We start from the raw sequence: 72,089 nt of genomic DNA, 5'->3' as shown, positions 1-72,089 counted from the left end.
GCTCATGGATCAAAAGAATAAACATTGTTAAAATATCTATACTGCCTATTGTAGACATTGCTGCTATAAACATTAGGGTACACGTGCCCCTTCGGATCACTATGTTTGTATCTTTAGGGTAAATACCCAGTAGTGCAATTTATGGGTCATAGGGTAGTTCTATTTTCAACATTTTGAGGAACCTCCATGCTGTTTTCCAGAGTGGTTGCACCAGCTTGCATTCCCACCAACAGTGGAGGAGGGTTCCCCTTTCTCCACATCCTCGTCAGCATCTGTCATTTCCTGACTTGTTAATTTTAGCCATTCTGACTGGTGTGAGGTGATATCTCATTGTGGTTTTGATTTGTATTTCCCAATGCCGAGTGATGTGGAGCACATTTTCATGTGTCTGTTGGCCATCTGGATGTCTTCTTTGCAGAAATGTCTGTTCATGTCCTCTGCCCATTTCTTGATTGGATTGTTTGTTCTTTGGGAGTTGAGTTTGTTAAGTTTCTTATATATTTTGGATACTAGCCCTTTATCTGATGTGTCGTTTGCAAATATCTTCTCCCATTCTGTCAGGTGTCTTTTGGTTTTGTGAACTGTTTCCTTTGCTGTGCAAAAGCTTTTGATCTTGATGAAATCCCAATAGTTCATTTTTGCCCTTGCTTCCCTTGCCTTTGCCGTTGTTCCTAGGAAGATGTTGCTGCGGCTGAGGTCGAAGAGGTTGCTGCCTGCGTTCTCCTCAAGGATTTTGATGGATTCCTTTCTCACATTGAGGTCTTTCATCCATTTTGAGTCTATTTTCGTGTGTGGTGTAAGGAAGTGGTCCAATTTCATTTTTCTGCATGTGGCTGTCCAATTTTCCCAGCACCATTTATTGAAGAGGCTGTCTTTTTTCCATTGGACATTCTTTCCTGCTTTGTCGAAGATTAGTTGACCATAGAGCTGAGGGTCTATTTCTGGGCTCTCTATTCTGTTCCACTGATCTATGTGTCTGTTTTTGTGCCAGTACCATGCTGTCTTGATGATGACAGCTTTGTAATAGAGCTTGAAGTCCGGAATTGTGATGCCACGAATGTTGGCTTTCTTTTTCAATATTCCTTTGGCTATTCGAGGTCTTTTCTGGTTCCATATAAATTTTAGGATTATTTGTTCCATTTCTTTGAAAAAAATGGATGGTATTTTGATAGGGATTGCATTAAATGTGTAGATTGCTTTAGGTAGCATAGACATTTTCACAATATTTATTCTTCCAATCCAGGAGCATGGAACATTTTTCCATTTCTTTGTGTCTTCTTCAATTTCTTTCATGAGTACTTTATAATTTTCTGCGTATAGATTCTTAGCCTCTTTGGTTAGGTTTATTCCTAGGTATCTTATAGTTTTGGGTGCAATTGTAAATGGGATTGACTCCTTAATTTCTCTTTCTTCTGTCTTGTTGTTGGTGTACAGAAATGCAACTGATTTCTGTGCATTGATTTTATATCCTGACACTTTACTGAATTGCTGTACAAGTTCTAGCAGTTTTGGAGTGGAGTCTTTTGGGTTTTCCACATATAGTATCATATCATCTGCGAAGAATGATAGTTTGACTTCTTCTTTGCCAATTTGGATGCCTTTAATTTCCTTTTGTTGTCTGATTGCTGAGGCTAGGACTTCTAGTACTACGTTGATTAGCAGTGGTGATAATGGACATCCCTGCCATGTTCCTGACCTTAGTGGAAAAGCTTTCAGTTTTTCTCCATTGAGAATGATATTTGTGGTGGGTTTTTCATAGATGGCTTTGATAATATTGAGGTATGTGCCCTCTATCGCTACACTTTGAAGAGTTTTGATCAGGAAGGGATGCTGTACTTTGTCAAATGCTTTTTCAGCATCTATTGAGAGTATCATATGGTTCTTGTTCTTTCTTTTATTAATGTGTTCTATCACACTGATTGATTTGTGGATGTTGAACCAACCCTGCAGCCCTGGAATAAATCCCACTTCATCGTGGTGAATAATAGCCAAACTATGGAAAGAACCTAGATGTCCATCAACAGATGAATGGATAAAGAAGATGTGGTATATATACACAATGGAATACTATGCAGCCATCAAAAGAAATGAAATCTTGCCATTTGTGATGACATGGATGGAACTAGAGCGTATCATGCTTAGTGAAATAAGTCAATCGGAGAAAGACAACTATCATATGATCTCCCTGATATGAGGACATGGAGAAGCAACATGGGGGTTTAGGGGGATAGGAGAAGAATAAATGAAACAAGATGGGATTGGGAGGGAGACAAACCATAAATGACTCTTAATCTCACAAAACAAACTGGGGGTTGCTGTGGGGAGGTGGGGTTGGGAGAGGGGGAGGGGGTTATGGACATTGGGGAGGGTATGTGCTATCGTGAGTGCTGTGAAGTGTGTAAACCTGGCGATTCACAGACCTGTACACCTGGGGATAAAAATACATTATATGTTTATAAAAAAAAAATTGGAAGGGGAGGCGAACCATAAGAGACTATGGACTCTGAAAAACAACCTGAGAGTTTTGAAGGGTCAGGGGTGGGAGGTTGGAGGAACAGGTGGTGGGTAATAGGGAGGGCACGTTTTGCATGGAGCACTGAGTATTGTGCAAAAACAATGAATACTGTTATGCTGAAAAAATAAATTAAAAAAAAAATCTATACTGCCTAGAGCAATCTATACTTTCAATGCCATCCCGGTCAAAATTGCACCCGTGTTTTTCAAAGAGCTGGAACAAACAATCCTAAAATTTGTATGGAATCAGAAGAGACCCCGAATTGCTAAGGAAATATTGAAAAAGAAAAACAACACTGGGGGCATCACGTTGCCTGATTTCAAGCTTTACTACAAAGCTGTGATCACCAAGACAGCATGGTACTGTCACAAAAACAGAGACCTAGACCAGTGGAACAGAGTAGAGAGCCCAGATATGGACCCTCAACTCTATGGTCAAATAATCTTTGACAAAGCAGGAAAAAATATACAGTGTAGAAAAAGACAGTCTTTTCAATAAATGATGCTGGGAAAATTGGACAGCTTTGTATAGATGAATGAAACTCGACCATTCTCTTACACCATACACAAAGATAAACTCAAAATGGATAAAAGACCTCAACTTGAGGCAGGAATCCATCAGAATCCTAGAGAAGAACATAGGCAATAACCTTCTTGACATCAGCCACAGCAACATCTTTCAAGACAGGTCCCCAAAGGCAATGGAAACAAAAGTGAAAAAGAGTGGCTCGTGAGAAGTCCAGCAGGTAAGGAACTGGGAAGAGTGCTATTATGAAATCTCTCCTTTTTAGAGCTGAGCATGCAAATTTTTTGTTCATGAACTTAAAGCAGTATACATCTAATATCATGAGTCTTAATGCCTATGCACTGGAAATGGAGGGGATTGTCTGCCTGGCACCCCTCATTCTCATGGGTGCTATAGGGTCTTTATAATCCCTCTCTCATTAAGACTGTCTGGTCTAGAGACAGACACCACATCTGAACTGAACCAACTGGAATCTTTATAGGAGTTTTAGATATGGGAACCAAGAAAAGGAAGTCAATATCTTTTAGTATGCGAGGTACAAAGGTGGAAGTGTGGGAGCAATTAGTAGCCGTGTTTTCTACTCTGCGGATAGGAGAAGGCAGGGTGCACACACTAGTGTGATATTTGAGTTAAACAAAGTTATGAAAAATATGCAAGCTCCAATATGCTATTTAAATCTAGAAGGAAACATAAAAAAAGAATAATTAAGTGATTTAAAAAAAGTTTAGCTGAAGTCCTAGGTGGCAGAATTCCATTTATTTGACTGAGTTGGAAATATTCGATAAAAGAATGTTTTGAACCCCGCTGTCAGTGGCAAGATTGATGTCGGTCTGTATGTCTACTGTTCCAGGTCTTTCATTCTGTCCCCAAATGACAGGTCAATAACAATTTTAACACACTGCAATGGTGATACCAATTCTTCTTTGAAGAATAAAATTGTCTCCTTGAGGAGGTTTAAAATTAAATACAGATAATGTTCAGTACATCAAATTAATGTTTTAGTATTAGTATAAGAATGATATGTTCATATTTGGTGTTAAGTATTTATAATGTTTAATAAACATATTAATTATCTATTGATGCTATGATGATTGATTTATATGTCAGCTTGGCTAGGCCATGGTGCCCAGTTTAGTCAAATACCAGTCCAGTTATTGTTATGAAGGCAAGTTTTAGATGTGATTACTATTTACTGGTATATTTTGAATAAAGCAGATTACCTTCTATAAAGTGGATGGCCCTCATCCAAGCAGTTGAAAACCTTAAAAGACTGACGTTCCTCAAAGAGGAGCGAGTTCTGCCACTCCCCTCCCCCGCCCCCACGCCCACAGATTGCCTTTGGACTCAAGGTTGCAACAACAACTCTTGCTGGAATTGACGGCCTGTCAGCCTACTCAGCAGATTTTGGACTTGCCAACTCTCCATTCTCTCTCCTTCTGTACACACACAACCACACCCCCACACCCACACACGTGGTTTGTTTTTCTGGAGAATCCTGACTATACATACTTATGACAAATACTCCAAAAAGTATTGACTTAAGGCAACAAACATTTATTATCTCACAGTGTCTGTAGATCAGGAATCAAGGTGCAGCTTTGCTGAATGCTTCTGCTTTAATGTCTCTTCAAAGCTGTAATCAAGGTGTTGGAGATGCAGTCTCATCTGAAGGCCCAGGTGGGGGGTGGATCTGCTTCTTCATTCACTCATCTGGTGGTTGGTAGGATGTTTTCTCATGGCTTGATGAACTGAATGCCCCAGTTCCTCACTGGCTGTTTCCTGAAGGCTTCTGTCATTTCATTGCCTCATGGGTCCTCGATAGAAAAGCTCACAATGTGGAAGCTGGCTACATTAGAGCAAGCAACCAAGGGAGGAAGAGAGATCAGCACAGACAGAAGTCAGGTTTTTTACAATCTAATCTTAGAAATAAGAGAGTGTCATTTCTCATGGAAATTCACTGGAAGTCACAAAATACCAGCCCTCAAAAGGGAAGGTATTAGATAAGAATGCGATTACCAGTGGCATCTGGGTGGCTCAGTGGGTTAAGCATCTGCCTTCTGCTCAGGTCATGATCTCAGAGTCCTGGGATTGAGCCACATATTGGGCTCCCTGCTCAGCGGGGAGTCTGCTTTTCCTTTGCCCCTGTGTGCACTCCTGTGCACGTACTCTCTCTCCTACTCTCTCTCAAATAAAATCTTAAAAAAAGTTATAATTGAATGATTGATTTGGAATTGTAATTTAATTGAAAATCAGGAGAGAATTTTTCTAAGTTTGCAAACACTGCTAAATGCATGAGAACTTCATATTTAGCATATTTATGAATTTAATTTATGAGATTTACTAGAGCAATTTAAATAGCTGAGAAAGTACCTGAGAAAATTTTGCTTCTCATGTCAGGCCAGATCAGGCAACATGTATGTTAATTATAAATGCAGTCTGTTAAAAGCAATTAAATTAACTAATTTGTAAGAAGGCTGATTGTTCAGTGAGTTCTGCAACCTGAGCTATTCAGACAACAGCGACCAATCTGAAAGCAATAGTTAAATTTTACTAATTTGAAAATAGAATTACATGATATATGTAAAATAAAGTTAAAAGCTTAAGGGAAACTAAATTCTAGAATTTTTTCACTTTACTAAACTGAATATTAATTTTTAAAAATCCCAGTAACTAAGATTTGTCCTCTCTGTGCAAAAAAAGAAAGAAAAAAAAACTTGAGAAAAAATAAAATCTTACATTGACAAAAGCCAGTCTGTGGAGAGAGAAAAAGAAAATTCAAATAGGTGAGAAGAAAAGGGCAGTGATGATACTTCGGTGATCTTTCCAACAGTCTCTCTATCCCTGTCCTTCGGTTTTTGGTGTGCTTAGAATTACTTTCACTTGAAGCTGAGAGTGTCAACTCAGATACGTTTTTTCCTAGAATCCCTTCTTCAGAAATGTCATTTGTGAAATACAAACTGGACACAGTATCTTCTCCAGTAATAGTAATTTTCTGAGAGCCAGAAATGCTCTCCAGCATAGGAACCCTGAGACCCAGAACTCACTCCTGAGCTGCCATCATTTCTTTCCAGATCAATTTCCTGTTTATTAAAATAATGTGAATTTAATACTTGACCGCTGCCTCATATGACTATCAAGAAAATAAATAACAAACTTCGACATGTGTTGAAAAGAATATTTAAAGTTGCTGGTACCCCAGTTCCATGTCCGTGGTCTCCCCAAGGTAGTTTAAATTTCATGTGTTTTGTAATATTGGGATAATAACGGCATCTGTCTTAGAAGATTGTTATCAGGTTGGAAGTGAAGAGCTTGACACGATGTCTGGAACAGCGTCAGCCCTCAATAAATGTCACTGATGATGTTGATGCTGCTTTTTTAAACTTTGCACATGGCACACAGAAAATCTCTCAGTGGCTCTCCCTCCTTTCCATTGCTCATTCCCCATGCAGCGCGGGCGATTCTGATCTGTGATTGTGCTCCTGTCTGTGCTTACCTCTTCATCTCCATTATTACTACATTTATTAAGGCCTCGTCATCTCTCCTATAGGATTTTGCAATCTTTTCCCACTTAGTTATCTGGACATCCAGGACAGCTTTGGTCTATTCCATTCCGAACACATCCCAAGAATATCTTTTCAAACACCACCTTTTTCATACTTTTCCTTATGAACATCCATGAAAGGTTCTTTATTGCCAACACAAAGCACAAACCTCTTAGAATGACACATGGGATGCTTTACACTAGCTTCCAGTCCTCAATTTTATGCTAAACTCACAGAGAACTGATTATAGTTTGCTAAACTAATTATGCAGTGCGCCTCTCCCTAGAACATCTTTCACACAAATTCTTAAAACTCTTTTGAGGCTGGGCTCAAAATTTTCCTTTTTTATGAAGCTTCCTCTTCCCTGACTCACTCCAGCAAAGTTTCCATTATAATTTTCCCATCAGCCTTCTGCATAAACCCATTACAATCTTTATGTTTGTTTCCCAAACACAATTGAAGGCAGGCATGTGACTCATGTACTCAACCGTGGCTCCTTGATGTCTAGTACTGTTCTTGAAGCAAGGTGATTATTCAGTAAATGCATGTAAAATGGAAAGATAGATCTATTGATATTCTTGAAATGTGTAATATTAAATGTCATTTAAATTGAAAATTAAATTTAAAACTTGTCAGTAAATATCCTACTTAAGATATCTAAGAAAGTTGTGTTTATATTTCATTTATTTTTCTTATTTAGTGATTCATCACTTAACATATAACACCCTGTGCTCATGACTTGTCGTAATGCCTATCACCTTTCTAGCCCATCCCCCACCCACCTCCCTCTGTCGCCCCTCAGCTTGTTCTCTATAGTTAAGAGTCTCTTATGGTTTGCTTCCCTCTCTCTCTGTCTCTTTTTTCTTCCCATAGGTTCCTGTGTTTTGTTTCTTAAATTCCGCATGAGTAAGATAAGAAAATTATTTAACTTTCCCTCCTATTGGGGAAGACTGCTTTAGACTATAATACAGAACTAAATTAGTAAAGCAAGTTTGTGGGACACCTGGGTAGCTCAGTAGACTAAGCATCTGCCTTCGGCTCATCATGATCACATGTCATGTCCTGGATTTGAGTCCTGCATCTGTCTCCTTGCTCAGTGGGGAGCCTGCTTCTCCTTCTACCTGCTGCTCTCCTTGCTTGTGCTCTCTTTCTCTCTGGCAAATAAATAAAAAAATAAAATCTTTTTAAAAAATAAAGTAAGTCAAGTTTGTCCCTTTAGGTAGTGGAAAAGGGAAGAACAGAAAAGTGTTTCATTCCTTGTTTTGCATGCAGCTTAAGACATAGTTAGAGTAAGATTTTCTTTTTCATGGTATGTTCTTTTTTTGTTGTTTTGTAATTTTATTTTATTTTATTTTTTCAGTGTTCCAAGATTCATTGTTTATGCACCACACCCAGTGCTCCATGCAATATGTGTCCTCCTTAATACCCACCACCAGACTCACGCATCTCCCTACCTCCCTCCCCTCCAAAACCCTCAGTTTGTTTCTCAGAGTTAAAGTAAGATTTGTCGCAAACTGTAATACAACAGAGTTGATGGACTATATTTAAGTGAAACAAAAGGGAGCTTTAAGAGGGCTTACTATTTATTTATTTTTTTGTTTCCATGTTAACGGGGAGAACAGCAAAAGAGATGGATTCAGGGAAGCTTGTGACTGAGAATTCGTATGGGGATTCAGCCTCTTCTTTCTACTCTAAAATCTTAAGAAGCCAAGAAGAGGTGAATGAAAAAAGACACTAGCATTTGCCTTAGAAACCTTTAAAAATGAGTAGTTTTTTGTTATGCTCCACAAATAAGTGAAACCATATGATACTTGACTCTCTCTGCTTGACTTATTTTAATAATGTTAGGTTCAAAAAAATGAGTAGTTTTTTAAAAGAGAAAGTTTTATTGGAGATTGCCATTTCTATCCTTTCTGGCTTTCTAGTCATCAAGTTGTGTTGTGTTTTGTGTGTGTTGTGTGGTGTGTGTGTGTGTGTGTGTAAGAAGATCTCCAAAAAGTGTTTTTCTGCTGATTTATTTATTTATGTCTCTTTAAGTTTTGAATGTCTTATAGCAATGATGGAAAACAGGATTGTTTGGAGTTGGCAATTCCTCATTACGTACAAGTATTACCATAACTTGTAATAAGATGAACAAAGATAATGGAAAGAAGAGATCAATCCCTGCTCCCTTGTATTGTGCATGAAGTGATACTGAGAGGCAGCATCCCAGCAACCCTGGTGACTGACTTGTCCTGTGTTAGAACACATAAAAATAGAATTGTCCGGAATGGAGTCTTGTGATGGACGAGTGGGTTTGGGATCCTGTCTCATACTTGCCCCGCCCCCTTCAACCCACTGAACAGTTCAAGCCAACTGGCTAGTAAAAAACACTTAACTTGAACCAGTGGGGTTTGGGGAGCCATGGAAAGACCCGCTTTTCTGTCTTAGGTGCTACTATTACAATACGAAAAACTTATTCATTGTTCATCTGAATCTGAATCAATACTGATTACAAACATCTGTATGCAGGCAGTTAAATTCAGAAATCTATACCTTATGCTTTTAAACCAGGCTGAATCTGAAAAACGTATTTCTCTCTAGTTTAGCTAAATCTCTTTCTAGTATCTTTAGCCTAAAATCCCCTTCACCCCCATCACCCACCCCCTCAATTTTAATTCTCTTCCGTTTGTAGGAATCCTATCCTAACTATCCCCCGTGCACATAGTCCTGTGCCCTGCCTTATGGGACAGATTCAGAGAGAGAATAAAAGAGAAACAGAATAAGTGAAAGCCAGAGGTGGGGTTTGGGGAAGCCTGTAATTTGATAAGGATTAGCTCAGATAAGGCAGGATTGGCAAATTGTGGTCTGATGGTGAAAGGTCTGGAATGTCTGGCTGGAGCTCCAGATTTCATGCCTCTGGAAGTAGGAGGCAAGAAGTTTTGAGTTGGGGAGTGACCTGGTTAGATTATACAAACACAATATTGAGGGTTAATTGACCAGGACAGACATGGGAAGCTTGAGAGTACTTATGAGAAAATTAAAAGTGTATTAACACATGTAAGATGTTATGAGAGTCTGATCTTAGGCAGTAGAAGTGGGTCAGAGAAAAAAGGAGAGGGAAAACAAAAAGACCCAAGGCTAGAAAGATCGAATTTTCTGTCTCAATTTTATAAGAGCAGCATGTGTCACCATCATGAAACCCTAGGTGTCTGCTTGGGTAGTCTCATAAATATTTAACACCCCTTAACCGATAGAAGAGGATACAACAACAACAACAAAAAATCAATTTTATCATATCATCTTAGTGACCATCAGAAAAGAATGATAAAATTTATTTAAGAAAACTGATGCTTAAACCACGCTCATTGCCAAAGAAACCTCCCCACCCTAACCCTCACCCCTACCCTGATGGGCAGGAAGAACAGAACAGACTGTTAATAAACTAGTATTTCTTAAGCCCTTTACAACAATTCTCAATAAAATAAGCATTGATTTCTCCAAAATTAGGTGGCCACCGTGATCCATTTAAAAAGGTCCTCGCTTTTATAAATGGATCACAAGGTAGGCTAGGAAGGCTAGGAAGTAAGGCCGCTCAGTTCTGGAAAGTCTCCTACCCAAACGCTTAGCTATTAGTAGATATGAGAAAGTTAGACAGGAAGCAGAATAATGAAAGAATACCATAGTTACCCTTTATGATTAAGAAAAGTGTGACCATAAATGGTATTAACTTTGTATAAACTTAATTGCAAAGACCTTTATGTAGTACTATAGAATAGACCTAAAGTTGAAAGTAATTTAAAGCTCTTTTGGCCAACTTCTCGCCTGGGCAGAGATGCCGTGTACAGGATCCCCAGCACATGCTTAGTATTAGACTTCGCCTATCTCCATGATCAACACATTTTCTACTTTCAGGGCACATGTATTTCGCTTGGAGTATTCTCATTCCGATGGTACCTTATACCACATCCCTTACACCTCTTCTTAGTCACAGCCCTGTTCCTTGGAGAAAACTGGGTCTATTTCATCTTCCTCCAAACAACTCCAAGTATGTGAAGCTTTGTGCATTTCTCCCATTGCACTTAAAATAAAAATCCAAACTCCAGATCTCCAAAGTCCTCTTAAAATGTGATACTTTGACTCCAACCCAGTATCTGATCAAGACAAAGAAGAGTGGAAATGTTAACTTCTGGTGTTTGGGAAACTTACGTTTTTAAAGACAGTCTAGAATGCTTTAACCATTTAACGGACATTTCATTCCGCAATTCAATAATCTCTATTTGATGCACATCATATTCCATGTACTAGGTTTTTTTGTTTGTTTGTTTGTTTTTTGGTTTTTCGGGTTTTTTTTTTTAAGATTTTATTTATTATTTATTCAGAGAGAGAGAGAGAGAGAGAGCATGAGTGGGAGGGGCAAAGGGAGAGGGAGAGAGAAAATCCAAAGCAGAGTCCTTGCTAAGCACAGAGCCTATTGTGGGGCTCCATCTCACAACCCTGAGATCATGACCTGAGCCAAAGTCAAGAGTCAGAGACTGAACTGACTGCACCACTAAGGTGCCCCCCCATGCACTCTTTTCTATGCTGGGATTAGATGGAAAACAGAAACCAATAAAGTTCTTATTTCTATAGAGGTTGTATTAGAGCAGAAAAGCCATAATGAAGCAAAAAAATAAGTGACCAAGACAAACTCATTGACAATCAATGCTATGAAGGTAAAAACTAAAACAAGTGTGATGCAATGGCCTAGGGCAGGAGAGCTGAACGATTAAGTTAGATTGGTGGCCATAACTGGGGCTGACTCCTTTTTTTTTTTTTTTTAAAGACTTATTTATTTATTTATTTGACAGAGAGAGATCACAAGTAAGCAGAGAGACAGGCAGAGAGAGAGGGGGAAGCAGGCTCCCTGCTGAGCGAGAGCCCGGTGCAGGGTTCGATCCCAGGACCCTGAGACCATGACCTGAGCCGAAGGCAGAGGCTTTAACCCACTGAGCCACCCAGGCGCCCTCTGGGGCTGACTCTTAAACTGTTTTATTCCCCTCATGTGATGCTGGTGCAAACAATGTTTAGTTTTCCAGTCTCTTAGCAGCCACTTTATATTTTGTCTGCCTCTGAAACCAAGATGCTTATGGGTTTTTGAATGGCATGTGCTGAAACTGGCTCACAGCTTTGGGCTTTCCTTTCTGTACTTCCTTTTTCTCTATAATTCTGCTCTCTCAAATCCTTGCTACTTAGTTGTTGTCCTAAGCTCCAATATTTATCCTGCCGCTATGTACAATTTTTTAAAAATACTCTTTTTTAAAAGATGTATTTATTTACTTTACAGAGAAAGTGACTTAGTGAGAGAGTAGGAGGAGGAGCAGAGGGAGAGGGGGTGAGAATCTCAAGCAGACTCCCCACTGAGTGTGGATCCTGATGTGGGGCTCAATCTCATTACCCTGAGAATCATTACCTGAGCTGAAATCACAACTGGACAGACACCCTTGCTTAATTGATTAAGTTACCCAGCCTCCCCTGTGCAACATTTTACTTCTGTTCTATTTCATGTCTCTGCACTTTAGTAGCTGTGATCTACTATTTTTCAGCACTCTTGAGGATTTAAAAATTATCCACTGTCATCAAGGAGAAGTAGTAAAAACACCACACTTACTTCAGTGAGTTTCTATTCTCTCCAGCATCTTGGGCCTTCAAAATTCTGATTGCTTGGATAGCTTTCCTTTGCCATCAATGAGATGTGTTTACTTATTATTATTCAATCAACCTTTTTGGTTTTCTTTTTTTTAAAGAATTTATTTATTTGAGAGAGAGAGAGAAAGCATGAGATTGGGGAGGGCTGGAGGAAGAATTGGACTTGCCACTGAGTGGGTACCTCTAAGCGGGACTTGATCCTAAGACTCAGGATCTTACCCTGAGCTGAAGGCAGACACTTAACCAACTGAGTCACTCAGGAGCCCCATTAGTTTTCCTTTTCTTAATATCTCCCTTTCCTTCTTCCTTCTCTTTTCCCCTCCCTCCTTCCCCTCTTTTTTTCTTTCTCTTTCTTTGTCTCTCCCTCCCTTGCTTCCTTCCTTCCTTCCTTCCTTTCTTCCTTGAAGCCCATCAAGACCAGAGGCTACTTGGTAATTTTTGTTATTGAGCGTACTGTATTTTAAATATTTTTTTCCTGTGTTTAGATTTTCACATATTTTTCTATACCATCTTTGTTTTCAGAGTCTTTTTATACCAATTAGCATTTTCCCCATAACAAAGAACTCATACATTTTTTGGATTAAAACAACAATTTATTTATCTCACAATTCTATGGGTTGGCAATTTGGGCTGGGCTCAGCCAAGTGGCTCTGCTGCATGAGTTAGGGTTGGCTAATCTTGGATGGTTCACTCACACATCTGCGGCAAGCTACTGAAGTGGCTGGGAACTGGCCAGTTAGCATGGTTGGTTCTCCTCCATGTGGTCTCTCATGCATCAACAGGTTAATATCAGGCTTCTTCACGGGGAGGAGGGATTCCATGACAAAAGTAGAAGCAAGCAAAAGCCTCATGAGATATCACACAATATTGATTCTCCTGCACTGTTTTGACAAAGGAGGTCACAAGATCAGCCCATGCTGAGGTGCAGAAGCAGACTCCAGCTGCTGTTGAAAGAATCTGCAAAGGATGTGGCCATTTTTTTTTTTTTTTACAGTCTACATGCTTGATAAATCATTAATTCTAATAATTTCAGTTTCTTGAACTTTTGTACATTGATAGTCACATTCACAGAAAATAATGATAGTTCATTTTTTCCTTTCCAATTTTTATACTGCCTTTTCATTGCCTGATTGTACTGGATAGATCATTCAATCTCAAATGAAAGCTGAGATAATGAACATTCTTGATTTGTTCCCAATTACAGAGGGAAAGACTTCTTAAAACATTTCACTGCTAACATCCTTTACTTTTTTGGTGGATACTTTTCATGAGACTAAGAAATCACTCTTCTACTATTAGTTTTTTATACACATTGTTGTCATAATTAAGAAAAGATGTTAAATTTCATTTTTTCTGCATCTATTAAGATAATCATATGATTTTCCTTTATTTTGTTAATATGTTTGTTTTCACTGAGTACATTTGAAAGTTCAACCAAATTCAATTACTATAACAGCCCAATTTGTTTTCTGTTATTTTTTGATGTGGAAGAATTTTTGTATTTTAACTTTTAGGATTTTTATACTTATATTCATTATGGGAAAAGTGTGATTGGTATATTTTCTTTTTTTAATAATGTCTTTGGCAGGTCTCAAAGTCAAGGTTATAAATTATGAATTGTCTACTTTTTCTGTACTCTGGAGGAGTGGATATAAAGTTGGAATCACTTCTTCTTCAAATATTTGGGAGGATTAACCAGTGAAGAAATCCAGGCAAAAAAACTCTTCTTGGTCTATTGTCTTCCATTTTGTGGGGGAGGGGGTTGATGGTACCAAATCTCCTGGGAAGTTGTGTCATTTTTACACATTCTGTCCTGTCAATCCAAGTTTCATAACCCAAAGTTTATTTTAAGTCTTAAATATTTAAAAGGTTTTCCATTTTGATTTGTAATTTCTTTAGCCGAGCAATTCTCTAAAAAATTAGTAGACTTTTGATCTATTTACTCTAGTCAATTTTGTTTACCTGAAAAAAACCTCAAATATCTTTAATTGTGATAGTGGTCATAATTCTCAAGCCTGATATGTTTCTTTGCACCTCTTCCCCACATTCTTCTCTTCTTTCAACACAATGGCAGCTGTGTTGAGATACGGAGGCTCAGATGGAGCTCTATACTCGCAATTGTTCAGACTTACACATTTTTTAAAGTTTTATTTTAATTCCAGTTAGTGTAATATTAGTAATATTTTAGTGTAATATTAGTAATATTGGTTTCAGGTGTACAAATATAGTGGTTCAACAGTTACACACAACACCCAGCGCTCAACACAGCAAGTGCCTCCTTAATCCCCATCTCCTATTTCACCCATCTCCACGCACCTCCCCGCTGGTGACCATCAGTGTGTTCTCTATGGTTAAGAGTCTGTTTCTTGGGGCGCCTGGGTGGCTCAGTGGGTTAAGCCGCTGCCTTCGGCTCAGGTCATGATCTCAGGGTCCTGGGATCGAGTCCCGCATCGGGCTCTCTGCTCAGCAGGGAGCCTGCTTCCCTCTCTCTCTCTCTCTCTGCCTGACTCTCTATCTACTTGTGATCTCTCTCTGTCAAATAAATAAATAAAATATTAAAAAAAAAAGTCTGTTTCTTGGTTTGCCTCTCTTTTTTTCTCTTTGATCCTTTGCTTTGTTTCTTAAATTCTACATATGAATGAAATCATGTGGCATGTCTTTCTCTGATTGACTGACTTTGCTTAGCATAATACTCTTTAGTTCCATCAATGTAGTTGCAAATGTCAAGATTTCATTCTTTTTATAACTGAGCAATATTTTTTTGTGTACATATACCACATCTTTATTCACTTGCAGTAGATAGACACTTGGGCTCTTTCCACAATTTGGGTGTTATAGATGATGCTGCTATAAACATGGGGGACAGACCTATGTTTTAATGCATTTTTAATGCATCTTTAATGTAGAAAATATTTCTTAGTCTTACCTTTTTGTATTTGAAGTCTAAAGCCAGTTAAATTTTCCAACCGAAAGGCTCCAAATTTCTGGATTCTTTACTCTCCTCCCCCTGCCATTTTTATCACAAACTAGCCAATTCCAGCCTGAGCTCACCTCTGGTTTCTATACCTTGCAAATGTAACCAGAAAATACCAAATCACACTGCTAGCATTCTGTCTTCTAACCTCTTCACCTAGAAATCATCCTCAGAAGGCACAGAAGCAATATCATTAACAAACATTTTATTTTTGCTCTACATGGTCCTCCGTTTTTCTAGCCTCACTGCCCACTACCCACCTACTAAGCCAATGCCACATAGGTAGGATATGGTTGTTGTTTGGCAGCATTCCATTTCTATAACAACTGTATTAGTTAAGGTAATGTCTAGTGCTATAAGACATACATCCACAAATTGCAGAAACTTAACCAAATAGAATTTATTCCTGTCAGACACAGAATTCAATGTAGGTGTACAGTGGGCAGCATTCCAAAAGGGTGAGTTAAGGATTCAGGCTCCTTCCATCTTGCAGCTCCACCATCCTTTAAATCCCCAGTTTACTCAGAGAGTGGACAAGGAAATTTCTCACTTTCTGGAGAGAGACCTCACAATGCTTACTTGTAGGATTGCTGCCACTGCTATTGACCAGTGATCCTGGTCTCCCCTTTTCCAAGAGAGATTTTATTGCAGATTTTCTCCCTCTGGTCATCATTACAAAGGGTGTGTGTGAACAAGTTAGATAAATTTTCTTTTGAGTTCACAGGTCACTAGCTCATGAGAAGCCACATGTCCTGATGGAGAGGACTGTGAGTCTACCAGAGATCTGGATTTGAGTTGCATGTGGTAACTGCATGGGATATTAGGATGTTTCCCTTGAACAGGAGTGTGTGTATTCAGTGTGAGAAGCCAGGGCTTTATGGAGATTCCTAGGTGTGGCAAAAAAAATACACAAAGAATGCATTTGCTCGTCAAAAATGCATGCTCCCTTTCTATTGTGTAGAGTTGTTTTGGGAAGCCTGTCTACAGGTTCTATATTTCCCAGCATTGCTTGCGTTTGGATAGGGTCATGGGACTAGATCTCACCAATGGGCTATGAGTAAAAATAATTTATGTCACCTGCAGGCTGAAATGTTTAAGAAGCAGTTTTCTTTCCCAGTCTACTAATGAAAGTAAATTACCCCAAAGCCCTAGACAGTGGAGCTATAAGGCAGAGGAGCTTGAATCTCTTCTGGAAAGCTGTGCTCTGAATACCAGCATTGGATTGCTGTGGAAGCCAAGAAAAAAGTTTGATTATGTTAAGCCATGAATTTCCAGGTTTGTCTGAATCTTCTGCTACTCTTACTCAATGATTACAAAGTATACATAGTTCTAAAAATTCGTTTGTCATTACAGGAGCAAAACATTTGGAAACCACAGATCTAATCTAGTTCTTCCATTCTATCTATCTATTAATCATCATCTATTTATCTATTTACCTATATCATCTATCTCTTCGTGTATATGTAACTTAGGTATATATATGCACATATATGAATTTAAGGGCAGATAAATAAAAATTTATTTATACTTACACATTTAAACTTTAGACAATGGTGTCTGATTGCATGCAATTGCTTTAGGGCAACCTAAATCTGGGAATTTACCACCTCATTCTCTTACAATTTAAACTCAACCAGTTGAGCCCATGATAGCATGGGCTCATCCCATCATCCTATCAAGCATGATAGGATTTACTATGATGATCAACATGTTTTAGTATCACTGAATCCTTTTTTAGCTTCTATGCAGTAATGGTGAGACAGTATTTCTTTTTTTATTTTTGCAATAGTATTTCTTAAGTACGTAGCTAAAGTCACAGCATAAAACAAATAAGACAAATGACCTTAAGGATGAGTGATAGGAATTAGTAATAAATCCGTACATCTCAGCGCATAAGTGCATGGGCTGTTAGTTATCTGCAAGATGTCTGCTGGGTCATTAGCTACTGTGCAACCACACCCCAGACCACTGCACCACTTTATTCTTACGGAGTTAGAGTGCTATCTTTACTCATGGCTCTTAAAAAAATAAGCTCTAGTGGGTGCTAAGTAGCAAGCTCAAATCTATGATTGCAGCAGGATAAACATCAAATGTATGCTGTGTCTGTCACTTGTCTGTTTATTCTCAAATCCATTCCCTTCCATGATATTGCTCAGCCCTGTACCACAAGGGGCAGATCCTGCAAACTCCATTTTCCTTCCTCAAGAACAGAACACTGAAGGGCAGGCAGATAGGAGATTTCAGGATCTGGCAGTGGCTGCCTCCTCCAGGGTTCCAGCTCCCACCAGGCAGCTCCACCCCTGTAATCCTAGCCTTGCTTGGTAACCTTCCCAGTTGCTTCCGGGTTCTGACGCTATCCTGAGTCCCACAAGTTTGGAGGTGCTCAGGCCTTCCTGCTGGTTGCTTTGTCATCCCATCCGTTTCCTTTGGCTCTTCAGTTCCTCTAATACCTTTGTATCTATTTCCCCATATTAGATTCCTCAGACTTGAATGCTCTTTGCCAGATCAGACCTTAATCAATGCATTAATATTTGCACTAATATCCACATAGAACACACTTTATTGAAACATGTACATATAAATGTATCACCAAAGTAACTGTCTGGGAATTTTTTTGTTGAATGAGAGAATTTATGTGTGAAAGTGTGACTTAAAATCTGGGCGAAAAAAATATTTTAATGGTTTAAAATTAAACATAAAAATTTCTGTTAAAGGGGCAGCTGGGTGGCTCAGTTGGTGAAAGATCTGACTTTGGCTCAGGTCATGATCTCGGAGTCCTGGGATCTAGCCCTGCATCCGGCTCTGTACTCAGCAGGGAGTCTGCTTCTCCTTCTCCCAGGGAGTCTGCTTCTCCTTCTCCCTCTGCCCCTCCCCTTGCTTATGCTCTCTCTCTGTGTCTGCCTTTTAAAAAAAAAATCTGTTAAAATTTAGTGTAACTATATGTTGATAATGAAATTTTAGTAAGAAACCAGAAGTTGTGCTATAACATTTGAATGGAACCATTGGATTACAATGGTAGTATAATTAGAAATTCAAAAGTAGAATTAGAGGCATTGCTTGCAGTCAAAATTAAAACAAGTAGCTTTTGAACCTTTTTGAAACTGACTGTGATTCACAATAATAAAGATCTTAGATTGAGAATGTATACATTACGTATCATGAGACAACTGCTGTGTTTTCTATTCATTCTATTTCTATTCATTTTCTTCCATTTCTTCCACATTCATTTCTCTTCATTCTATTCATTTTCTTCCATTCTCTTTCACCATATTGTAGTCAATGTGACCCACAGAGTTTTGAAAACATGGTTCTAGGTGTGTTATAGGAACCATAACAGTCTTCACAGATTTATCCAAGAGATTAAGATATTACTAATCCTTGTTCACTCTGTCTTCCTCTATTGCTTTTGTTAGCTCAGCATGTTTGCCCACATTCTGATAATGGCAGCATAATTTTCCGCTTGGAATTATTCCTGCCCACCTCTCTTGTCCCCCACAGCTCTTTTTTCACTACCTCTGGGAGAGGCATGTCATCTGGTTCTGGTCAAGCAGAATGATCTCTGACCACAAGGACTGTCTCAGTACCCAGACTGAAAGCTGGTGAAACTCCGGATATCGATCCTGAAGCCATCATATGGACAGAGTTGCCTAGGAGGGAAGCTAACAAAGGGAAGAGATGGAAGACTGACACCAGCATTTGTGACCCTGTAGCCATTTTAACCCGTGCATAAGCAAATTCGCCTTTAGAAATTCAAATGTGAGAAAGAAGCTCCCCTTCAGATGATATTTAGTATGTGAAATGACTGAATTTTATTAAAAATTTACATCCTCAGACCTCTTCAGTAGCCTAAACTTGTGAACAGATAGAACAAAAATAGAAATCATCACAGTCACTTAAACTTTAAATGGCACAGTAAGTATCTGAAATCATTTGGATACAAAAATTAAGTTTGTTGGACATTTCAATGCCATTATCAAGCCTTAATCTTATTTCATTGTCCACATATTTTTAGTTAGGCTGTTCTGGGAACCCCCATTTATTAAGAAAAGTACATTTGAACAAATACATATTATTTACATTAGGATTTTCACTGAAAAAATACAATTAAAGAAATTAAGGCTTCCCCTCCCCCAAATGTAATGTTTTTTTTTCCAACCCAGTATACAGACATATTGTATAACAGTATATATTTATTTAAAAAGCTATTTATAGCAGATGCATTTTAATGTAAAATAAACTTTTACAACATAACTCCCTTTTTTTCAGTTCTACTCCGTATTTGATTTTAAATGTCTGCAGAGTTCACTGATTTGAAACAAATTCCATTCAAAGCACAGAGTATACTAAAGGGTGCCCATACAAGAAAATCATCCATAAATGAGAAGTTTTAGCTACAGCGTTTAACATCACAGTAGGAAAATATGTAAAGTAAGTGACATTTCCACATCCCTGTATTATTCCCTGATGAGTTACCACCACAATGTATGAACAAGCTCATGCTTAATTACAACCCTTCTCTATCAGACATTCACGGATGCTCATTGCTTGTTGTTTTTCAAATACATTATGGGAAACTCTGGACAGGAATTGTTCTTATTAAAATTACTCCTAAAAAGTGAAGGCAATATTTCCCTATGGCAGAATTAAAACAGAGCAAGTTATGGCAACATTCCAGAAACACTCCAGATTTTCTCTAGAAAATCCTCATCAGTCTCTCACATGGAGGCCATTTGCTCCGAGCTGGGAGCTTTGGACTTAACAGGCAGAGTGAATCACTTACACAATTTTCTATGAAAAAATGATTGGTTTGGAAATCTTGTGCTTTCACTATTAGTGGCATTAGTTGCTTGCAAATAATGCTACCCAAAACAGTTGCATTTACTGATCCTTTCTGAAAATACTTGACTGGGAAAATAGCAAAACTTCACAGGCTATCTTTACCTCTTGTTATTATGACTTGGAGCACACAAAAACATTTACAACTGAGGCTGTGGCAAAATTGGTTTCTTCTCAATAGCTATATATAGAATATTAATTGAATTCTGGAGATTAGAAAAAGAAGAGAGTTCTATTAAAAATTAGGCACTATGGAAATTGGTACAAATGAAGTAACCTGAAAAATGTTATATTTGTGTTTTTTTTCTTTAATGAGGTGATCTTAAATATAATATCTTAGGAGCACTATCATTTTTTCTATAACTATTAAATATTTCATTCCTGAGATTTCTGGAGGAAATTAAATTTCTTGAAGTAAGCAAACAGGAAAGAAATGGTTTTCCTAGATGGGAGGCTGAACTGTGGATCAGTATCTCAGCCAGTTACTTTGTCATTTTCCCATACATCAGAGTCCTCATTTGGGATATATTCACACTGTAGTTTATTCTTTAACTACTGGCCCTAAAATATGCCACATCTGCAAAGAGCTGAAATCTTCAGCCGAAAGATGGAATATAAATAAAAGTTATTGTCACTAAAAACTTCCCATGGCCATTCTCTTTTTTCAAGTGAAAAATGTAAAAACAAAATGAGATTTTTACATCTGGATTGATTAAATAACAATTCAAGTATCTCCTTTAAAATGATATTCTGAAAAACATTAATATTTATGTACCACAAATTTAAATACATTTTCTGAAATGCAGAATATTCCTTGGATATTCTTTGTTTTAATCATTACATGGACTATAAAGATCAAAAGTTAGCTTTGGTTCGCATCCTTATTTTTGATAGTTCCTGATTTTTACCCAAATACCTAACTAATCATGTAGAAATAAAGTTAATATCAAATGCATGGAGGAAAGCTTCAGACAATAACACAATTACATTTCATTTAAAAAGCTATATTCTAATGAAGATATTGTCTAATAGAAGTCATTTGTTCTTATTTTCAGTTACGGCTGACATATAAGATGTTCACTGAGTTTTTGCATGAAATGGAGTTGTTTCATAGTCTTGAAAATGAATTCCCTTAGAAGTTGTGATCTTCATAATAGCGCCATTCAAACCATCATCTTCAATGAGTGTTATTAATCCACTTGCAATCATTGATGGGCTAAAAATAAAGGAAACATTGGTTTTTTTAAAACTCAATATAAGGCATAATTATCACTACACTTTGAATTGTTTTTGAAAAAAATCTACCTTTAACATGTAATAAGGAAATGGATATCATGAAGCTATGGCTACCTCCATATTTAAGTCAGTTAGATAGATACCAACTAAATCAGATGATAAACTGAGTGGTAGATTTCCATGCCAAACCTTCTGCCATTCTGACAGGAAGCATTTATGAACTTATATTTATTGTTCAGAAAATGATTATTTTTTCATCTTTATCTTATAGTAGATCTTAGGCTTACCAGATAAAAATGGTATTAAAATAGAAATGTGAGGAATTATAGATAACATTAACTGAACATCTATTATCTACTTGTTGCTCCTTTAAAAACCTTCCACATATCAATCTATTCACGGACTTTCCAAAAACGCTATTTTAGCATTATTTCTATTCTTTAGGTGAGAAAATTGAGGTATCCATGAGTTGACAGATAAGTTTACGGTCGAGGTGCAGGCAGGATTTGATCCCAGGTGGTGGTGTGATTCCTTTGTCATGACAGTTATGACTCTGTGTTGTGAAACCAACTGCTTGAACTCAGACACTGTTCGCCAAATATGTGCGTTGAGAAGCCATTTCTTAAGAAAACGGTCGAAGCTAAGGGACCATATGAAATTTCACAAAAGGTAAATGTGAATATTGCTTGGAATTTAGTCAAATTAGGTATCATAACTTCCACAGGCAACTAAACAGCATTTTTTTTTTAAATCTCATTATGGCCAAAGGCATTATGATGCTCTGTTTCTTGGAATTCATAATGTGTAAAAATTCTATTCAGACACCCCAAAAAATATTTTTTTTAGCGTGTCTGCCAAACCAGCACTTTGAAGCACCCTTAGTTTCTCAGATTTAAAGGTTATTTTTTCCCATTTTATTGCTTATGTCCAGATAGTACTTTGCTCCATAATATAAAGGAAGATTGGTATAGTTTTACTTACTCCAAAATTCCATAGAACTTCATCATATCCTTAATATGATCCTTATATTCTATATATTGTCCCATGTTTTCTTCTTTCTCAATGGATTCGAGAATGGGTGTATTAACAAAGCCTGGGCAAATGGCATTCAGTCTAACACCACTGTTCATGAGATTAGCTGCCATCTGTGGATCAGAAGGTTGCAGGTTTCAGTTGCTTTGTAAATGTATACCATGGGACACGCTGATAATTAAAACCATTTCAAAGACTCTGATGAGAAAAATACTAGTCAGATATCTTTCTAGCGATCTAACAAAGACAATGTTAAGGTTGACTGGTAGCAGAAAATAAAAGAATACATACTTAAAATGTTAAATTAATTCCTGAAAGCCTCAGATAATTAATCCTTTAAAAACCAATATTTCTGGGAAACTCCTGAAAATACTTGGTTATCTAAGCTGCTCTTATCTACTGAACTCTTCAGGAAGCGAAATGTAAAAAGCCAAGGCTCAGAAATTAATATCTCAGGTTTGCCTTCAAGGATTGTATAACAAGAGAACATTTCTTTAAAAAATACTGTTAGGGGTAAGTCTGGGACTCTGATTCTAAAGATACTCTTGATAATATGCACTACGCAGAAGGCAATTTAAGCATCTTCAGACTAGCATTTCTTGGCTCAAATTCAACCTATTGATTTTATTTGAACTATTTATAAAACAAAATGTAGTCAATTATTTTTGGATTCCATTTACTTACTTGCTAAGGTTTCTTTGTAACTCCTAAAATCAACAGTCATGGAGCACTTGGGGTCATTTATGGATAAGCACAGAGCAAATGTTCCAACTATGATCAAAAAATGCCCTTGTTTCAGCTCTTACATTATAAACAAACGTCCTCTTTGTGATATATTCAGTCTATGTTTTTCCCATTTTTGTGCCTTTTGTTGGTGACTTTGCTATTTAAAATGCCTCCCAAGCACAGTGGTGAAGTGCTGTTCAGTGGTCCCAAGTGAGGGAAGGCTGTGATGTGCCTTACAGAGAAAACTCACGTGTTAGATAAGGTTCCTTCAGGCATGAGGTATAAATACTGTTGCTCATGTTCATATATTACATAGTGAACGCCATGCATATTAAATAACATGTCTTCACATAGAAATATACGTAAGACTAGGCTATGTATGGACTGACTGGTCAAAATGCTGTGAGCACAGGCTCGAAGGAACCCCATATTTCTCTGAGGAAAACAGTTCAGTATTTTCTGATGCAGTGTTCGTAAGTGATTTTATAGCGCTAACTACCACAAATAATGAGAATTGACGGTACAGATTTACTTTCTTGTCATTGTAAATAGGAAATTTCTGGTATTTAAAAATTGTTTTTTTTTAATTTAAATTCAATTAGCCAATATATGGTACATCATAGGTTTTTGGTGTAGAGTTCAGTGATTCACTGTTACATATAACACCCAGTGCTCATCAGGATTATTTTGTTTTGTAATACTTTTATGTGTTCATTAAAAGTTGAATTAAAGATTAAATCTATGCAAAGTAAATAAAAATTTCCAATAAATTTGAATTCATAGCATGAGAGCTGCTTATCTTCCCTTTTGGCTGAACATTTACCATTCATGCATCTAGTTTCTCTATCCCTATCTCTTCTCCATCTCTGTCTGGCCCTTCTCTTTGTCTCACCTAGATTAATCATGGCAGAGATTCCCCCAAACTGTTCTATCCTCTTCTACAACTGTCCTAATACATTCTCTAAACAATAGCCAGAATGGTCTTCTGAAAATGGAAACCTGATCTTGTCACTCCTTTGCATAAAAGACTTGCTGATGGCTGCAGTTAGAATCCATCTAAGCTCATTCCTGTGGTCCATAAGCTGCTTTTTGTCTACCGTCTGCTTCTGACTCTCCCCTTGCTCCTCAGGTTCCATTCAAAACGCCCCCTTTTCAGTTAATAAAAAAGCAAGCATTCTTACTTCATGCCACCAATGCATGTAGTCAATCAGGCCTAAGATAATTTTCTTAGCTCTGTACACCTGTCACCCTAGGCCCCATGGAGATGTCATCCTTGACTACTCTCTCTGGTAAATTCCCGTCCCATCCCTCTGTGCTAGCCCTTTTTATCTCCAACGATAAGTAATATCTAGAGCACAATACATATTCTACTCAAGAAGGCCTGAAGTTAACAATTTTAACATTTGGAGTCAATTTTAAAAATAAAAAGTGCTTTCCTTTTTTTTTTTTTTTTTTTTTAAACCCTGAGGAAATTTTTCAATAACACATCTGTGTTTAGGGACTTCATTTTTTTTTTCATTTTAAATTTTTATTTATTTATTTATTTATTTATTTATCTATTTATTCAGCGTAACAGTATTCATTGTTTTTGCACAACACCCAGTGCTCCATGCAATATGTGCCCTCCCTATTAAAGGACTTCATTTTTAAAAGATCTCTTCATTTGCTCCTTGATGGGATCTGAAAACCACTTTTATAATAATGGTTATAGGATAATTTATTTTTCTCTCTTTACACCAGATGCCCTGAATTCCGAATTTATTCCTTTGGCTTTCTAGAACTCATGTTTCACATATGCACAGAAAGAGAAAAAGAGACAGTGCGGTTGTTAGATCCTCACCGCTGCTGAGCGTGTGAATCCAATTATGCCGTGCTTTGAAGCACAATAAACAGGCTGTTGTGCCACAGGCATGAGCCCTGAAACAAACAAAACATTTAAAGAATTTCACTAAAAAAAAAGCAGACAAAAATCGAATAATTGCTACACGATTGAGTAATTTGTGATTGTTCCCATTTGAAACTTATTCTACAAAATACACGAAAATAATTACGAGACAATTTTCCTTCCATGATCTCTACGATACTGGCCAGAATTGATGGCATGTGAGTTACAGCCTAGGAATGAAGCCAAGAGTGATATGGAAGTCCGTCTGTCTCCCTGACTCTTGGTCAAGACAAGTAAATGTTATCTGAAACATAAGCAGAATCACCTTTAAACCAAGTAAGTTACCACCAATTTTCAGTTTTTAAGACTTGATTTTTAAAAAGTATCTATTCTAGGGGCACCTGGGTGGCTCAGTGGGTTAAAGCCTCTGCTTCAGCTCGGGTCATGATCCCAGGGTCCTGGGATCGAGCCTCGCATGGGGCTCTCTGCTTAGCAGGGAGCCTGCTTCCTCCTCTCTCTCTGCCTACTTGTGATCTCTGTCTGTCAAATAAATAAATAAAGTATAAAAAAAATAAAAAATAAAAAGTATCTATTCTACATTTTATAACGCTTCCAAATGGCTGACGTGTAAATTTCTGAAACGAGACTTGGAGAGGACTTGTCTTTGCTATGAATTAGTAGGCATTTCCTCCATCACCGACTGTACTGAATGATCCCTCTAAAGTATTTAAGAAAAGTCAAAGTGACTGCTTTTGATTCTGATCTGTAATAGATGCCTAGTTCTTCTTGTCCATAACTCAGGTAAAGAAAGCCAGAAATTAAAAAAAAAAAAAAAAAAGAAAAAGAAAAAGAAAAGAAAACCAGAAATAAAGACATATGATGTTATTTTGTTTCGTTTCATAATCGTGCTCTTACAGAATTCAAGCAATTTCAGAATTGGTTTAATTTTCCACATATACACAATAGTAACTATTGGAATGTATGATTAAATTCCTGGCCTGCAGAAACAGTAATATTGTAACACACATAGCATCTCTTCTCCCCTACCTCCTGACACAACCCTCCAAAAGACACAAAACAATAGGAAAGACCTTTTACTGAAATGTTACTATCAAGTTTATTTCTCATCATTGTCAATTCTCTGATCAACAGCAAGGCTTTAAACTAGAGCCATTTGTATATTTCAGTTTTTACAAATTTCCCCCATTAACTCATTTTAACATTTTTCCAGTTGGTGATTTCTGAGTCAAGAAACAGTGATCTCTGATTACTATAATGTTATTAATATCAAATGTCATGCTAATAAGACTAAATTATTCTGCTGAGACATGTTCATCTCCACCCAGCTAACCAGTCCCCGAGCACCACCAATCAGTTGTTGAGTGTGTTATGCCAAAGTTCAGCAATAAATGCAGACCTTAACCACTCCCTGGGTGCCTGCCAGGTCTCAATTTATAAAGTATGTTTGCTCAAGAGCACTTTAAATCACTGAGGACGGTAGATCACACATAGCACGTCCACCCAGTGATCTCAAAGGACTGTACCGTGTGGCTCTCTTGTTGTTGTTTCTTAGGTTAAGTAAAATGTGTGAGTTAATTAAGTTCATCGATGTCAGTCAGCAAAAATTTATGATGCCTTCACAGGGTACACAGGTGTGTTCGGGGTTGGGGACAAAGGGAATAAAGTAGGTGCAGCCAGGCATTGGGGCTGCATGCTCTTCTAAGTTCATTGCTATTTGCCTCTCCGTAAAACTTTACGAGACAAAGGCAGTTGGTTGAAGAATGGTGTTCACGGATGGCAGGAAATGCAGAATGACCCTTCATCAGAGATAAGCTGACGCAGCCACCGAAACAAAAAGCATAACTACACCATTCATAAATGTTGTCAAAGATGAATTTGGGATGAATTTTTGTTACTTGTGTGAAGGTACTGAACTTCTGAACCCAAGCTAGTTCAAAGTGTCACAGAAGTGAAATAAATCAAATAAGGTGGTTCCATTTAAGAAGCAAGCACAAAACATAGACGTTCCTCTAAAGGTACAATTGGAGAGGTGACCAGAATGTGAAAAGTTTGTTAGCATTTTTAAAGTGGCACTTGCCTTTATGAATCTTGTTAACATTATAATGACATTTTCACTGACATCCTGCAAAATGTCTACTTGTGCATTGCTTTCCCTTTCTGATATTAGCTCAAAGGCTGTATAAGTCAATATCAAACATTCAGAAATCGTGTCCGTTTTAATTTTTTTACAGCTTTACTGAGGTATAACGGACACACAATAAACTCCATATATTTAAAGGATTCAGTCTGATAAATTTTGACATATGTACACACCCATGAAACCATGACCACAATCAAGATAATGAACATATCCATCACCAAAAAGTCTCCTCTTGCCCCTTTGTTATCTCTTCCTTCTGCTTTTCCCCTCCCTCTAGGCAAACACTGTTCTGCTTTGTGTCACTGTAGTTTGCCTTTTCTAGAAGTTTATACAAATGTAATCATATATTATAAGCTCTTTTGGTCTCACTTCTTTCCCTCGGGATAATTATTAGAAGCTTTATCTATGCTGTAGCGTATATTAATAGCTCATTTCCCCTTTTTTTTCTGAATAGTATTCCACTGTAAGGATACACCCATCGATTGCATATACATTCACCTGTTGATAGATATCTGGATTGTTTCTACTTTTAGGGTATTATAAGTAGAGAGAATTCTTTTTTTCAATTACTTAAGCAAGTTGTAGTTAACTTAGTTAAATAGAGATTTTTTTTTCTTTATCTTCCCATACATATAGATTTTCACTGTTGCTTCTTATGTTTCAAACAGGTAGGGTGGGTTAGTGATCTGCAGTATTCCACGCCCCCCCCCCCCAGCTTGCCAATGGACAGTCCAGGTCTTACCATCTGTACCTCAGTTTGCTATTGTGAAAAGAAGACAAAATGGGTCGAGAAAGGATTTTTTTTTAAGGTTTTGTTTTTATTTTTAACTATGATTTTTTTCTGAGTATTTCAGACATCCAATATTTTCTATTAGATCTCAAGAGTCACTTCTCTTTTACGCATAATATTATTGCTATTGTGGTTTAGTTTCAGTATTGGTCAACTGTACTTCTGTTACTTACCTTTGCCCTACAATACTAATATATGTTGTTTCTATGTGCTTCAAATAAAAATATATTCGGGGGCTGGGAATCAGGGTCAGCACATAGAATTGTGCAGGGTGTGCATGTTATGACTCTGGAAACACCATTAACTTGGTTGTATAAATTGTGCCCTGCACTAGTGGCCCCCCCACACTGGCCAAATTTCTGTGGTTTACAACCTGCACAACTATACGTGGCAGGCTTCTCTGGTAGAGGAGGATGACTGAACAAAAGAGACTGTGAAGAAAGAACCAGTGGAGGTAGGAAGAAAACAAGTTAGGCACCCTGTCCTGAAATTAAAGATAGTATTCTAAGAAGCCTAGAGCAGTCACTGTTATCAAGAGCAGAATCAAAGGAGAGTCACGCCCCTTGAGATATGAACATGTCTCAAGATCACTTATCTATAAGTAACACCCATAGTCTCACATTTTCCTCCAGCTACAATTCTGTATCTCTTGACAACACAAAGTACTGAAAAGAGTTTCTCTACTCCTTGTTTCTACTCTCCTTGCTTCCCATTTGCTGCCCAACTCACTCTACTCGAATTTTCATTTCACCACTCCCATCCAAACAGATCTCATGACCAACATTTTCTTAAACTATTTAACCACCCAAAAATGTCCTTTTAATCAAAGTTGTCGAGAGGGACTGTAGCACAGTGGTTTGGACTTTGGGTGCTAGGCTGGCTGAGTTAAGAAAACAATTTTTTTTTCAGTGAGAACATCTAATTTTTAAGATTTTTTTTTAAATTTATTTGAGAGAAAGAATGCATGCGAGCACAAGCAGGGGGAGTGGCAGAAGGAGAGGGAGAAGCAGATTCCCCGCTGAGCAGGGGAGCGGGATATGGGACTGGATCTTAGGACCCTGGGATCATGACCTGAGTTGAAGGCAGACGTTTAATTGACTGAGCCACCCAGGTGTCCCCAAATTCAAATTTTGAATCCATCACAATGAGCTATATGACCTTTGAAGAAGTGAGGGCTACCAAGGTGTTTTTCTTCTGTAAACTAGAGCCATCATGGTAGCTGCTGAATCCCAAATGAGCTAATTTACATAAAATACTTTAAGCAGTGCCTGGCACATAATAAGCTGTACAATTTGCTATTATTTTATATAAATATTTTTCCTTAGGATGAAACATCTCCAAATCTTGTTTTACAGACTTATTTATCCACATTATATCTTTTTGTCAGAATGTACATTTTGACATTTGAACTAAAATGCCACAAATCCGGTCCATGTCCTAACTTGCTTTGGTTTCTGAACCCTGGCAAACAGTGGGCTGTTGTTAATCCTAATTCAAGAGGATTTACAGAAGTACATTCATTTAAGATCTGTGTGTTTAGTAGCTTTCAAGTACAAGGCATAGAGAAGAAGTCTTTAAAATATAGTGAGTGGTCCCTGGGTGGCTCAGTCGGTTGACCACCTGCCTTCAGCCCAAGTCATGATCTCGGGGTCCTGGGATGGAGTCCTGCATTGGGCTCCCTGCTCAGTGAGGAGTCTGCTTCTCCCTCTGCCTCTGCCCCTGCTCCTGTGCGCTCTCTCTCTCACTCTCTTTTTCTCTCTTTCAAATAAATAAAACATTAAATACTCTATTGAAATGTGTGAGACTAATGGGAAGATCCCTGGTGCAGGCGGAGAGTAGACCTTCATTGGCTGAACTGCTAGATCCGTGCCTGTCATCTGACTTCAGAGACTTTTGCCAGTATTAGAACTCCCTGACCAGCTGCTGGAATTAATTTGGGTTTCTAACATCTTGAAAATTGATACCTATAGACACAGGCTCTTCATGTTAAAGGACTTAACAATAAAAAACAAGGGATTGTGGCAACAAGATGGCAGTCTCCAAAGAAATGACATTAAAAAAAAATATTATAAGACATTTTTATTTATATTTAAAAGGTTAAGAATAGAGAATTTATCTCTAAAACTCTCTAAAACTTTTATCTTTAAAACCCTAGACCCAGAATGGTACAAAGTTCACTCTAGACCCAGAATGGTGCAAAGTTCACCTACAGAATCCCAAAACGACTGTCACCAAAATATAACATGTCTAATTAGTTACAGGATTGTTTATCATGACAATAGGTTTAGGGAAAAAAAATCAAAAGAAGAAGAAATTCTACCCACAAAAGAGAGAAATCATTTCTGCAACCACTCAGGATAATAACACCAAATAGTCAGTGACTGATGAGATAATTACGAAGAAAAATTTAAATACCTGAAAATTACATATGCAATTACAGAACATACAAGGAAGTCATTTAGAAAAATATAATGTCCATTTCCACATTAGTTCTTCCATCTTTAATATCCTTTCTGCCCATATTTACAACAGATAGTTTAATCCCTATGTCTAATAGAAGTTAAAAACTCAAAAAGATCTCGTGTAAAAAACTGAAATCTGCTCAGACAGGGCAATTGTACTGGACCTCCAAACAGGTTTTCTTTTAAATGGGTAGAAGCCATGTGAAATAGATTACACAGAAGTGCTAAAGAAATTCAGCTTTGGAAAATAAATTGAGAGTCTAAGGATACCAGTCTTTGCATGATAAATGGTAGCTCAGCAGCTATGCCAAAAGGCAGGAACCTGAACCCCTCACGTTTTCTTTACAATCCAAAAGGAAACCGTGTACCCAGCTTTCTGTTTTTAACTATCACTTCTCTAAGACAAGGGCAAAGGGAGAACCGGTGAGAATCTGTTTATGTTCGTGCAGAAAGCTGACCAAAGTAATGAGGACACTTCCCCTGATGTGATGTTCCACATAACAGAACACACCATCTGATGCTGCTTTTCTTCTCTCAGTATCATGTCTGCCATTAACAAATCATGTTTTATTTTTTTTGTTTGAGAGAGAGAGAGAGAGAGCGCACAAGCAAGCAGTGGGAGGGGCAGAGGGGGAAGGAGAAGGAGGGGAAAGAATCCCACGCTGATTCCTGACTGAGCATGGAGCCCTCCTCGGGGCTCGATCTCACAATGGAGATCATGACCTGAGCTGAAATCAGGAATCAGATGCTTCACTGACTGAGACGCCCAGGTGCCCCTAAATCATGTTTTAAAGTGTGACAGTACATAAAAAGTGGTCTAAACCTTCCTAAAACCACTACATCTTCTATAATAAAAAATCTTTCCAGAAAGGTAATTTTGTTTCTTAAGAATTAACATTATTAATTCTTGGAAAGTGGCTTCTAATGTTCCACCAAAATTCTCCTTCCTAGAAGTTCAGGCATTGCCTGTGCTGTGATCAGAGGAAACAGAGATGAATTTCCATAGCCATTATGAATCTCTGTAAACTGGAAGCTAGTTGCTCAAAGTGTGGTCCAAGGACTAGCATCAGAATTTCAGGACCTTTCCCAGACCTACTGAGTCAGAATTTACACCTAAACAAAATCCCTAGGTATCTAAGCATCTAGGTAATCATCTATGCCTGTTAGTTCCAGAAGACTATTCATTGGCTAATCTGGCTAGGAAACCCTAAACATTTTTATCCATTCCTCAAAAGGCCAATTCATAAATATTTCATCTTTCTTATTGATTCCTTCTAGTCTGTACCTTCTTAATCATTTTAAAGACAGCACAATGGACACCATGAAGAATGTTGACAGTACTAAACAAGAAAGGTGGCTCGCATGTTCTTAACAGTTGGCATCTGGCCAATAAAGATCCAGATAATGTAGGATCACCTACTCTATGGCATACACTTATAATAATACCAAAACAAAAACTACTGTTATTACTACTGCTAATTCTCACCACATTTTCCGAGTTATATACAGTTGTTTGGAATAAGTTGTAGGGAGTTGGTAAAAGGTAAAACTCATATAACCAGAGTTTATCACAATGCCTGTGACCTGGCATTTCCTAAATACGTTAGGCCTTTTTTTTTTTTTTTTCAAGATTTTATTTATTTATTTGACAGAGCACGATCACAAGTAGCAGAGAGGCAGGCAGAGAAAGAGAAGGAAGCAGGCTCCCCGCTGAACAAAGAGCCCAACGTGAGACTCGATCCCAGGACCCTGAGATCATGACCCGAGCCCAAGGCAGCGGCCTAACCCACTGAGCCACCCAGGCCTTCTTTTTACCTTTTTACCTGGTCTGGAGATGAAAGAAGGTGATGAGTATTTTAGCTCACCTGAAATTTCTGCTCTGTTGTGACATTCCAGTCCCACTCCTGCCCTTCAGGCCATGGGAGACCCAGGGCCTTGAAATTCAGTATCATGTTTCTGTTTAAAAAGTTTATGCCATGCTATTCGTTTGGTTCCACCATGCTCATAAGAGATACTGGTATATAGCTCTTAGTGTAGAGTATTTACCTAGTTACTTTCATACCCCCCTTCTCCTTTCTGTACATACCCCCCTTCTCCTTTCTGTACATGCTCAATGTAGGTTTAAGTTGAAGCTGCTCCTTAGAGAGGTATCTTTAGCACATTCATCTCAACACAAACTTCAAGCGAATTGTATCAGTTTATAGCCAAGTAAGTAAGATACTCGGTTGGTATTTTAAAAATCAATGATTTTTCAAGTATTTTCTTGAGACTCTAAATGTTTTAAAATTTTCTTACTTACTGTTTTCCATCTCAGGAAATGAGACCCTAATAGGATCTCTCACAAAATGCCCCTGAGTGGTTGTCTCAGAGGCACAGAGGATGCCCCCAGGGCTCACTAGGACCTCAGCAGTTAAGTACAAAGGCAGGTGGGAGAAGGATTAGCAGGCAGATTGCTTTTCCTGTGACAACTACTTCTTCCTTCCCACTGTCAGAAGCAATGAACTGTATAAGAAGCACACTTGACTCCCATGGGATGTCTTGTGCCAGATGGACATCAAGCCCGACTTCAGGCTGATCTGTTGTTGTTCCTCTCAACTTTTTTTTTTTTTTTTTTTAATAGTTAAGGATAACTATGTCAACGTGAGTGCAGCTTTACATACTGTGTTTATAGACAGAAACTCATAGAGAGGAGTCTAGGTGGTCAACAGTGCTCAGAACATCTTCTGGAGCTCCCAGCTGGCGCACACCCTTCCCTCAATACGTGGTGGAATCAGTCTCCATTTGACTCCTGTTTGTTAAACTTATTAATTGCGTTTGATACTTGGTCTGCGTCAGTGGTCATTACTCATTAACTTCTCTGCCCAAACCAGTGTTTCAACTTAAGGTTTTACTGACAGCGTAAGAGACTGTGAGGAAAGACTGGTAGAGTTGAACAGCATCCACAGCTATTCCATTAGTGGACTGACCAGTGGGAGGGAAGTAGGAACAAATCTGAGGGCAGAAAGTTCAGAAAACACTTTTGGAAAACACAGAGGAAGTAAGCATTAGAAATCTGGTCATTTATACCTCAATAGAGCTGAGGGGAAAAAATACTTTGACTCTGGCAAATCCTCAGATGTTTTGGTCTCTGACTTCTCCCAACAGGCTATGACTTCAAGGGTATAAAACTGTTGGTAACATTTCTGAGGAAAATGTGAAGCCAGAGAGGTTCTCACTGATCTTTTTCTACTATTACAAAATCATGAGTGTTTATCAAACTCATCTCATTGTAGGAAGAAAAGATGTTCTTGCTGATTGGGTAGACTACAGGGCAATGCATCTTCATCCTCTTCATGAGATTAAAGGACCCTAGTGCCAAAGCCCAGGTGGGAAGAAAGGTGGCAAAGCCTGTCTGGGTTGGCCAGTGAGAAAAAAACAGTATAAAGGCATCAGTATGGAGGTCGGGCATTATGGAGGAAAGGTACGTCCCTACATAAGGATGAAGGCACCAAATTAAACACAATGGACAAAGATAAGCTATGTAACCATTATAAGCAGAGACACCCTGCTGGCTGGGAGGAATAGTAGGTGGAGAAGAGGTCTGGAATGCTATGATATTCATTAAATTGTAAGAGTGCCAGGAAGGTAATTTGAAACCAAAATAATCTTATCGCTGAATTTGTATTTATTCAGTTTCATCTGCATGACTAGTGAAAGATCCACACATGGTTTCCCATGTTGACTCTGAAACAGGTAAGAAGCCAGTGAATACCCAGAAGTGGGTAGTGTGATAAAGCAAGCTCTTCGCCAAGAGAACAAAGTGGACTTCTAATTGTAATCCCTAAATTGCGCTTGCCAATGACGTGTTTTGACTTGTGCCTTTGGTAAGCTCCTCAGATGTTTTCAGGGCTTTACTCTGTGTGTCAAATGGGGCAAAAGCTTAAGATGTCACTGAGGGTTAGTCGTGTGGTCTTGAAATTAAAGCGGTGCCCAGAAGGCTTGAAGATAACTAGCACCCTGGTTTAATGGAGTTATAGGAATTCAGTTTCTTTTTTTTTTTTTTAAGTTTTTATTTATTTATTTGTAAGAGAGAGCATAGGTGGGGTAGGGAGGGTGATAAGCAGATTCCCTGCTGACCAAGGAGTCCGATATGGGGCTTGATCCCAGAACACGGGGATCATGACCTGAGCTGAAGACAGAAATTCAACCAACTGAGCCACTCAGGCGCCCCAGGAATTCAGTTTCTTTTACCTCACAGTTGGGCTAGACTCTTCACGGATGGAGAGCCAAATTAACAGACTCATGGACAGAAGAGTTAGATAACCTGGTGTTTAAGATAGAAGAGGTCCTGAATCAGGTTGCTCACGTGGGAATTCCAGCTTTACTGCTTCCTTGCTGTGTAAGCTTGTGCAAGATACTCAAATTCTCCTACCTGGATTTCCTTCCCTACAAAAGGGAGATTACAGCATCTACTTTGTGGGGTGGTTGTATTAAATGAGGTAATGCACACACAATGTTTAAAATAGTAGCCTGTAAACAGTAAGTGTTCAATGAATGTTAAGTGTAATGACATCTTTAAATATTTTTATTGGCTGAAATGCAGTACTGCATTGCACATCTTTATTCATGCTCGGAGGCAAATAAGCCTCCTTGTTTTTTTTTTTTTTTTAAAGCCTCCTCTTATGGTACAGAATGTCTTGAACAGAGTTCTAAATTGATTCAGCCCTGAGGCTTCCAGACTTTCTGGAATGAAAGAAGTACTTCCAGTGACAGAAAGGCAAAGGGCTCCCTGAACAGGATTCATGATTCTCCAATCCTTGTTCGCCTTTAGCTTTAAGACACAATCCATGCGATTATCTCTTGATCACCACCCCAGGTTTTTCTACATTTCTATTTTTATTAAGATATCTAATACTTCCTATTAATTCTCTAATTGTTTATGTATTTTTCTTTATAATTTTATTTCAAAATAGTGCAGATATAGCCATGGCAATTTGACTCTAGGGTTTCAGATTCCCAGAATTTTTTTTTTTAAAGATATTATTTATTTATTTGACAGACAGAGATCACAAGTAGGCAGAGAGGCAGGCAGAGAGAGAGGAGGAAGCAGGCTCCCTGCTGAGCAGAGAGCCTGATGCAGGACTTGATCCCAGGACCCTGAGATCATGACCTGAGCTGAAGGCAGAGGCCTTAACCCACTGAGCCACCCAGGCGCCCCTCAGATCCCCAGAATTTGAATGTGGCTCTCTCTTTGGCCAAATATCTAAGTCTTGCCCATGCTCTCACCTTTTACCACATCCTCAGAATTGAAATCTTATCAATTATAAGTAGATATTACATTAAGAAAAATAACCAATTTATCCAGAAAAACTTGTAGAGTTGGTTATATAATAACTTTAGGGATGCTATTTTGTCTTTAAGCAACCCAGAAACAGAAATGCTCATTTGTTTTTTGAGAACTTCTCAAGAAGGAGATTTCTAAGCCTCCCTTGGTGGCAGTTTAAAAAGACTTAAGGACCATCTGACAATGATGCCCAGAGGAAGGAGAAAGAACAATGCTGAGAAGCAGATCTCTGGTGTTGTCACAGGTGACCCCTGAAATACAACTGGAGCTGGGAGGTGAGGCACAATGGGAGAGGCAGGGAACACCTTTTTTTGAGCACCTGTTTTGAAATTACCACATGACTGAAAACAGATAATGTAAGGAAGTGTCCCTACTTTGGGACAAGCAGAGTTTAGATCACTCGCTGTCAATACTGGTCAGACTTCTAAAACTTCATAATTTCATTTGAACTACTGAAAAAGTATTGGTGATTTCCCCCTCCCCCCCCCCCCCCGAATTCTAGAAGTTAAGTCATCTGGTTGAGTTGCTCCAAAGTTCCTGCCAAAGACTTAAAGCCACTACTGAGTTATCACTCAGTATGGTATCAGGTGGTACTAAATCCTACTGTCCTGACTAAAACAGAGTATGGATTGCTCATTGTGGTAAAGATGGTTAGTTGTGGACTGGAATCCGTTCCTTTCTTAGGCACAGAGCTAGACTGCATTCTCAGGCCCTCTTGTAGTTAGATGAGCGATGAGATCAAAGTCTGGTGTGGAACCTCAAGAGGAGTGAGGTTTGCCATTACTGGGCTGGGGGTAAAAGGGTTTAGAAAAGCAGCTTTGCCCCCCTCCCCCCAGTGTTCTCTCTTTCTGCTGCAGAGAAAGGAGTCCCCCATCCCACGGCTCCCCACCCCCACCAGCATAACTATGGAAGCTCCGTGTCAGAGACCTCAGCCAGCCAGTTTTCCCAATGACTGCCTATAGAAGAGGGTCCCAGCAACAAGGATCTTTCCTAGGACTGATACACGAGTGAGAAATAAGCTTATCCTAAATTTAAGCCATTACATTTTTGGGTCTGCATATTACAGCCGTTCAGCATTGAAGGATGGCAGAATAGGTCACCCCAAAATGTACCACTTTGGCATAAGGATTATTTAGAACTAAAGGCACGTGAAAAACAACAGGTGCAAGAAGGGCACTCTGACCTCTCCTTTTGCTCCTGAAAGCAGGTGATAAAACTCCCATGTAAAATATGTCCTTCCTATACCAGTAGGAAAGAAACATTCTTATCACCAGAGATGGGGAGTCCAGCCCAGTGGAAATCTGTACAGACCTTCTTAAAATAATTCTCACCTTCCTTTAGGCCCCCTATATATTTTAGTGGCTTTCCCATAATTACCTCTCTTTGTTCAACCTTGTTTATAAATACTTAGGCCTAGTCATTCTTGGGTCTTGGTTTTCCTATGGGGACTCTCATGTACATTTAAAAATCTATACACTTTTTTCTTGTTCATCTGTCTTATGTCAGTTTAATTCTTAGGCCTGGCCAGAGACCCTAAGAAACTACAGGTAAAGTCTGGCGTCCCCTACAACAGATTCCAATTACGATATACTCTTTCTAAAGTCACATGGGAGTAGAGATACCTTACTGGTTCTAGCACTCCCTTCCTTTGTCAAAGATGTTTTCATATGCATTACTACTCAGTGCCATAGTAAGTGAGCCTAAAAAGTCACAATTTAAAGTAACAGAAGTAAACTTACACTCCAAACTCCTGATATTATGCAATAGAAAAGTCCACAGAGCCAGTAAAAACAAAACCAAGTAATTAAATTTTAAGTTCCCAAGTTGATAATAAATGTACTTTGAATATCTACTTCAGCGATCCAAATCATCAGTAGGAAGTTATTATTAATGAAGATTTATTTTATGGTCCAAATTACCAATAGGAAATTGTTATGAATGTCATACTTGTCCTTACCTGCTAAAGAGGACATATTGATAATGATGCCGCCTTCACCTCCGTTTTGCTTACTCATGTAGTCCAAGCCAAGGTAGGTTCCGCTGATAACCGAAACCTAACCCAGAGACATAAATGGGAAAAGCAACATAGCCATTATACTTTATTATATATCACAGACTGAAGTTTTTATGGTGATTGTAGACACCCAGGGATATTTCTGCAAATACTATCTCTGAAAGGCTTTTAAGTGGCTGCTTGCTTTTTTTAAAAGCCAGTCATTGTGTAGCTTTTCTTTTGATTGCCTACAGTTGCCGAGCTTCTCGCGTCTCCCCAGTTCACTTAGTTGCCCAATCTGAGACTTTATGAAAAAAATTGTATTCCCATAGTGCTTTGTCACTTGACCTCAAATCTCAGAGCCTTCGAGAACTGTATCGGCAGTTTTCTTTTTCTTCTCTAAATATTGGGCACAAAATTTATTCACCCTACTTAGCATATCATTCTCAGATCCAGGTCTTTCACACACATACACCTGCTCTGTTTAATTCTCTTGGATTTTGGGATACATAATAGTGGGTACACTGTTTTCATGTCATTTTTAAAAAAATTTTCTAATAAAAAGTCTATTTGGCATTTGTATCTACTTCTTCCCCATGTAACACAGAGGAAGGTGATCTCCCCAGGTTTAGTGTGGGCAGTGATTAATTTCATTCAGTTGAAGAAATCCTATTTTCTTTGCTAGTGACTGGTGTTAGAGCCCACAGGTGACCCACTTCTAGCAAGTGAGACCTGAGGAGCAGTCAGCAGGAGGAGGTCGAGGTCAAGAAAGGGCAGTGTGAGAGAACGTGGCTGAAAAGACTGTTGCTTTTAAGAAAACCAGAAAGATATGATTAGTCCTTTCCCCGCCCTCTGTATGGGTGTGATGGCAGGAATACATAGTTACATTGCTAACATCCTTAACATGAAAGCTCTGTGAAGAGAGGCAGACCAGAGAGATGAAAAGAAACTGTGTTCTGGGATCACTGTGTGGCAATATTAAGTACTCCTGACTTCTGTTGTGTGAGATCACATGACTCTTTCACTCCGTTTCAAGACCTTGACTTCTTGGTCAGCTGGACACAGGGGTGTTCTGTAATGTCGGCCACTTAAACGTGTTCATCACTCTTGCACTGGCTTTTTGAGAGTTTACTCTGGTTGTCTGATTAGTTACTCTCCTCCCCATGTAGGCAATCTTTCTATTTTTTTTTTTTAAGGTTTTGTTTATTTATTTGTTAGAGAGAATGAGAGAGTGTGCACAAGCAGGGGGTAGTGGCAGGCAGAGGGAGAAGCTGAGCAAGGAGCCCAGTGTGGGACTCGATCCCAGGACCCTGGGATCATGAGTTGAGCCTAAGGCAGCCACTTAATCAATGGAGCTCCCCGGGCGTCCCTGTTATATTCTGACGTTGGAGAATTTACCACTACAAAAACAACTTGTGGTACAAAACTTTTACTTGAAGCCTCATTTTCCGTTTTAGATTTAAGAGCTCTTCCTTTCAACTCGACTTTGAGAAGGTGAACATTTTCTTTTGACATCTTAATTCCTACTTTTTGCATTCTTTACAATACCGCAAAGAAAATGTCATGACAGCAATGAGTCTGAAACAGAGGGCATACAGTGGTGGTTACCTTCTTTTTATTTTAAAAAGTCCCTTTGGAGTTTTCCTGACACACATTCAATGTTGCCACTCTCCCTAATACTAGTTCTCGAACAAAAAAGTAAATTGAAGATTCTATTCACTTAAGCCATGTGTCAGTATGATATTAAGTAGGCTTAGGGAGAATGAGTAAAATCTCCACGAGTCCCTTTACAAAGAAAAAATACAAAACATTAAATGGTTTATATAAGAAGGAAAAAATGTACATGGCTGAAATAACTGAAGTCAGTTAGATTCTGGTCGTTTCTGCCTAAGTCTCTAGCATGTCCGGACAGAATTTCTGTTTACGCATATTGGCGCTATGCTTTTATTCTCAGGTATTTACGGCTTCGCTGACACCCTGCTCTCGTGTTTTCCAGATCTACTAGGTGCAGCCAGATAAAAAACTGGGGAATACTTCAGCTTTAATTTTTTTTAAAAAAGGAAGATTTATTTCCAGGTCTTTGGTGGAGGAGGATAAAGGATTATTTTCCCATCCATTATCAAGTTAAGAACTGGGTAACTTTTCAAATGAGAGTGTTCCTCTGAATACATCTACAAAACAGGGGTTAATGCTTTGGCTGGGGCATATGTGATATTTTCACCTCCTCTCCTACAACAATCTCTTCCTTATTATCCCAGGCAATATAGTCAGGGAAATGTTAGGAAGCCACAGAATAAAATGTTTTTGTTAATATTCTAAATATATTTCTTATTCCTTGGCAATATTTATATAGCACATAGATTGGGTCATTAAAATATCAAGCATCTAGGGGAAGAAAAAGAAAATGAAAGTTATAGGCATGTTCTAGCTACAAACACAAAAAAGCGGAGATCTATAGTATTATTTTAGTCTATCATAAAGGAACTCTCAATTTTGTATTTGACCTCCAAAAAATTGGAATTTGACTCTCAGAAAGAGAAAAGAAAATCTTATGGTTAATTTCACATAGTGTGAATAAAAATTCACTTACTGACAAAATGATCTAATTAACACATGCTTACTCAAGTTTTGATTATGAATAATTTTTAAATATAATACCAAAATTATAACTGTGCTGTATTCCAAATCTTAAATTAGTTTTTCCCACAGATTTAAGTACCCTATAAATTAAAACCACTCATAAATTTCCCTGTATTGGCAATAATTATTAAGTAACAAAGACAAATGGATAAATGGTAATAGCATATTTGTTTAACTCTTACCAGGCGTCATGTCTTCTTAATATATATTAATTATATTCATATTAATATATTAAATGTTTTCATATATTCTTATTACTATATTAATTATATTGTTAATATTAATTAATCACAATTAATTAATATTAACTAATTAAATCATATATTATATGTGCAATGCAGTATATATTGTTTATATAATATATAATATGCTATATATTATATATATATATTTCCATAACCTATATACAAAAAGCACATGTGCATGTATTCACTACTGAAATTTCCTAATATATCATTTTCCTTATCTTAGCTCCCTCCCTTTTGAGGTTCCTTTTAGTTTATCTCTGATTCTTGTTCTACACTCTTAATTCTCATTTTAAAAATTCTGTCATCTAAATCATGAAACATTGCCTTTAAGGTTTCTTGTCTTTTCTTCAGCCCAATTCTCGAGGAGTACTAATACAGGTGACCACTTTTTTTTTTCCCCTGAAATCCTTCCTCAGCTTTTGTTTCTCTGTGTTCTTTTTTCATTTTTTTAAATATGAGAAATATTATTGTATTCCCCTTTGCAGAGCTACTTAAAATTTAGCAAGTTCTGCCTAACCATAATAGTTTGACTAGATCTTTAAACATTACGGACTAGGAGTAACAAAACAGAGAGCAGTTGCTAATTTAATTTGTAATCAGCGTTCTTGGGAGCCAAGAAACAGAAGTACATTTGACCACATTTCTCCCCATTTCCTCAACTCTTCCTTAGAGGCAGAGTAGGACAGAGGAACCTACTTTGTATATAAATGAGATTGTGACAATGAAGAAAATTTAAGGAGGAGAAATAAATTTATTGAGTGATGCTATGTAGTAGCCCTGTGCTGGATACTTCATGGAAATTAGGGCTTACTTAAGCTTAACCATCCTTCCAGGTAAGGAAATTATCTTCATCCTTTTACAACTGGGAAATTGAAGACCAGAGACAGAAATAAAAGTCCATGAATTCTAAATTCAGAACTGTCATCTAGTTTTGATGGAATCTAAATGCATACCCTTATTAGGACAAATCTTTTGTCGACCCTTGTATTTCTGAAAAAAATAATCAACCACAATAAGCTAGCTATTTTGTTTTGTTTTTATTTGAGTACACTAAGCGATTCAATAAGTTAGTTACATATCCAAATTAGATTATAAATCCCATATGAATGGGAATGAATTTATTTAGGCTTATTAAAGATCAGAAAGTAAAGAAGTATATTACAGAATGGGCTTATCAATATTCAAAGTTAAATCTACCTCCACCGGCCCAATTGCCAGAGTAACCTTTGATAGTCAAAGATTCAGTCTTCCCTGAACATTCCTAATGAGCTCTGGGTAGCTATAAATAAAGCTACTACAGTTGGCTTCAGACTAAGGAGGAAGCACCGAATAGCCTAATGAAAACAAAAGAATGGGAAGAGGTTTAATATATCCCTTGTGTGGGAAGAGCAGTGAGTTCTGCTAAGTTAAGGATAAGGAAGTGGTAAGTTTGGTAAGGAGTAAAAGTAGAAGGACAAATGGTACAGTTTGGCAACACTGATGTATTAAAAAATAATCCAAACATTTATTAAAATACGAAAATGAATGTCCATGATATGTAAAATATCATAGAACAGTAGTTTATGTCTTCAGTAAATATAAATTGAACATCTACTGTGTACACAAAACAAAAAAAGAGCTTATAGCATACTGGCATAAATTGCACAGGTATAAAAATAATTCTAATAAAATTTTAAAATTTGTAAGCCCTATAAGAATGGTATCATTAGGGCGTACGAGATTCCAGAAGAGGAAGAGATACGTAGTAAAGTCCTTTAACTAAGTGGTTACTCTGACAGAGACAGGAACACAGAGGAACATGCAACAGAACATGCATGGTCTCGTGAAAGGAGGCAAGTTACATCCAGAGTCTAACAAATATATAAACCAAACACAAATATTTGCATTATACTAACAAGATAATCAAGTTGGAAGGATAATGATAGGTCAGACTCCAATCTAGTCTTGGACTGGGTGTTGCAGGTAGGAGGGGAAGTAATATGTTTTCAACTTATATATAGGTAACAAAGGTTATATCTTGCTCTCTAGATGTAAATTAAATAAATGTCATTAATTCCTGGAGTTAAGCTAAGGAGTGCCCTATGTCAGCAGAGTCTGAAGAAAAATAAAGGCCAGATAATTTCAATGAGGAAGGATCCAAGACAGTGAGTCGTAATGAAAGGAGTCAAATAAAATTCTCCTGGTCTTCTAGAATTTTCCATTTGCAGATATTGTAAGAATTTCTAGCCTGCAGGAAGTGTTTATTCACCCAAGATATGTTAGAGCCAACATGCCCTCTCAGCCAGATGAAGACTGATAATTCCAATCCTATTTTCTTTGTGATAATGTCTTCATTATTTTCATGTTCTTTATATTAACTCAAATCATTGCAGTTTTCTGAGAGCTGATTTCTGTCTTTTTTTTTTTAAGATTTTATTTGTTAATTTCAAAGACAGAGATAGCACAAGTGGGGAGGGGGGATTGGGAGAGGGAGAAGTGACTCCCCACTGAGCAGGGAGCCTAAAGAGGGACTCCATCCCAGGACCCCGGGATCAGGACCTAAGCCTAAGGCAGATGCTTAATATTTTAACTGACAGAGCCACATAGGAACCCTGACAACTGATTTCTTAAGGAAAAGACATAGTAGGTGTCCATTATGAATGCAACGAATACAGGAACTTCATAATGTAGTGATCTTTGTCTATGAAATATCTATAGATATTACAGATGAAACTTTTAAAAATATCAGTAGTGAGAAAATTGTTGCGTGATTCGTGCTTTTTCACTAGCAGAGCTTGATGCAAAGAAATTCTTGTTATTTTATGTGGTTGTGGAAAGTGCCATTTAGTTTATAAAAATATATTCTTAAATATTCCTGAAGTTTTCAAACCATTTTTTTTTTCCATCTGGCAATCAAAGGATGCAATGAAATATGGTTCATAGTAAGTCAGGGACAACCACCAAAGATTAATAAAATGTGTAATTTTCAGGGCGCTTGGGTGTGTCAAGCAGTTAAGCATCTGCCTTTGGCTCAGGTCATGATTCCAGGGTCCTGCGACCCAGCTCTGAGTTGGTCACTCCTTGCTCAGTGGGGAATGTGCTTCTCCTTCTCTGTCTTCCCCTCCCCCCTCAACTCATTTGCATGCATGTGTGCACTCTCTCTCTCAAATAAATAAAATCTTAAAAAAATAAATAAAATAAAATGTTCAATTTTCTTATCAGCAGAAAAGAATTAGAGGTACCCAGTGGAATTTAAGAAAGGAATGGAAAAAGATCAAAAGCAAAAAAAGAACTTAGTAAATTCAAAATATGAACTGAAGAGATGCCTGGGTGGCTCAGTCAGTTAAGTATTCGACTGGTGATTTCAGCTCAGGTCATGATCTCACAGGTCTTGGGATTGAGCCCTACATCTGGCTCTGTACTCGGCAGAAAGTGTTTTTCTCTTTCTCTCTCCCTCTCTTGCTGCCCTTCCCTCTACTCATTCTCTTCTCTCCAAAATAAAGTCTTTAAAAGATTAATTTAAAAATAAAATATGAACAAAAGTGTAAGACATAGGGGTGCCTGGGTGGCTCAGTGGGTTAAAAGCCTCTGCCTTCGGTTCAGGTCATGATCTCAGGGTCCTGGGATCGAGCCCCGCATCGGGCTCTCTGCTCTGCGGGCAGCCTTCTTCCTCCTCTCTCTCTCTGCCTGCCTCTCTGCCTAATTGTGATCTCTGTCTGTCAAGTAAATAAATAAAATATTTTTTAAAAAAGTGTAAGACATAAATCCCAATAAAGGATGATGATAAGTATAAGTGGCTTAAATTCACAAATATAAAATGTAGATATGCTCATATGTGACTGAAAAAATAAGAGCTCATGCTATACTGTCAGCAAGAGACAAATTTAACATAAACGTTGACAGGTCAGGTCTCTAAACACACACACATATCCCAGAAAGACTTTGGGAGAAATTTGACACATAAATTTTAAAGTTATTTTGAAAACTGATGATATCTAGGAATACTGGAGACAAATTTTATAAAAAGAGCTGGAAGGAGTACCTTTCATTCCCAATTAAAGAACTTCAAGCATCTGTCAAGTGGGGAGAAACTTTGCACCCTTATCAAAGTGGTTCAGCTCTTTTGTGAGGTAGTGTAATTCTCATTACTCCCATCAAGTTATTAGAGTTAAGAAATTATTCATGGGAATGTAGATTCAAGACAAATATTTATTGACTAAGCACTATCTTCAAGATATTGTGTTGATTACTGAGAAAGAAAGAAAAAAACATAACACATCCTGTTTTTAAGGAGCTTATCATGAAGTAGGGGGCCACTCCCTGTATGCTGATACACACACAGTGGTCCTTCTGTACTTGACACATGCCTGCTTTGCAAGACTTGCAGAATGACCTTAGCAAGGACAGGGTGACCCCCCCACACACAGCCTAGCTCTTACAACTTTCTTTGGCTAAGGCTTAAGTTTTCCTGAACCCCAACATCTTATGTCAAGCGTGTTTATAAAATGGGATAACCAATCAACTTCTGATACAGAGGATAAAACAGAAATTTTATTTTTTAATTCTGCAGTTCTATAATTTAAGAGCTAACTGATCATCAAACATTGTAGAAATTGTACATAAACACGCACGCACACAAACACTGACTTTCAGATAAAAATCCTAATAATTACAAAGTCCAACAGTCACTTTAATCTTGCTTTCTGTTACATTTCTGGAATTAAATTAAGACTTAGTTTTTAAACAAGTTAAGCCAGGATTGACAAACATTTTTTTTGTAAGGGGCCAGATGGTAAATAGTTTAGTTAGTGCGCATCATGGGGTCATTGTCACAGCTATTCAGCTCTGCTATTGCAGCAAAAAGTAGCCACAGACAATACATAGATGGATGACCAGAGCTGTGCTCCAAGCAAACTACAGACGCTGAAGTTTGAGTTTCATATATTCATGTATTTCATATTACTTTTACATTTTTTCAATGATTAAAAAACGTAAGACCCATTTTTAGCTTTAAGTCATGCAAAAACCAGTGGCAGGCTAGTTTCACCTGTTCACCACAGTTTGCTCACTTCTAAGTTATGCAGTAAACTATGGTTTTTTTTTCATATTTCCTTTTAATATTTTTAAGACAGATTTATTTGCATAATTAGAAGCCTCAAATATCTTCCCATTTGTAAAAGGAAATGCTTCTTTTCCAGCTTTCTGCAACTTCCCTTTTTCTGTGTTGTAAGTCATTGTATTGATTCCATGAACGTAAGAACCTTTTCTTCTTTAGAAGTATTGTTTTATTACACAAGTTTAGACAATAAACATGGCGAAGATAGCTTACCAAATTAATCTGCACAGTTTTTTCCCAGTTTTTCTCATTATTCACACCAGCATTATTGACCAAAATGTCCAATCTTCCAAAGTGGTCTACAACTTTTCTAAAGGTATCTAAGAAAAAAAAAAAAAAGAAGACGACGTTATAGATACGGTCTTGTGTTCCATATGTACATTTCAATCCCACCCTGTGTCTTGAAATTAATTTTCATTTATCTACTTTTGTAATAAAAAATATGCTCTTAGACTGAGACTTAATGCCTTGCTTCCCAAAGCATGGTTTGTGAGCCAACAGTATCCATAGCATTACCTAGACACCTGTTAGAAATGCATCATCTGGGTGCCTGGGTGGCTTGGGTGGTTGAAAATCTGACCTGGGTTCAGGTGGAGTGAGGTTGAGCTCTGCTGGGGGCTCTGCACTCAGTGGGGAGTCTGCTTGAAGATTCTCTCCCTCCGCCCCTATCCTGACTCATGTGCACTCACAGACTCTAAAATTCTTTCTTGAAGAAATTACTGAAGTTCTGTGGCTTAGACTATGACAAAAATCCTTTTTAAAATATGTGTTATATTAAACACAAGTCGTCTCATGTATTCAGATCCCTTATGATCATTTTAGAGAGTCTGATACCCCAGCAAGTAAAAGTGTACTTTTCATCCAGCTGATTTGGATACTGTAACTTCAATATTGACTATTCATTCTTTTCTCTTTCTCACTATTAATGCTACTTTGTATTACTCATTTGTGTAAAAACTCCATTGGACCCGGTGAAGTCTCCATAAATCCTCAGGCCAGAAGTTCATTCCTTACGTTGTCCAAAATCCACATACCCAGTCCAGTCCTTGTAAATCCTCCTCAGCCATTTCATACTTGGCTTTACCACTTTTGTATCAGGAAACACATTATTTCTCAAAGCAGCCTTTGACAAGAGTTCTACAGATTTAAACTCTTTTGTTGGGCTTTTTACCATTGGTTCTAGCTCTATTACCTGAGACTTTAGATAACAATCATGGTTGTTCTTCCAAATACCAGAAATGTATTCTCTGGTCTGAGGGTCCATCTATGAGTTCCTTGGGAATAGTAAATCCACACAAACTTTATTTTGATTGAATAAAATCTAGAATTATTAACAAACACCACACATACTGAAGAGGACATGGATTTATCAGTTCCCAAATGGACAAATTACTAGGCAAGTTAATTGCCTAAAATATTGCAAAGGCCATTATTACAGTATTTTACCATACTGGAATAGAAAACAACAAAATAAAAACTGTTTACTTCTTTATGGAATTTTTAAACTGCTTGAAATCTCAAATTGATTCCAGAGAGGCCCTCTAACAGAAAACATCTAAGGAATACTTTTTTTTTTTTTGGGCATTCCACCTGAAGCATGTTCTACTCTTCAAAACTCACATCCATCTTATAGGAAATTAGATTGTTAAGTTCATAAAATCTAATTGCTTCTTTAATTTTTTTTCTCATTCTGGTCTCTATTGCATTCCTTATACTCTGCCCTTATCAATATCTAATATATCATCTTCTCTCTGGCATACCACGGAATTTTGGGCTCAGACAGTTTACCATTCAGCTCTTGTTGGCATTTAGAAGCTTGGGAGACTCTATAATTTACTTACACCCTCAACATTGTATTATTTTCATTTGTAATATGAATTATATCCATATCATCTCCAAGAAAATTTTCACTTCTGTATTTATGTGATTTCAAAGAAGTCTCCCTTGGCTGCAGCCTAAACAGTTTCAAAAACTGTAGATGGTATTAAATCCTAAAATTGTTTGATTCAAGGCCATGTCTTCCTTAAATGCAAATAAATGCTGATGTTCAGACAACATGTGGATTTCTCATGAACAACATGCCTTCTCCTGGTCACTCATGATGTGTCTGAGTTTCCTCCTCCACAATCACTAACCTTAAGGAATGTGTTTACAGCCAAGATACTAATTTTAAATACTGGGAAGCAAAACAATTAGGGTTAAATGTCACATGTGAAACTATATAAATTAAGGCAGAAATAGCTTTCAGATGATCTATACTGTTTCCTATTTCATCAGCATGGATGTTGGAATTTGGCATGCCTTTATCCTTGATCCAAAATATCATGCACAATCAACAAAACTTTGTCCTCTGGCAAAATATATTCCACTAGCACTGTGGTTCACAGATCTCTTCTAGTCGTGCTTATAATTCACGTTATAGGTCTTTATTGGCGTTTTCAGATTTAATTACATAATTTCCTTTAAAGCAATTACCTTTAGCTGTAGGGGAGCTTTTCCCTCTAAGGTACCTCTCCATTTTCATCCTCATACAGAATATCCCAACGTTTCAAAGAAATTCACATTTCAGGGTTTATTTAAATATGGGGTACTAGAATGACTTTTATGCAAGATTTTTGGCCCCTTGATTAATGAAGTGCCTAACAATTTAGTCTTTCTTTTTCTTTTTTTAAGATTTTATTTATTTATTTGACAGACAGAGATCACAAGTAGGCAGAGAGGCAGAGAGAGAGAGGGAATCAGGCTCCCCACTGAGCAGTGAGCCCGATGTGGGGCTCGATTCCAGGTCCCGAAGACAGAGGCTTTAACCCACCAGAGCCACCCTGGTGCCCCCAATTTAGTCAATTAAACTTTGTGAAATACATATATTTTATTTTTCTACTTTTTTTTCCAGAAAAAATTTTTTTCCATACAAATCTATCAGGGATCCATATGACCGAATCTCTTTATTGTGCACACCAATATTGTCCTTGATATCTCACAAGCAGATTGTTCTATTTTAAGGGAGGAGACCGGAAACAGGAAAGCATTGAGGAAAGTCTGATAGAAACTTTTCTTCTGCAATTCTAACACTGCAGTACGGCTATTATTATTTTTAAAGTACCATATCAGAGGGGGAAACCAGAGAGAACATTTGGTTGGAAATATCTAGCACGTCTGTGATTATGATCCTTGATCTTGCATTCTAGCATGTTTAAAAGGAAACATTGCCACATTTGGTTCTCACTGAACTTTGCATCTTCCAGTGTTCTGGGAGTTGTTTGCCACAGTTCCTTAGCCTACTTCAACTTTCCAATTCCATCTGCACTTTCAGTCTTTCAGTAATCACTGCAGCAGCACGGTCTTTGACTACACAAAGGAATTTTGATTACATCATGTGCTGCCAAAGGACTAAAATAAAAGATTTCTCAAGCAGTCTTGGTTTTCCCCCTTTAGTTTTTATGGCTATCGGGATGCCAGTGGGAAACATAACAGTCCAAGCTATCTATTGGAGTTTAAAGTGGCTGCTCTCCAGGAGGTAGCCGATCTGCCTGCACTGAGGCTGACTCTCTGGCCCGGGCTGCCTTCAGGTCCTTGCTTGTTCAAGGCGTGTTCGGTGTTGATGGATTGATTCCCCTCTCTTACCTCTCAGTTGTTCCTGGTCAGCCACATCGCACTGAATGAAGAGAGTCTTCTGAGGTTCAAACTGCTCATCCAAGGCAGCTTTACATTTTACACCTGCTTCAAGATTCCAATCGACCAGCGCTACCTATGGACGAGAGGAGAGGGAGGCATCGAGGTCATCGCAGCTAGTGAAACAGAGGAACAGTAAATCAACACCAGGACGCTCCCCCTCTTGGACCTCAGATTCTGCAGTTAAAGTTCGTTCGGGGTCTCTCCCCAGCCGCTTTGGAGGTCTGCTCGAGACCCTCAGCCTTGGTAGCTTTTGAAAGCGGCGCGGTGGGCAGCCCGGGGCGCGGCCCCCTGTCTCCCGCGGGAGTCCTTTGGTTGGTGCGCGAGTCTCGGGGTGGGAGGACAAGTTTCCGCGGCCGGGCGTCACGCTTACCTTAGCGCCCTTGTTCAGGAGCGCCTCCGCAAAGGCTCTGCCGATGCCCTGCGCCGCGCCGGTCACCAGCGCCACTTTGCCGTTCACGTGCATGGTGCGGCCGCTGCTCCCGGGCGGTGGGCGAGCTCCGCGTCTCAGCGTGGCCGCAGCTTTTATGGCCCCCTGCGCGCGCGTGCAGCCCTGCAGTGCGCTCTCCTGCGAGTGGGCGGGGATGAAACTGTCAAGTCCGCGCCAGGGAACCCACGGCTGTGTCACCTGGCCCTGAGCGCTCCCAGAAGCCAAGCTTCGTGATCTTTGCCTTCCTGACTCGCAGCTCGGGTCAGAGCCTCCCCTTGGCCTCTGGCTGAGTGGCTGGCAGGACACTGACAGGAAAACAGAAAGGTTATTTCTTAAAACAAAAACAAAAACAAACAAAAAAAACAACCTTCAGTGCACAAAGACCACCCTGAGAAGAGGAGGGCAGAGGAGGGAGAGGAGGGGCTTGGGAGCTTGGTTTCCTCCTCCTACCCTAACGTCTTCCCCTCTCTCACGCCTCCTTCCTCAAAATAAAAATAAAAATAAAAATAAATAAAACAAAATAAAAATCAAGCAAACAGAGTAAAATCTTAGGGATATTGCTTTTTGCCTCAATCTAAGTTTATGTCTGAATTCCCAGGTCTTGGCGACTGCAGTGTCAATTGTGTGTCATCTTGAGAAGGCTCCCCAAGGGCGGTAATCATTTACTTGCACAGGACTTCCAGAGTCGCTGTTAGCCTGGTGAACTGTTGGCTCAATGGAATGCTTACTCATTGAATCATACTAGCTTTGAAGGCTCAGAGTCGCCAGAATGGAAAGAGGTTCTCAGTCCTCCAGGAACTTGAGTACTAGCTGTGTATTCAAGATGAGCTGTTCTTCTGACCTAATCACTCCTTTTCTTGTTATCACCTGCAGGCTTCAATTTTAATTCCGTAAGCTTAATACCTGGTTGGCAAGTATTATGAACAAAGAAACCTAAGCATTTGGGGACATGAAAGTCAGGTAAGGCTTAACTAACAGCAGAATGAATTCTTTGTGTACGTCTTTGCTGTTTACTGGAGATATGGTTGAAGGTGACTGGGTCAGCAGTGAAGGCGTTTTGGAGGGCCGTGTGAGATACATGTTGTCAGTAAGCTGCGGAAGAAAGACTTCCAAGTTGATCTGCAACTGGGTCTTCAAAAAATGTTGAGAAGTTAAGACAGGAAAAGAGATTTACATTCTATCATGATAATGAATAGTCATAATGTGAAGAGTACATTGAAGGATCATTTTGAAAGGGAACAGCAGAGGACAAAAAAAAAAAAAAAAGAAAAAGAAAAAGGAAACAAACAAAAACCCAATACCTCTAGTGGCATGCACAGAACAGAGAAGAAAAGGAACGAGCTCCTCAGCAGGAAGGAACCAATCACAGAAGGAACCACTAGAAGAACATTGGACCATGCTGGGGGAGCAAGGTGTTGCAGTACATATGGGGAAAAATAGCTTCAAGAAGAAAGGAGTGGTTAATTATACAGACTAAGGAGCAAAAGGGAAAAACAGATGGAGGAATGCTTTGAATTTTTCAAGAAAAGAATCAGTGTGGATAAATTTACAAGGCACAGAAACCAAATGGCTGAAATTTAAAGAGAAAATGGCTGGGGAGAAGATGGGTTATTGCAGAGTTCAAGACATTAAATGGAAAGAAATAGATTGGACGATAGTCGGAAAGATGAGAAAGAGGGATAGGAGGACTGATTCAGCTTAAAAGGCAAGCAGTACGTGAGAGGGAGAGGAACCTGAAGCCCACTGCAGGCTTCAGACTCACACAGAGTGGGTTTGGCTCTTACCTCTGCTTCTGACCAGCGGTGTGACCTTGGGCAAGTGGCTTCAACTCTCTGTGCCTCAGACTTCTTCTTAGTACAGTAGCAGTTTCTATAAGAATTTGGTGAAAATTAAGTTAGGTAATACCTATAAAGCACTATTCCAGTTTCTGGCACAAAGTCATGCAATAAATATCTGTTCTAAATAATTACTTCTGGATCATTTGTAAATAATACATGTAAGATAGAAAAGAAAATGTGAGAACAAGTGTATTGGTTGGTTGGTTTGGGTATTTATTTATTTATTTATTTATGTATAGTACATGGGAAGAATTGGGATCTAGGGCAGTGAGAACCTTTCAGTCCCTTTTCTCTCAGCTTTCATTGTCACCGTCTTTGTTCAGACCCTTAACTTTCTCCTGTGATAGCCATAGCAGTTAACATCCTGATTTACTTTGCCCACAAATTTCTTAAATCCAATTCAGCTTCCACACTGCTCCCAGGAAATATTCTAACTGGTAGATCTAGTCATGTCTGGACATTCTCACTTTCAAAATCTGTAAACTATCCAAACTCTAGGGCACTGCATAGGAGGCAACACAGCCTAGACTTCCGTGCCCCGTGCCCTTCTTACAGCCCCTCTTTAGAGTCTAGGAAGTGAAATCAGTAAAAACGTACCCCACTCTCCAAGCCTCAGACCCCTGCCATCTTCTGTCTTCTCACCGATGATTCCCTTCCTAGTTTCTTCACTTGTCTTCCAACTCAGCTATGAAAATTCTGCAGTAGAAAAACCAATCTCTTTATTCTAATGATCTGACTATCTCTGTGTCTCCAGCTTCCCTTAAAGGGAGAACTGAGTCTTTTTTTCTGGGTGTCTCCACCATCCAGCATAGGGCCATCCGAAGTGTGTGCTTGTACATGTTGAATGAAGAAAAGTACAGATAAATAGAGATATGTGTTTGAGAGAAGATGGAAAATTTGAACTAGATGGTGAGATTCCCCCCTGTATTGTGATTACCTTTTTACACAACTTACAAGTTAATACTGGAAAAAAAATACACTGGTATGGTATTTTTTGAAGCAGAGTGTCTTGATAGTTTTTCATATTTTGTATTAAATGTACATTTTGACTTAAAAATACCTACAGGATACTATATATGTATATTCTAAAACCAAAGTAAGTCCTCCTTACCCAGTAAACATATCCCCCTGTGGTTTCTGGTATACATTTCTCAGCTTATGTGCTGATAACATTATTCAGTTTCATTGACACTAACTATACAATTTGATCATCAATGTAATTTGTGTAACTAAAAAAAATAATTCTTACATGAAACTAAGTTAAATCTGGGACAAACCATCATTCATGTAATTTTGTGAAGCATTCCTATTTACTGTTATACTTTATTAAGTAACTGAACAAAATTCTCTTTAAAAATTAAATAACAGATTAAAAGGATGGTTCTTCTCTCAATACAATTCCAAGTATTGGGTACTGAACATTTACTCATTTCATAAAGGCTAAAATCGTAGCCTCAGGAATCAAACTGCCTCCCTCTGAATTCCCCTCTGCTGCCTCCTAGCTGTGTGACCATGAATAAATTACGCAACTTCTCTGTCTCAGCTTTTCATCAGTTAAATGAGGATGAAATAATATTTATTTCACAAGGTTGTTGTAAAGACTATATTGAGATAAATTCAAGTGAAGTGCTTGGTCCAGTGACTGGCACATAGCAAATGCTCTGAAAATGTTATTGTCACTAAACACTGCACGTATATAATTGCATTTATTATTTACAACCAAACAGTGGTGTAGTTGTTATTGCGGTCATTTCACAGATGAGAAAAATAGGGTTAAGGATGTTAGGGAATTTGGCCAGGGTCACTGATCTAGAAAATTGAAGGAGGCGGTTTTGAGTCAAGGTATGATACTGAGTGGTACTTCTTCTTCTTCTTTTTTTTTTTAATTAAACTTTTGAGATAATTATAGCTGAGCAGTAGTTTTAGCCATGATTGAATAGTGATTTCTTTAAGAAAGGCAAGGTAAAAATAGATTTAAATTCAAGTCAGGATTCCTAATCAAATATATGTTTTCATACACACACTTGTCTCTGTTGGATTAGTTCTGACCCACTAAAACAAACCACTCTTAACTTGATTCTCCTTCAACCCATGCCCGGGGTGTGCATAGACATTCCCAGATGCAATTCATCATGGGCCAAGTTAAAGATAGAGACAAATCAGTCACCTGCTAGCGATCAGCTTGTTTAATTTTTAAATGACCACATATAAATCAATATAGAAGTAGACTTAAAAAAAAATAAAACCGAAAAGCTCTGCTGAAATAAGGCAGTTTCTACAAATGTTGGGATCAAGGATTCTTGTTCTGGCCTTGCCTGCACGAACTAGAACAAAGGATCTCTCTATGCTTGAATCTATACTATGTTCTTATTCTTTTGTGTGTTACCACATTTAGTCCTACAAGATACATAGTATTATCCTAATTTTACAGTTGAAGACACTGAGGCTCATGGAAGGCAAGTGACCTGCCCAAAGTCACACTCTGCCATTTAGCAACAAACCCGAGTTCAAACCCAAGTCATGTAACTCCCAGAGCCTTTGCTGTTTCTGTTCTACTCAGCTGTCTTAGACTGGTGTATGCTCAAGTGCAGTCTCTTCTTCTTTGCTAATCTTATGATCTTGGGCCAATTATGATTACCCAACCTCTGTAGTCCTGAGTTCCTGAGCTGTGAGGTGGAGAAAATTTTGACAGACCACAGAGCTCCCGGTACAGTGCCTGGCACATATTTGGTGACCCATGAATTATTACTATTAGGTTTTTCTTCCTTAATATTCATATTTCTCTCTGCACTTAGATATAAAGACTTCATTCAAAATGGGAAAACAGTGGTGATAAGGGTAGAGTTTCAGCTCCAGGATACAGGTACAAAGTGTTAAACTTTCATAGTGTATTAGTTTACGAGGGTTCCCATAACAAAATACCACAGTCTCTGCAACTTAAATGAGAGAAATTTGTTGTCTCACGGGTCTGGAGGCTGGAAGTCCAAGATCAAGGTGTCGGCTGGTTTGGTTCCCCCTGAAATCTCTCCAGGGCTTGCAGAGGGCTGCCTCCTCCCTGCGTCTTCCCCTGGTCTTCCCCTGGTCTTCCCTCTGTGCACGAGCACCTGGTGTCTCCCTGCCTATTCAGATTCCTCTTCAGACAAGGATACAAATCAGATTGTATTAGGGACACCCCTAAAGGCCTTCTTTAATGTAAGCACATATTTAAAGACCCTATCTCCAAACCCGGTCATGTTCTGAGGTACTGGGGGCTTCAACAGACACCTTTAGGAGGGAGGCGGTAACACAATTCAGCCCACCACAGATGGGTTTTCCGGTTTGGAAATGGAAGTCTGCTTATTGATTAAATTCTACTTGGGGTGTGTTCCTGACTGGCTCAGTCGTTAGGCGTCTGCCTTCGGCTCAGGTCATGATCCCAGGGTCCTGGGATTGAGTACCGCATCAGGCTCCCGGCTCAGGGAGAGAGAAGCAGGAAGCCTCCCTCTCCCACTCCCCTTGCTGTGTTGTCTCTCTCTCTCTCTCTCTGTTAAATAAACTCTTTAAAAAAATAAATAAACTCTATTGGAGAGCCCTATAGATGTAGTAAGGATTGAGTCTGTTTTGTAGCATGTGATCACCAAGGCATCACACATTGCTGTGACTGGAAAGAACTGGGAGGCCAGAGACATGGAAGGAGAGTGGTCAAGATTACACCCATGTCAGCAATCTGGGCCAAGGAGGGAGAGAAAAAGAAATTCCTTTCTTGCCAGTGATCTGAGGATTGAGAGAAAAGAATCTGAATAATTGCTGTACCCAGTACCAGCTGGAATCGGTTGTAAATGATGGCTCAGAGCTAACTTCTACTTACTATGCTATGCTTATACAGTTTGTATGATTTACTCAACAAATGTGTCCTAGGCACATTTAGTTTTTCTAATTGCTGTCAACCTTTGAACCTACAAGGTGAGATCTCATATTACACTGTGTAAATGACAGTACAAGCTAACTACAGAAAAATTTCCTACTGATAGGCCCTGTGGGTTTAAACTATAACTATGCAAGTAACCTAAATATCCTGTGAAATGAGGGTAAGAGTCTGGCTTAGAAAGAAGAGTATGAAAGTGAAGGCAGAGACAGAGACAAAGACTAAGAAAGGAAGAAGGAAGGAAGAAAGGAAGGAAGGAAGAAGGAAGGGAGGGAGGGAAACCTTAGCACAGAGCTGCCTGAATGGGTGTCTAAGCCCCTTGCTTGGGAATCAAGGCCTCTCTGCTCTGAAGCACCCTGACTGTCTTGGATGGGCGGCTCTCAGTAACAGGAGCAATACAAATGACTAGTTTAACAGTCAGATAAGACCAGATGTCTTCCCAGTGACTCACTGTGAAGAAAAATTCAGTTTTTGTGCAGTTTCACTGTGTGAAGACAATAGCACTATTAGTAAACCTCTTTGAGAAGATTGGACACTTTGGAAATTTGCCTGATCTGGGTTTTTGGGGCAGTCCAGACTTGAAGAAAGGAAGGAAAAGGATCTACCCTTTCCCTGTATTTCTCATCTATTTAGCTCACTATCTCTCATCTTCCTTAGATGTGCTGGAATGGTAGCTCACAAATTCAGTTTCTTCTTCCAGATTTCTATTCAATGTTCTGGGAAAATTTAGGCAAAATATGTATTTCCTCATTTTACATACAGGTGGCTTTTATTTTTCTCCTTCTAAAACAAAAAATGTTTCTGCAACATGCTACTTGAGTAATTTATAGGGATTTTGTCCAAGTTAATAAGGTAATAGATCATGGCAGGTGAGTATACTTAATCCAAAGAATGCACCACTATGTCTAGTTGGCATTTCATTGATTTTTGGGGAGTAAATACTTTATTAATTTCTACTAGAGAGAAAGGCCTTTGTGTCTTATTATTTTTGGAGTTAAAATGATGTAATAATTCTCTCTGAGAGCTAGGAATCAATTTAGTGAACTGGGACTAGAGAATAATTTATTCTTTGCTACCACAGATGTTAATTATTTATCATAAAATGGAGCGGGCCAAGAGATAATCTCGGAACTTTGCTTTGGATGAAGTCTTTGCTATATATTATATGTTCCAATTCTTTTATGTTCTACATGAGTAGATCAAAGCAGTAAGGTAAGTGTCTTTTCTTTGGTGGCACAGCTTTCATTGGTTGGGTCATATCTGAAAGCCTGATCAACAGTTCCAGCAAGTACATTTTGTATTACATAGGTATCTTGCTGAGGAAGACAATTACAGGATTTTCAGATACTGAAAATTACCGAAAACCTCACATAAATAAAATAAAGAATAAAAGGAGTTTGTTACAGTGTTTAGGGTTATAGTGGCTTGTTTTGGTTAAATAGATGTGCATTGTTTTCCTGGAGTGTGTTTCCAAAATAGTGATGATGATGGTAGTTAACATGCATTAAGTTAATAAATTAATTAACTTTTCTCACTAATGGCATTATATTTAGACATGTACACACATTATTTCATTTATTCCTTAAAATGGTGCGGTGAGGTTGGACCTGTTATTTTTTTCTGATTTATAGAAGAGGAAAGTGAGAGTTAGAGATGTTTAGTAAATTGTATGACTTGATGCCATTAGAAATGGCATAGCTGGGGCACCTGGATAGCTCAGATGGACGGGGGTCTGCCTTTGGCTCAAGGATCAAGCCCCACTTTGGGCTTCCAGCTTAGTGGTGAGTCTGCTTCTCCCTCTCTCTGCCCCCTACCCCCCCCCACTTGTCCTCTCTCTCGCTCTCTCTCTCAAATGAATAAAATCTTTAAAAAAATGTTGTAGCGGACCCATGTGACACGACCCCATGCCTTGTCACTTATTGTTCTGATCTACATTTGAAAGTCTGCAATTTCATGATCATTTATATACTACCATTTTTTTTCTGACTTGTGTTGAAATGAATGACATTTCTAGCAGACAGTGTTGACAATATTTTAGGCAAATTTTAAAATTGTAGAGCAGGACTAAGGTACAGGGTATTGGGTTAACTATATATTTAGGTGGTGCTGAGTAGCAAGATCCTTCTGGACTGAATTCTAGAAAGAAGAGTGGTAAGGGAAGTCTTCCAAAGTGGAAAGAGCAGTAGACACGTATCCCCCCTTTACCACTTACCAGCTGTTCAACCAGAGGCAAAGTTACTTAATCTTTCTCAGGTCGGTTATATAAAATCTGAGATGAGGGTAATAGTCTTTCTAACGATATCAACAGGAAAGTCAAGTGATAAGATATATCTTAGCACAGTACAAGGAAGATCATTAAATGTTAATTGATACCAGGGAGTTCCTGGCAAAGTTGGAACACATTTCAAGGGACTGTATTTTAGCAAAACATTTAGAGGAAGGGGGAAATGATTAGATAAAATGAAAACTCAGATACTTTGAAATGGTTTCCTGGTAATTCTTAAATGAAAACAGGAGGAGAAAGAATTAAGAAATGTAGAGGATTGTGGGCACCTGGGTGGCTCAGTGGGTTAAAGCCTCTGCCTTTGGCTCAGGTCATGATCCCAGGGTCTTGGGATTGAGCCCCACATTGGCCCCTCTGCTCAGCGGGGAGCCTGCTTCCTCCTCTCTCTCTGCCTGCCTCTCTGCCTGCTTGTGATCTCTGCCTGTCAAATAAATAAAATCTTAAAAAAAAAAAAAAAGAAATGTAGGGGATTGTGAATAATGAGTGAAATGAAATTAAAATTTAACCATAAATAGGTGAACATGTTCTTAATTGTTACTATGAACCAATGAGATGGCAAAAATAGATCGAGACTGGGGACAGGGGATTACAAAGCATATGCGCCATTCCAATTCCTAGAATCTAAAAGAGAAATTATTTGGCCAAGAAAGAAGGAAAAAGAGAGGCATGACATTATTTTATGTGGTGCCTACTGAATCCAGTTTGTATGAATAAAAGGGTATATTCAACCCTATTTAACTTAAAGTTATATTCAGCCCTATTTAACTTAAAGTTATTTAACTTAAAGCCACTTCTAGTAGAAGTCTGATGCTGAATGTCGAAGGGATTTTTAAAAATGAAAAAAATGAGTCTTGACTTTAAACAGTTTATTACCCAGTGGATGTGAGTCAAGCAGGTGGACAGCACTTGGCACATAGGGAAGGCTCCATAGTGACGAGGCTGGTATATTTTGTCTCTTCTCAACAGAAAGAGCAAAGCATGTGAAAAATATTTGAGCCACTTTACTGTCAGTTTGGAGTTTCCGAAGGTAGATGAAATGCAAAGAGGAAAGTACAACTGTGCTGAATTCTAATCCAAAAGGAAGAACCGATTTGTATCCTGAGACTTTGATAATAAATTCAGCGTCTTGGTGTTCATATTGGCCAAAGGAAGAAATGCTGGAAGCCAGATTATGGAAAATGGAGAAAACATGAGAGAGATACCATGACTAGGGTTCAATATAAAGAACTATTGCTGGAAATGTTCATGAGGCTTGCAATAATCAAGTTCTGATTTACAACCCAGAGTGATCACTGTTAGAGGCATGGATTTGGAAGGTTCTCTAAGAAAGGTGACAGGGAAAGTGTTAGCTCCGTATTCAACAGCTTATTTAATATTTACTCTGTGCGTGGGTCTGTGATAAGCCCTTGGGTGACAGTTTATTTCTTTCTTCACGGAGCTCACCTTTCATTTGAAGGAGATGGAAAAAAATTATTACAGGTAGTGATGAGGGGTACAAAAAACAATAAAACATTACTAGGGTAGAGTGACATGGGAGATTGGGGGAGGGGAGCTGAAGGATCCCATGGGATCCAATGGTGATCAGAGACCTCTGAGGAATCAGCGACCTGGGAGCAGAGAGGGGAATAAGAAAGGTCAGCTTGGGGCGCCTGGGTGGCTCAGTGGGTTAAGTCGCTGCCTTCGGCTCAGGCCATGATCTCAGGGTCCTGGGATCGAGTCCTGCATCGCGCTCTCTGCTCGGCAGCGAGCCTGCTTCCCTCTCTCTCTCTCTGCTTGCCTCTCTGTCTACTTGTGGTCTCTCTCTGTCAAATAAATAAGAAAAATCTTAAAAAAAAAAAAAAAGGTCAGCTATATGACGATTGGTCGAAGAATGAAAAGAAAGCATAAGATTTGAAGAAGAAAATTAAGACCAAAGCTGTCTAATGGACTGAGATTTCTAAATCATGGCAGAAGTAATAAAAACGCTTTATAAAATATGTGAAACAAGGGGTACCTGGGTGGCTTGGTCGGTTAAGCATCCTATTTTTGATTTGAGCTCAGGTGATGATCTCTGGGTTGTGAGATCAAACCCATCATTGGGCTCTGTTTAGGGCTCTGCGCTGAGCATGGAGGCTACTTGAGATTCTTTCTCTCTCTCTCTCTCTCTCTCTCTGCCCTTTCTCTCTCTCAGGTCATGATCCAGGGTCCTGGGATGGAGCCTCAAGTCCGGCTCCCGACTCAGTGGAGAGCCTGTTTCTCCCTCTCCCTCTGCTGTTTTGTTGTATTCTTTATCTAGGAGAACACTATTTGAATTAGAAAGAACAAAGCAAACATGGTCTGTAGATCATAAGAGACTTCGAAGATTGAAAACTATCACCTGAATACTTTTAACATGAGTCAATGATTTATCCAAATACTGACATTCTTCAGTGTCTAAGCATTTTCACTTGTGATTGAAGACCAGCCATGAACAAATGCAGAGGAGCACATGACAGATGCCAGAAGACCGGAAATGCACAAATGGCTATATTTCCGGTAAAGGTGAGAGTTGGGGGAGTGCAGCTGAGGAAGGGGTTAGCCCAGATAAATTTCAGAAGCTGTGCTGGGATGACTCTGACATCTATCTGCAGCATAATTTTATGCTTGAATATGGACCAACAATTTGGGGGCTCTTAATAAGGCAAGATGATTACTACTAGCAGCCAGCCCTGGTTAGTTAGGATTTCTCATGCCAGACTAACCTATGGACTTCCCAGGCTAAAAAAGGCACGTAGTAAAATAATTCTAGATTTGAGAAAGACATATGAGGAAGAAGTCTGGTTTAATAACTTGCTTTCTCAAGTTAAAATTTTACAAATTCCATTCCATTTCAAAAACCACGCAACTACCTTAGAAGGGGGCAAATGTATTTGTTGATAATTAAATGCCATTTTTCATTATTAATAATTCTCTCTCAATCCCCCCCTTCTTAAAAAAGATTTTTTTTATTTATTTGACAGAGAGAGATCCAAAGTAGATAGAGAGGCAGGCAGAGAGAGAGAGAGAGAAAGAAGCAGGCTCCCTGCTGAGCAGAGAGCCTGATGCAGGACGATCCCAGGACCCCGAGATCATGACCTGAGCCGAAGAAGGCAGCGGCTTAACCCACTGAGCCACCCAGGCGCCCCTCCATTTTTGTTTTTTAATAAACTAATAAATTCTAAATTTGCCTTTGGATACTATAAGATAGGATAAATCTATTCATAATGAATATATGGTTATCTTTACATCTGGTAAAACAGTATGTGACCTAAACCCTGAGTTTATTCATTCTTTGAAGGTAGAGTTAAATAGTATACTTGTCTTCAATCTATTATAAATAAAACTATGTACAGAGGTGTAATCTTCCAATTGTGCTAGTGAGCTGTAACGTTATACGTGTGATTTATGAGTGAATTTACTTGGTAAGATTTTAAAATTATTTTTTAGTTTGAAGTAACTTCAAATTTAGAGAAATGTCCAAAAAATTAGTACAAGGAACTTTTTTTCACGGACTCATTTGAGAGTTGTCAATGTGATGCCCCGTCATCCTATATTTCACGCCAGTAGACACTCTCCTACCTAAGTACAGTATAACCATCATGTTTGAAATCTAATAGGACTAAGGGATATCGGGTCAGTTGCAGAATAATGCCGCAAATGCTTCCTGTTGTTCCATGTTATAAAAGCTGTATTGTCCTTATTGTTGTTGTTATTCTTATCAGTTTAGCTTTGGTACATGTAAATTGGTAATTTATTTTTTGATATTTTTGTAAGCATGTATTTCAAATGTCTTTCTGTTCTTTTAAATTCATGTGGTCTCCAAAAAGGATATTATAACTGAATACCGATCGTTTGAATTACACTGTCATTGACAAAATGGCACCTGTTCATGACTTTGCTAACAATATGAAAGAAATCATTCACATTTAAACATGTAAATAAGTCAGTCTCAATTGTATTTACATAATGATGTGATCCATAATAAAATATTCATATATTATTCATTTTATCATTTTTGTCTATAGCAAGTAGAGTTATTTATAAGGTTTGTAAAACTTGGCACATGAACTAGAATGAACTAGAGTGCATTTGCTATCCTATTAGCAACATTATTTTATTTTATTTATTTTATTTTTTTAAAGATTTTTATTTATTTATTTGATAGACAGTGATTACAAGTAAGCAGAGAGGCAGGCAGAGAGAGAGGAGGAAGCAGGTTCCCTGCTGAGCAGAGAGCCCGATGTGGGGCTCGATCCCAGGACCTCGAGACCATGACCTGAACCGAAGGCAGAGGCTTTAACCCACTGAGCCACCCAGGCACCCCAGCAACATTATTTTAAATGACAAAATATTTTTTAAGAAATATGGCAACATTTATTTTTATTTGCTAATATCTTATTGTCGGGCATTTGGATTATTTGCATTTTTACTGTGTTTTTACTTCTTAAGTTATTTCCTTAGGTTAAATTCCTAAAAGCAAAATTTCTAGATTAAGAGGATATGCCATATTAATGTTCCAAAAATGTAGTACTAATGGATACTCCCACCAACCAGTATGAGACTGACCATTTCCCTGCTAACTAATACTGTTATACTTTTAAACCTTTGCCAATGTGGACAAACAAAATTAAGCCATTGTTTTTTATTTGAATTTGTAGATCTTTATTGCTAGTGAGATTAAGTATTTTTCATGTTTTTTTAAATAATTTTTAGTTTTTTTTTTTAGTCTGTGAATTGTTTACTCATTCACATTATCCAATCTTTATCATATGTTATTTTTTAAGATTTATTTATTTGAGAGAGAGAGGGAAGGAGCACATGAGCAGGGGGAGGGAGAGAAAATCTCAAGCAGACTCCCCACTGAGTGTGGAGCCAGATGTGGGGATCATGACCCAAAGCTGCAATCAAGAGCTGGACACTGAACCTACCATGCCACCAAGGTGCACCCAATTTTTTGTCATATTTTAAATAGTTTATTTTGTGTTATAGTTACTAATGTTATGAAATTACATTTTAGAAATGCATTCTGAAGAGGTTATGCATTAATTAATATGATATCTGGGATTCTAGGCAGAATAATCCAGTAATGTGGTGGGGACAGATACAATGAGAGTGGTCATGAGCTGACAGAGAATGTGGGAGAACTGGGGAAGACTTCAGGGACTTTCACAGGGCATTCTTCTCCATTCATATGTACGTATAGAATATCCATTCCAAAAAGTGGATATGTTCATATATCAATGATTTTGTATGTCACAAGGGATGGATTTAAAAGGGTAAAAGAAACTTTTGGTTTCAAGGGCTTAAGCATGTATCAAAACTGTAAGCATGTATCAAAACTTCCAACTGTATGCTTTAAATATGTAGCTTTAGGGGTGCCTGAGTGGCTCAGTGGTTTAAGCATCTGCCTTCAGCTCGGGTCGTGATCCCGGGTCCTGGGATCAAGTCCCACATCAGGCTCCCTGCTCAGTGAGAAGTCTGCTTCTCCCTCTCCCTCTTCTGCTCCCATGCTTATGTTCTCTCTCTGTCTGTTTCAAGTAAATAAATTAAATCTTAAACATTTAAAAAAAATAAATATGCAGCTTCATTTGTAATAGCCCCAAAGTAGAAAAAGCCCGAATGTCCATTAATTACAAATAAATGGATAAACAGGTATTATATCCACCCATACAATGGGACACTATTCAGCAATAAAAATAATGAACTGTGACATTTAGGAATCTGAAAGTAATTATGTAGCATGAAGGAAACCAGAATAAAACAAAAAGCAAACACTTTGTGGCTCTCATCATACAAAATTCTAAAAAATATAAACTAATTTATTGTGAAGGAAAGTAAATCGGTCATTGTCCAAAGGGCTGGTAAGGGCAGGGAGAGGCGATAAGAAAATACTTGGTAAATATAAGGGTGTTGGGTATGTTCATTAACATGATTGTGATGGTTCCATGGGTTCATACGTATGTCACAGGTAATCCAATTGCACACATTAAAATATGTGAGTTTATGGCATGTGAGGTATACTTCAACAAAATTAAAAAAAAAAGTTTCCGTGAAGGTTTAGATCTCTTATATTTCACATATGAGTGAAACCACATGATAATTGTCTTTCTCTAAGGGGAAGGGAGGGAAAACTCAATGGGAAGAGGTCAGAGAGGGAGAGGAACCATGAGAGACTCTTGACTCTGGGAAACAAACTGAGAGTTACAGAGGGGAGGTGAGTGGGAGGATGGAGTAATTGGGTGATGAATATTAAGGAAGGCACATGATGTGATGAGCACTGGGTTTTATAGGCAACTAATGAATCACTGAACACTACATCAAATACTCTTGATGTACTCTGTATGTTGGCTAACTGAATTAAAAAAAAAAAAAAGATATATCTCTCTCTCTCTTTTTTTTCCCCCAGATACCAGAAGGTTCGGCAACTCTATTTAATCATCTTCCTCTTCATGCTTTGGGAAGGACAGCCCTCATTTTGTGGCAAGTGATATTGGCAAGCAATAAAAATAGTTTCTATAAGTCAACAAAAACTCGAGTAAGAAAAGTCACATTTCTGGACTATGGGATTCCCCTTTTTTCTATTTTCCTTTGTTTTCCTGACTGGACAACAATGGCCTTGAGGTGAACAGTCCAGAGGTTACAGGAGCAAACAAACACTTGTTTGTTTGGACAACTCCCTCAACTCCAGGAAACACACCAGAATGAAGTGGACACACTCATGTCATATAGCTGTAGTCACTAGAACATCTGGGGAGGCATTCCAGAAGCATATTCTCTCTAGTGTGGTACAGTCTTCTCCAGACCCTATTGGTTACACACACTGTTTCAGTCTGGCCCCTGCAGTCTTATGGCAAGTGCCACTAGCAAATGGAATTCTGGACATCAAGGGACATGTTTCCTTTGAAGTACCCGGGGAAGAGCTGGGTGTTATGTGACATGATGTGAAGGGAACAGATTTTTCTTTTCCCCAAACCACTGAAGGTTGTCACTACAACCTTCCCTTCCTCCAGGTGATCTCTGGACCTGCCCCCCCCCCCCCCCAAAAATCCTTGGATCCAGGCCACAAAAAAGGACCACAAACTTACTTTTAGCTGGCCTTTGTCAGTTATCCAAATTAAATCAAAATTGAAAGAACTAAGAGGTTTTGCAAGTTGCCAGTGTTATCCATACTGGGTCTTCTTGGCCAAAATTGTGACAAGACTATGCCTTAACCAGTCAGAGAGAAGAGAAGGAGGCCCCCTAAGGGCTCAGACAATTCATGGTTTTCTCCAGGGCACAGGAGAGAGAGAGAAGAAACATCTGCTTTCCCTTACTACACTGGGATGACTAAAATACAGTATGGGGACCTGCTAGGTAGTAGATGTGGAATGACATTTGCCATGGAAACTGTGACATTAATCTGGCATGTGCCCTGGCCTGGGCAGGTTAGAAAGTATGGTGCAGCTCATTAGATCTGCTCCCATTCCTAGAATTTACGGGGACTCTCCCATGTGTATGTGCAGATATATGGGATTCAATTCAGGAAGATGGCTCTCTCACAGAGGCTCTCCTCCTTTGTTTTTACTCTGCACATGGAAGCTCTTCTCCAGTGTGAACTCTGTTGTTGAATGACATCAAATGTATGGTTAAAGAATTTCCCATATTCAGTGCAGGTATAAAGTCTTTCTCAAATATGAACTCTGCAGCATCAAATGAGGCCACAGTTTGCCCAGAGGATTTCATACTTTTAGCACATTCATCAGGCCTCGCTCGAAGGAACTCTCTGGTGATTGCCTGGGATGGAGCCGAAGCTAAAAGATTCCCCACATTCACTGTAGTAGGAAACTCTGGCTCCAGGGGGATGCATAATCCTGGAGCTATAGCTAAAGAATTTCCTACACTCATGGAGGACTTTTCTCTGTTGTGAATTCGTGGATGCTAAACAAACCTGTAGTTGTAGCCAAAAACTTTCCCCAGTTTACTGCACTTGTCATGACTTCTTCCATTATGAAAGGCCTCCTCACATTTGGGACTGCTGGGTGGCATCTTTCCAGTTGGGAGCAGCTGGCACTACAGAAAGTTGGTGTTGTCAAGAAGCCCTTCCCACAGGTGAACAGCAGCCCTTCCCGAGGGAAGACCTGTCCACATCCCGTCTTCACTGTGCTCCTTCTGGTGCTGGTGAAGGTGTGGGTTGAGCCAGAATTGTTTTCCACAGCTTCACAAGTGCTCAGCCATGGCACAAAATGTGTCTCACCACCTGGACCCACATCTCACAAAGATGAGCCTTCTGGAAGTATGGACCTAGCTGTATCATTCTGCCCTGTGACATTATTCTTCTTAAACACTCTATACTGAAGGTGTCCTCATATCCTCTGGTCCACACCAGCCATCTAGAGAAGTTTTGTGTGCAAAATGCTCTGGCATCACATGGTACAGCCATCTCAGATCCTTCTCAAGGAAACCCTATTCTTCTTGGGAGATGTCACTCAAGGTCAGCCACACTCTTAAAACACTCACATGGAGGCAGTTTCTGCTATGGGATTCCGTGGATACAGCAGGCTGGTAGCTGTGCTAACCAAGGAGGGGACCCTGGAATGAGAACCTCTGTTCCCAGCTGGCCCAGAAGTGTGGTCACCACAGAGGGAAGAGGCAAAAGACCCAGAACAGCCAACACGATTTTGAAGAAGAACAAATCTGGAGGACTAACATTATCCAACTTCAAAGTTTACTATAAAGCTAGACTAGTCAAGACAGGGTAGTATTAAATGAAAGAAAGACAAATAAAATCAATAGAACAGGGGAGAGAGACCTGAAATAGACCCACATAAACGTAGTTAACTGGTATTTGCCAAAGAGCAAAGAAAAGACAATAAAGCAAACAAAATAATTTAAACAAATTTTGCTAGAACAATAGACTGCCACATGCAAAAAAAAAAAAAAAAAATCTAGACACAGACCTTTACAGTATCTTTCACAAAAAAATCAACTCAAAAATGGGTCACTGACCTAAATGTAAGATGAAAAATTTAAAATTCCTAGACAATAACATAAGAGAAAAACTTGGGTTTGGCAAGGACTCTGCAGATCCAACACTAAAGGTACAATCCATGAAAGAAAGAACTGGTATACTGGATTTGATTAAAATTAAAAAAATTACTTCTCCAAACAAGACTCTTTCAAGAAAATGAGAATACAAGCCACAAATTGAGAGAAAAAATTCACAAAAGATACCTCTGTTAAAGTGTTGTTATTGGTTGAACGAACTCTTAAAATTCAACAATAAGAAAACAAACAACTTGAATTAAAAATGGGCCAAAGACCTTACTGGACACCTCACCACAAAAGATACAGGGATGAAAAAGAAACATATAGTGATCTACATCACATATCATTAGAGATATGCAAATTAAAACAACAATGAGATAACCACTGCGATTAGGTTGGCCAAAATCCAGAATGCTGACACCACCAAATGCTTGTAAAAATGTGGTGCAACAGAAACTCTCATTTGTTGTTGGAATGCAAAATGGTACAGCCACTTTGGGAGACAGTTTGATGCTTTCTTGCAAGACTAAACATATTCTTACCATAAGATCTGGCAATGGTGCTTCTTGGTATTTACACAAAGGAGTTGAAAACACGTTCACACAAAAACCTGCACACAGATGTTTACAGTAGCTTTATTCATAATTGCCGAAACTTGAAAGCAACTGAGATGTACTTTGGTAGGTGAATGGATAGATAATCTCTTGGAATCTAGGTAATTGGATAGTACCAGTGCTGAAAAGAAAGAAGCTATCAAGCCAGGAAAAGACCAGGAGGAACCTTGAATACATGTTATTAAGTTAAAGTAGCCAATCTGAAAAGGCCACATACTGCGTAATTCCAACTACAGGACATTCCAGAAAAGGCAAACTTTGGAAATAGAAAAAACGTCAGTGGTTGCTGGGGCTTAAGTGGGGAGAGAGGGATGAAGAAGGCAGTATGAAGCACTTTTCAGCGTGGCGAAACTATTTGTATGGTATTATAATGATGATGTGTCATCATGCATGTCTTCAAAGACACAGAGTGTACAACCCCAGGAGTGAACCCGGATGGGAACCATGGCTTTGGTTTATAATAATGTGTCCATGTAGTTTCATCAGTTCTAACAAATGCAGCACGTTAGTGGGCACTGTGATCAACAGGGAGGGGGGCTGTGTGTCTGTAGGTGTGTAGGGCATGTGGGAAATCACTGCATGCTTTTTGTTTGTTTTGGTATGAACTGAAAATTTCTCTAAAAAACAAAGCCCATGTTTTTTAAGGATCCCTTTATCTCCCTGAGAATTACTGGTCACTCTGAAACCGACGTCTCCCTAGCACATGTCCACACTGCATTTGCCTTTGCTTCTGAAGATCTGCTTTTATGTCTGACAAATGAGCAAGCCCGTACCACTACCGTATCCAGTTATCTTCGTGGCTCTTCCTATAAAACTTCATTTACACCAGAAGATCAAAAAATCTTCTAGGGGCACCTGGGTGGCTCAGTGGATTAAGCTGCTGCCTTCGGCTCGGGTCATGATCTCGGGGTCCTGGGATCGAGCCCCGCATCGGGCTCTCTGCTCCACAGGGAGCCTGCTTCCTTCTCTCTTTGTGCCTGCCTCTCTGCCTACTTGTGATCTCTCTCTGTCAAATAAATAAATAAAATTAAAAAAAATCTTCTAAATCTTTTCTATCTTTAGCACATCCAAATAAGCCCACCATTTGCTCTTTGCATACCTAAATTTCTGGGCAAATTAAATTCAAAACCTAATAAAATGTTGGAAATTGTGATATGATAGAAGAGAGCTAAATCAGTATTTGTCCAAAAGGGTCTGCTATACAACTACTTTTCCAAGTAAATATTCAGTTTATATTTTTGAAATTTTCCTGTCACTTAAGCATTCGTTATTCAAAATGTATTATTATCATCCTTTGAGGCTTTCAGACATTGGACCTCCAGATCTTTGGCCATTCTACTTTTTGCCTCATAGGCTTCTCTTGCTTTTTCTCTATTCGTCATCTCTTCTAGAGTCCACAACCCATTGCTTGTCTTGCTTGCTCATTCTCTAGTGCCATTGTCCACCCATTGGCTCTATACTAACTAATCTATCCCACTTCTTCATTTTCAAATTCAGGCTACTCATGCACCATGAGTGCAAATCACAAACTGTAATGGTGAGTGGCCCTCTCTGCTGCTCTCCCTCTCGTGCCCTACATGGCTAACGTCAGCATTTGAACTACATTCTAACCCCTTCATCTCTATATTCTCTTCTCTCCTTACTACCAACACACTTGTGACTGTATGTCCTCTCTCCTTGCTTCCAGATCATGCCAGCAGGGGCACTTTGGCATGATTCTGATCTCTCCATTTTCACTTGGAAATCTTGCCCTTTCCCTCTTCCCAAAAGTACTATTTCACCATTTATCTGTTTTCCTTTCCTTTTACTTTCAGTTCCTCTTTTTCTAACAGCATCAGTCCCATGGCATGTAAACATTTTCAATTTGCTTTTCTGTTGAAATTTTTAAAAAAGAGGAAGAAATCCCTTCCTATCATGTTTAGCTAATTTATTTTAATATGATTTCGCATTTTCTAATTCGTCTGACATTTGTTTGGATGTTTTCTATATTCATTATCTCAAATGCATCATTCATAGTCATTCTTCAGTCTGCTGAAATTCTTCTTCCCTTCACTTACTCTTTATTGTCTGTTTTTCTGACATTGGACTGACTGCCCCACAACTGCAGAGGTTTTGATCTGTTCTGTTTTTTATGTACCCCAAGCACCTAAAAGAGTTCCCTTTGTCTTTCTAAAGAACTCCATTTCCTGAGAGAGTATGGGCCCTCAATAACTATTTTTCGAATGAGTCAGTGGATATTGGACACTGAACAAGGCCCTGAGAGTAAGGGGAGGAAGCAGAGCCATGTTAACTTTCTCTTAAGATGATGACAATATCCATGCTGCCATGTCCAAATACACACAGACATTTTGGTCTTTATCATCTTTTACTTCTCTTCTCCACCTGACCTTCTTTATCTCTTACTTTTTTTTTTTATTTAAGATTATATTTGTTTGACAGAGACAGTGAGAGAGGAAACACAAGTAGAGGGAGCTGGAGAAGGAGAAGCAGGCTTCTTTCTGGGCCAGGAGCCTGAGGGGAGCCTGGATTCCAGAACTCTGGGATCATGACCTGAACCAAAGGAAGACACTTCACGACTGAGCCATCCAGGCGCCCTATCTCTTACTTCTTGAAACATTTTCTTGCCTTGAGTTTCATGACCTTGTACTCTTTTGACCTCTAATGTTTTCATCTTTTTAGGATTCTTTGCAAGGTCCTCTTCTGTTAACCTATGGGTGTCAGCTTCTAAGTGTCAATGCCTTCTCTTCTCTTCAGGCATTATAACGACCCTTGAATATGCACATTCACTTCCTGGGGCATCAGCTTTTTCTAAATGCAGAGCATTCTTAAATCTAGAGCACAGGGGCGCCTGGGTGGCTCAGTGGATTAAGCCGCTGCCTTCGGCTCGGGTCATGATCTCAGGGTTCTGGGATCGAGTCCCGCATCGGGCTCTCTGCTCTGCAGGGAGCCTGCTTCCTCCTCTCTCTCTGCCTGCCTCTCTGCCTACTTGTGATCTCTCTCTCTGTCAAATAAATAAATAAAATCTAAAAAAAAATAAAAAATAAAAATCTAGAGCACAGTTCTTGGGACAATTGGGTGACTCAGTGGGTAAGCCTCTGCCTTCCGCTCAGGTCATGGTCTTAGGGTCCTGGGATCGAGCCCCACATCGAGGCTCTCTGCTCAGCAGGGAGCCTGCTTCCCCTCTCTCTCTGCCTATTTGTGATCTCTCTCTGTCAAATAAATCAAATAAATAAAATCTATCTATCTATCTATCTATCTATCTATAGGCACAGTTCTTGAACCTAAAGTCCTATCCATACTTGTCAATCTCTCCTTCTGTCCTCCAGCTGCCCACAGAATCATGTCCTTGTTCTGTGCTCTGCAAATTGTGGCACTAGTCTTCACTATCCCAAGTCAGAGACCATACTGATATTCTCAGTCTTCCTTCATCTTGTGTTTCCTTTTCTAATCATTTTTCCTTCCCAGTCTATTTTAACTCCACAATATCTTCAGACTGACAATAAAAAGCAATAGATTTGTGAAAAATTCTAGTCAACCAATAATCTTAAACTTACTGTTACTGTGAAAAAAAATTGCACTGTATTATAATTCTCTGTTCCTTTGTCCCTTTCACTCCAGAGTGTGTAAATTCCTTAATGATAGGAATATTCTGTTACATTCCCAGCTCCTCACACATGACTTGATGGTCAAGGTGTAGATAAAAAGCATTTGTTGGCCAGTTGGCAACCAACCACTCAGCTTCGAATATAGGGCAATAAAAGGGGGAGGACAGTATACAACAATAATAAATGTAAAAACCTTTTAAAAAAAAAAAAGGTTTGCTGGAAGGATAAGTTATTCTAGATAAATTATAATCTTTGATGATTTACTTGTTCAATATGTCTGAGTTTCATAGTATGGAGTACATAATAACTGCGAGTGCATATCGGGGCAATATTTTAAAGCATTGTTTTGATAGAGGAGATAGACTAGGTTTACAGATTTGAATTAAGTACACTATTTGATGGGTGCCTGGGTGGCTCAGTCGGTTAAGCATGGGACTCCTTTGATTTGGGCTTAGGTCATGATCTCAGGTCATGATCTTAGGTCATGATCTCATCATCCATGTGAGATGGAGTGCTGTGACAGTTTCCATGCTGGGCATGAAGCCTGCTTAAGAAAGAATCTCTTCCTCCCTCCCCCTCTCCCTCCCCCCCCAAATAAAATAAAACAAAATAAAGTAAAATAAAAAAACAAATAAAGTATACTATTTGAATATAATTTATTAGTGTAAGAAATTAATGTGATAAAATTCCACGTAGAATTCTCGAATAATTACTACTACTCTTACTAAACATGAAACCTGCCCATTGTATGCACATACACTCTAAACATCAGCAGATAGAGGGTATATGGCTGCTGACAACTAGAATAGCATGTTTGGATCCAGGGAAGATTCCCTAAGGAGATACTTGCCTTGCCAAGTAATAATTATTGGCAGTGTGTCAGCAATGTAAAGAATCTGAGATATTCAAACTACAGCTTGGCCAAATTAATCTTAATATGCTGACATTAGAGTTTTTAAAAACTCTAACACAGTTGAGAAAAAAATTAACCTGGAGACAAAATTATGACCCTTAAACATTTTATTTTTTGACACATTGTTAAGAGGATAGACCTTAATTTTAGGATAGTTT

The 72,089-nt window shown here is 38.6% G+C and overlaps 1 protein-coding gene across 1 annotated transcript; it reads right to left on the bottom strand.

Moving 5' to 3' along the window:
* Positions 1-19,008: 19,008 nt before the first annotated feature.
* HPGD (15-hydroxyprostaglandin dehydrogenase) lies at positions 19,009-49,955 on the bottom strand. Its single transcript, XM_045996552.1, has 7 exons — positions 49,696-49,955; positions 49,275-49,398; positions 45,864-45,970; positions 37,632-37,728; positions 24,894-24,970; positions 22,277-22,440; positions 19,009-21,275 (listed from the first exon to the last, which is right to left on the bottom strand). The coding sequence occupies exons 1-7, from the start codon at positions 49,786-49,788 to the stop codon at positions 21,137-21,139; spliced, it is 801 nt and encodes a 266-aa protein (XP_045852508.1). The 5' UTR covers positions 49,789-49,955; the 3' UTR covers positions 19,009-21,136.
* Positions 49,956-72,089: the final 22,134 nt, after the last annotated feature.

The sequence above is a fragment of the Meles meles genome, chromosome 2, assembly GCF_922984935.1.
Source record: "Meles meles chromosome 2, mMelMel3.1 paternal haplotype, whole genome shotgun sequence".
Lineage (NCBI taxonomy): Eukaryota > Metazoa > Chordata > Mammalia > Carnivora > Mustelidae > Meles > Meles meles.
Note: the sequence above shows the minus strand (reverse complement) of the source record. Positions and strands in the feature narration are given on the sequence as shown.

Bases quoted from the DNA above. Each gene is read 5' to 3' on its own strand.
- HPGD (XM_045996552.1), bottom strand. From the start codon at position 49,788: ATGCACGTGAACGGCAAAGTGGCGCTGGTGACCGGCGCGGCGCAGGGC. The intron at 45,971-49,274 runs GTAAGAGAGGGG...TTTTTTTCTTAG, and splicing joins TGACCAGGAACAACTGAGAG to ATACCTTTAGAAAAGTTGTA. The intron at 21,276-22,276 runs GTAAGTAAAACT...CTTTATTTTTAG, and splicing joins AAGTTCTATGGAATTTTGGA to CCCATCAATGATTGCAAGTG.